Raw genomic sequence first — 72,089 nt, 5'->3', positions numbered from 1 at the left:
GTGAAGATCGGACGAGATTGAAAACCCCGGATCTAGTTTCATCCATCCGGGCTGCGATATATATTCAGGAAAAATAAAGACATTGAAATGTATAGCATTGCAGCACAGATAATCATCCTACCAAAAGGATGATGACTTCATCAGAATCATCAGTCTACCATCAGACGATTGTCTGTCCTATGTACATGAAAATGAATTTATAAAGCTGAGCATGGGAATGCCCGCCTCAGCTAGATCATGAAAACAGTATGAAGATAATGTATTGTATTGTATCTTATTACAGGTCTCCTCCCAGCATTGAAAGAACTTCGGATCCTCCTAATAAAGCATTTCACCCGATAAACGGCCTCATACTTTAGGGGGCAACTGTTATAGACATTTTTGTGCCTTACAGCTCTAAGCATGAAATGTCCATAAACCAAGGGATCCTAAGTCCCTAAAGGTGTTGTTCTAGCTCCTAAAGAAACAAGGTCAACAAATTATAGCTTCTCCCAGAAGTTCTCCACAAGAAACTGCTCAGAACTAGTCAAATCAGGATCATTTCAGCTGCTCCACTAGCTAGTTGCGTTGCAAAGCACCCAAATACACTGGCTAGGTGCGTTGCAACGCACTTGAATGCACTACCATGGTGCGTTGAGCGGGAAATGACAAGTGGCAGAGTCATTCCACGAGGTGGAGAGACAATGGAAGCTTCCAGAATCTTCTCCAATGACACTTGCCTCACTGAATTCGACCGGTGATGAGTAAGAGGCTCTCAGTCTCCAAGTGGAAGCAAGAACTGACAGAGAGAGGCCACTAATCAATTCATGAGCTGACTCATCCTCTTTGCATACATCTATATATGGATCCCTCACCAAGAGATCCAGAGGCTGGAATTTTGTACATTGCAGAGAATTGCTGTTGGTTTTGAGATAGAGATCAGAGTATTGGGTGATTTATGCTTTGTTGGAGGTGAAGAGGGGATTCCTTTGCTGGGGGGTTGATGCTGGATCAGGAATCATCGGTTGTAACTCCTTCTGGACCTTCTTGTCATATCAATAAAACTATTTGAGTTTCTCCTACATGCTTGTGTATCAATGATGTTTTGTTATATTTGCATGTTTAGCTTAAATATGATCCTAAGCTATTTATGAATATAAATCCATGTCTTTGTGTAGTTTTCCTTTTCTATGATCTTGCAGGAACTTGGTGAAGCTGGGCAAGTGAGGGAGAAGGTGGCTGGAAGCTGTCAAAGAGGAGAGAGATTGGATCAAAGGACTAGCGCAAGACACAGGTTGGTTCATCCTATTCCTCTTCGTTTATAGTTCATAAATAAGAATACGAAAGTAGTTTTCTCTGTTTGTTTCTAAGGTACTGTCACACCTTAGTGGGATAGGGGCGTTCTGAGTAGACACTTTTCCCGTTAACAGAGGGACTGCCCCAAACCCATACATAGTGGAGCGATTGAACCACACCCCAAACCTAAACTTAGACATGCTAGAAACATATGAGTATTGCACCTCTTTTGAATCCCAAGCCATTATATGTCATTTCAAATTTCGCCTTTGAGCTATAATTCACCCCTAAAATTTACCATGATGTCAACCAGTCTGTTGGAAATCCCCCAGTCATGTTGAATTGGCACATGGACCTGGAGGACCTCAATTCAACCTTAATCATAGAGAAAATATGAGGATCCTCCTCTGTTTGAATTATTCCTAATTTCCTACAGAAGGTGGTTGACAGGATTCAGGACCTGGTCCCCTCCTCCCAAGCTAGCTTACAGTATGTCTACCATGCCCAGAACTCAAAAGCTGATGCTAAGCCAAATGAAAGGGTATTGCTACCTGAGGAAGAAATTTGAACAACCAGAAATCTAAGTATGGAAAGGGTAGAGCCTCCATCGCTTAGCATGTGAAAAATAAATGGTTAAAATATAATAAGATGGAAAGCTTAATTTGGAAGTCTTGACAGGGTCAAGGAAAACCACTATTACTTCCACATCAAGAGGTTTGTTTAGAGAAAAGCTCACCTACTGAAAGTCAGGGCTTCTGTCTTACCAATCACCAGCCTTAGGAAGATGAGACTTCAAGAGAAACAATCAAGTCTGAAGATATAGGAGTTGATGGATGCCATTGCTCAGTTGGCTTGGCATTCTCTGTTTTATAAATCAAACAGTGTAAGCGGAACTATTTTGAGGAGTGCGGAAGGTTTAAGCATGTCTAGTTCCCGTTTTGGGAAAAATGGTGAACATTGAACCTTAGCAAATAACACAGATCCAGAATTATCAAAACCTGCATTTTGCTTTTTATGATCAAAGCAAACCTTTGTCATTGAAGGATCTCCTTTATGATATACCAGTCAAGGGTAAAGCTGGCCAAGTTTCTTAGTGATAACAACATAATATTATATGGTCTGGTTAAGAAAAATATTCAAATTCTGCTTGGCTTCTTTCTAAAGATATTTCCTCAAGAGGTTTTCATTTTGCAGCATTCTCAGAAATTTTACAGTCTGCAGTGTCAAAGAAAGTTATCTCAGGAATGTTCTCAACTATGATCAAAAGTCTAAAGACCTACCTGTTTTCACTGACATCTAAGTGACAACAATTTTCTCATGTAATTCTTCTTAAATTCAAATTTTTCAAGGGGTTGTGCTCCAAGTGGGCTATTAGAGCCTGCCAATCCGCAACTTCAATGACCAAAATATTATAGGCAATACAGTCAATACAGAAGAAATATATTTTATAGATATAGTGTCATCGTGCAATACCTACCAATAGAAGAATTTAAGCTTGACCAACTTGTAGTACGCTGCAAGTCAGGACTCAGATTTAAAGGTTGTCCTACCTATATTACAAAGTTCTATCTAATTTTGTAGCATAAGATATAAGGCTGAGAAACAATGTAGATAAGGCAAGATAATTTTATTTAAGTCTAAGTAAAGCCTGACAGATAGGTAAATGGGACTAAGAAGTACAACTAGTGATGCAAATATGTAGGGGAACCCTTATATGGTCTGGTTAAGAAAAATATTCAAATTCTGCTTGGCTTCTTGCTAAAGATATTTTCAGGTTGATTATCTTGGTGCTTATCAAAATACTCCACTATATTCAAAAAAATTGAAGTCACTTTCAAAGAAGCATCTGTAAAACTAATCAATTTGCAATTGTCTTCTTTTTGTATATTTTTCTGAAGAGGAAAACAACTATAATCGTCCAGTTTTGATTAGTGCAAAACAAAAGGGGTTTGACCAACTGGCTTAACTGAAAATGGCCAAAACTAGTCTCAGCCAGTTGGCTTTGAATACACCAATTTTCATAATTCAATTGGACCTATTTCTCCTTTACCAAAACATTATTTATTTATTTTTAAATACCATATTAGCTACTTTCAATTCATCACTGTGCTTTCCCCTCTTTCATGCAATAGCTTGGGTGTAACAGTGTAACACATTTCAAGAGTTAAAAAGCTCCTAATGGCATCTGTTTTATTTGAAGGTTAACCGTGTCCCTTTTTCTTAGGGGTTCTTCCTTTAGAGATAAAGGATTCATGTTACTAGGCCCTAGTAAACCATATCATGCCATAGAAGACACAACATTTGAGAGTTACCTTCTGTCATTATGTAAAAATTATGTACAATTCACCTGGTTGTTGAAGCATGATTATTCAATGAGATGCATTGTTGAAGGCATCCCTGACAAGAGAGTTAGCATGGTAGAGCAAGGATATATTACCACCTAATATCTCGTAACAAAATCTTCAATACTGCCTTCTTTCTCGAAAAATGACTTCTTGGTCTTAAGCACCAGTTAATCAGGTTAGGTAGTTTCCCAAGTTATTCACAACAGACCATAGAACATAGTTCACTCTAGAGACATTGGTAGCTTGTTACTAACAAAAATCGCTTTTTGGTCTTGAGCACCAGTGAATATGTTTAGGTAGTCTCCCAGGTTATTCACAACAAACCTCATAACAGAAAATGGTCATCCTGGAGGCATGGGCTCTACATGTCTGAACTGTTTACTATTTTTTACCTCATTACCTACAGCTTGGAAGATTTTTGCTTTTGTATTTCTCCTTTAAATAAACTTAGATATGAGATGCTTTCAGCACTTCTAATTGTTTCCTTTCTTGTTTTTTAACCAATCAGATGGACTGTTTTAAAGTTTGTAGTTATTACAATTTCTTTCTTTTCTGTATCTAGTTTCCTATAAACTATAATTAGTTATGGTTTAAATTTTCTTGTTTAAAGGCTTAGATGCTGGAGAAACTATTACTTTGCATTCTACTACCTTGTTGCTTCTGTCATCGAAAGAAAGCTGAAGTTTGATGGTAAAAACTCTGTTTAAACATATAGCTTCATAATGACATCTATCTTGGATACAGCCAGTCAACTCTAAAATAGCAATAATTTTTGCAGTTCTCTGTTTGTTTCTTACACACTTGCATAAATACACATACAACCCAAAATGTAGGTGTTGTCAGTTAAGGATAAATATAAATCAAAACCAGCCTCTATTTTAAAATAAGAAAAAGAAGTCTCAGGAATGATGTGGAGAGAAGAATTGGACCTCTCTTATGCTAAATCACTCCAAAATGCTATCCACCTTGGAGATTTTGAAGGCACATGGGAGGGCACAACTGCTAAACTGGTAAGATTTTTTTCAAACAGAATCTTCTCATGGAACTGGACATCGCATTTAAAATTGGGGGAATTGTAGATAAGGCAAGATAATTTTATTTTAAGTCTAAATAAAGCCTGACAGATAGGTAAACGGGACTAAGAAGTACAACTAGTGATGCCAATATGTAGGGGCACCCTATGCTACCCCAAAAGCATAAAACAAAATATAACAGGATCAAACAAGAGAACATGAACTAAATATGAGATCAAAAAAAGTGGATAGAGGATAGAGTGCAAGAGATTAACTAGAGGTACATAAGACAGGATGAAGAGGAAAATGGTAAAAAGAAGAATCTACCATGGAATCAATCATTGAGAATGATCCAATACACTGTCTAACGATATTGTTTGGGCCCTGAAAAGTACCCATGCCTGAGAGGACCTGGCTAGATGATCCTGGGAGGCATCTGCCAAACATGAGCAGACCTTCTCTGCACATTCAAGGGCAGTGAAGTCATGGCTTAAAGTGTGTGCATCATTGAACCTTTTGATGAAAGAAATTCATAACCAAGCAAGCCACTAATGCTAACTTGTATAAGAAATAATTTTCATTGAAATCTTCTGGCAATTGGAGAGCAAAACCTTGGGGTTGGTAGGGTATTGTTCAAAAACACCAATACAAATTGAGAGAAGCTTTACGATAGTGGTTTCAAAGATGCCATTAACATCAACCGTAGGGATATTTAAAATTTCTGAGATGAGAAATCCACTGCTGCTAAATATCTTGGATCATTCCCCGAATGGTTCAACAATGTAGGCCACTTTGCTTGTTAAAAACGTATTGTCAGTGGTTGATCAAAGTCCAAATGACCGGGGTAAATGGCAAGATAATGTTAAATATTAAAAATCCATTACATGCTCTGAAATATATAGCAGAATAAGTGGAAGCGGAGATTTAGCCATGGGTAAAATTAAGAGAGAAGCAAATTTCTGCAATGCCCGACATGGTCTAGTCAAATATTATGCATACTACAAGCAACTCCAATGTTGTATATAAAAACAGTGACCGTGGATAAACTTGGCAGCAAAATAAAGCAACATTCAATACAGTTGAGCATACCTTATAAAGTTCTCATATGTTGAAACGCATTCATGTGTTGAATACTGTGATCTCTGTTCAACTTTTCTATCAGAGGTAAAGAGGTCATTATCAATCATCACTTCCTCAATACTTCCACCATGGTACAAGGCCTCAGCCACAATCAAAATGGACCATTTCCTCAAAAGTCGATATACCATTCAGGTTAATTTTGAAGCCAAATATTCTTTCCAAAAGATGAAATCCAAATCAGCATAATGATACTTCTACATGTTTGTTCAGCTTTAGTTGATTCTCTTTTGCTTGTGGGGTAACAGGCAGATGGAGAGAATCTTTAACAAAATTTGATATCCAACCCTTAAAAAAAATTCATGGTCTCTTGCAACCACGGTTATATGTGCTTCCAAACTAGCGGAAGCATTCAGCTTTGGCTGGCAAAGTGATTATCACCCCTGTTCCAACTGCAGGAGGCATGAATCCACCTAATTTGGCCTTCCAGAACAACTGATAATCTGTATCATACTCAGCAACTATCTTCTCCCCTACTTCAAACTTGAAGAAAAACAAGGAATATGAAGCCAACTTACCCTGATTCAAAAGCCGGCTACAGATGGGTAGGACCTGCATAAAGGGGCCTAATTTCTCGTGCTCAGCCAACAATTCTATCAAGCACCGGTTGTTGTTTCTACTGCTGCAGTGGCATGAGACGTTCAGATCCAAGAAACCATGGATACCAAAACAAGAGAAGAATTAGTGGATTGAAAATGCAAAAATATAGCACCGAAACTGCTGCTGCTAACTAGAAAATTAGGATTTGTGAACTATGATCAAAAACCCTATTTCAAAACAGTTTTATACAGGATCAATTCGTGAAAACAGGGAGCTAGGGAGCCATATACACCATGAATCCATGAAAATAGGGAGCCATATACACGATGAATCCGGAATTCGTGAAAACATGGGGCGAATCCGTGAAAACAGGGAGCCGCCCTCCATTTGAAAACAATTTAACCTCCGCCATCCATTTCAAAACAAATCTAACCTCCCAGGACCAAACGACCCTCACAATTTCGCAAACCACTCCCAAACCGGAAAAACTAAACTGTAAATCAGAAATATGGCGATTTTAATCTCCCAAACCAGGACCAAATATCAAAATTTGGCGATTTTAAGGGAATACGATTCGGTTAGTTTATCCGCCTATTTTATATTTTGGGCTAAAATAAAATAATTAATTAATTTTTAAATAAAATTAGGGCTAATTATATAAAAAAGGTTTTTATTATTTTAATTAAAAATACGCCCCATTAAAATATAAGAACCCTTAAATTTCGCCTTTGGGCAATTATTCACCCCTAAAATTTACCATGACCCAAATGTGCAAACTTATTAAAAAGGTCCTCCCTCTCATCAAGGAAAACACTTCAAGATTGCCAAGGAATAGTTGTGAGATAAATGTTTGGGAAGAGAACATAATGGGAAAGTCACCTCTTTCCGACCACCAAGGAATTCAATGATTAAGAAGGTGGATGAGCTCAAAAGGGTTAACCTCACTTGAGTCAATTTCAAAATGGCATCTACTTGATAGCACTTGGAAAAACTTGAACAATCCTAATCTTCCCCAAAATCTCAAAAAGCAGTGGGAATCTTTAACCTCACTTCTTAAGGGAGTTGCCGCTATTAATCAAGACACCCAAGACTCCTTCATATGGGATCCTTTTGGAGGATATTACACAATGAAATTAGGATATTTGAAACTCCAACAACAGCAATGGAATCAAGATTTGTCTCCATGGAAAATGGTGTGGAAAATTGAAAGTTTACCAAAAGTAAAAATGTTTATTTGGAATCTTCTAAAAGGAAAAATTCTCACAACTGACAATTTAAAAAAACAAGAAGGATTTTTCAAACCATCTCAATGCCTATGTGTCACAAGGGAGAAGAGAGAATCCAACATCTCTTCCTCAACTGTAATTTTGCAAAAGAATGTTGGACTATGCTAGCAAGTCCCCTAGAACTAGATTTGAATCTTTCACGACCCTTCAATGAGTTCTATCTAGTATGGAAAAATGAATACCTGTATTCTCTAAAAAATAAAAACACCATCAAAAGATATTGGAAAAGCATCCCCTCCTTTCTCTGCTGGCAAATTTGGCTTGCTAGGAACCAACAAATTTTCCACAACCACACTCCAGAAATTGGCAAAGTGATCTCCAAAGCATGTGGATTAACTTTTGAATTCATGTTTGCTAAAGGAATGAAAATAGTAGACTTTAACCAGCGTCAGCAGGAGGAACGAACTTGGATCGCCTATGCAAACAGCAGGCCTAAGTTGCCAACCATTCCTAAAAAGAAAGAGCTATATATGAATTGGAAAATTAGACTAAAATAGGAAAAATTCATCCTATGGATGAAAGCTCTCAATAGACTGTGCCTTTTCTTTGAGGAGCATCAAAGTCAAATCCTGAGAAAGCAGGTGTAGGAGGAATTCTAATTGAACTACCAAGGCATAATTCCATTGCCTTTGAATGGGGATTAGGCACAATCTCAAACAACAAGGTTGAGGCTTATGGACTCCTCTTGGGAGCAAAAATATTAAAACAAAGAAATATTATGAATCCAATTATTTTGGGAGATTAAGCTATCCTCATTCAAGCCATGGTCAAGAAGATGAATCTGAAGAATGCAATGGTGAGCCAAATAACAAAAAGGATTAGTCAACACCTAATCAACCTGGGACAGGTCACTTTCATGCACATATTAAGGGATAATAATAAAACAACAGATATCCATGCAAATAACGTTGTGGCACGGCCTCCTAGAGAAGCATGCATTGCAAATGACTCCTTTCATCTTCCAATACCTTAATCTCTCCTCCTTCCTACTAATCCAATCAAAGTATTTTCATAATATGGGTTGGCCCTCTTCAAAATCTGCTCCTATCTTATCAAACCTGATATATAATCCTTCACAAAGCTTTCTCGTTCTCAACCTCTGGCCAAGTCCGACTTCCAAGGCTGACAAACTCCCTCATGACTCTTGTGACTCCCCTTCGACCTTATCTAACTTGATGATCCCTCTCTGTTATCTCGCCTATTTATATCCTCTCATCTCCGATGCTCCCCTCACTCCTCTTCGTCGCACTCCATCTCTCAGTATCGCTGCCTCCTTGATCTTTCATTCGGCCTATCCTCTCCTCGGCTGAGCTTCCTATGTTTTTAAACTTTCCTATCTTCTAAGGTTGGCCTCCCCTGTTTCAAGCACCTGCGTCCCTCTCTGCCACTCGGGCTCTGCGTTTAAGCACACCTTTCTACTGATTCACGGTTGCTCTCCTCAGTTTTCACATCCTCCTCATTGTAGTACATCCTTTCAGTATTCATCTCCTCTGCATTTCCAAATAGCTTTGCTCCTTTCCTTGTCAAGGAGCTCCTCCTTTAACAACTATAATCAAACTAGTGCAAAGTTCATCTTCAACAACAAAGGGAACATGGATCCTCTGGAAAAAGCTTCCAAGAATGACAAGTGCGTCTACTGCAGAGCTAATAAGTTCATGATCGACCAGCTGAGAGAAAGTGTCAAAGATATTCGGTATCAGGCAAAGTCAGAAAACACCTTTCTTATGGGAAGACTCGCCCACCAGAATTTCTGAAATCGAAGCTCTCAGCAATCGGTGCACACATTTGGAGGAATCCATCACCTTCCTGAAAGGAATTCTCACCAACTAGACTGGAGAGAATTCTGGGTATCAAAGCTGCAAAATTAAATCAAAGCAAGAACCTTTTGTTAATAAAAAATAGGAACTTTCAGCAATTTTAATTTGGATCAGCATATGCATCAGTAGTTTTTATGAAATGTAAATGTCAAGTTTTTTTGCTTCAATATGTAAGAATTGACAAGCAGTCAGTAGTTGGTAAATTAGGAACTTATGAACTCAACATCTCTATTGATTGGGATTGTGCTCTCTTTGCCTTCCCTCTCAGCTTGGTTGGTTCCAAAATCTTTGTAATGGGAGGTTGCTCCTACCTTTTTTTTTGAATAAAAAAACCACTATGTTAAAAAAAAAATTAGAGTTAGTGCAAAATTTGTATTTAGATATGTACCGCTGCCTCCAACACTTGTTAATGGATTAGTTGTCTCCATTTTCAAACATTTTTGTCTTACAAAAATTCAAATGAGTGGGTCACCTCTCTTTGTGGCAAATTTCTATTTGAAGATTGTTTTTCAGATACTTCAATTTCTTACTTCCATTGATTAGACTTTTCACCTAATTTTACACTAGGGAAATGTTCAATTTCATTTTATAAACATTGCATAATATGGGTTTATGATAGAGAAAAACTTCAACTTCTTTTTTAGAAACACTATCACTATCAATTATAATTTAAGGAAACTTCTTTTTGAGAAACACAATCACTATTATGGTGTAAAACAAAAATAAAAACAAAAAAACAAATATTAAAATAAAAATAAAATTTAGTAAACTTTATAATAAATATTATTCAATGTAAATGTAATAATTTTGACAAGAAGGGCTTTTCTGAAAGGTTAGTAGACATTGGTAGGCATCTGTGTTGTATATATTGTGATATGTAATGTCGGAGCATAAGTCAACTCAACTTTTTAACTATTCTTACGTCGGAGACGTTTGAGAGTTTAGTTACTGATCTTTTGGAAACTCTAGCCAAGATGTCACCATCAAAATTGGAGGAAATTAGACTGAAAGAGTATAGTGGGGATGTTTCCAAACTTGATCGAGCAATTTCTTAAGGGATTGTATTTATTTTTCTTTTAAACAAGCAACTTTAAAGAGGTTATCTACATAAGGAAGTCCTTTGAGATGTTAGAGGTAAATTTGTTTGGTGCTTCTTATTTAAATAAGGATATCCCTTACATTTTTATGCCTCAAAAACGCAATGTTAAATTATGGAGAAAGGGAAAAGATAAAGCAAGCATACATGCATTTCCTGTTTTGTGGGAATTGTTGGCACCATTTATAGGGATTCTCAAAAGCTTGATACACTTCTTAAACTAGTAGATGTCAAAAGAACAGATGGGAAAACAACTTTATTGCATTTTTTTGTCCAGGAGATCATAAATGTTGAAGGTGCACATCTTGCAAGCACTAGTTAACAATCTCTTACAAATTCTACATCTAAAAACATAAATGATAAATTCTACCACAAAAAACTTGGGTTGCAGGTTCTTGCTGGCTTGAGCACAGAATAGTCTAACGCGAAAAAGGCAACAAGAGTGGATTCAGATAGGTTGTCCAACATTGTGTCAAACAATAAGGCAACAAAAATAGGTTCAGATGATAAATTCTACCACAAAAAACTTGGGTTGTAGGTCCCTCTTGGCTTAAGCACAGGGAAAATTTTAAGAACCCCCCCCCCCCCAAATTTATAAATATAATAATTGGGCGAATCTCCATGGTATATAGGAAAAATGGAAGGCGATTTTATCAATAATATAATATGTATATATAATTTTCTGGCGAATCTCTCACCAGGCATGGCGAATATTTTACTCAATTATAAAATCTTGTAAGAACTTGGCAAGTCTTTCACTAAATAATAAAACTTTGTAAAGTCCTAGTGAATTTTAGCATTGTGAACTCTTAGAGAATTTTTTTGAAGAAGTATAAAACCATATATGATAAGAGCCACATGGTGGCAATATCACTATCTTTTTTCACATTTCCACGACATGGAACTTGTCTATAAAATTATAAAAAAACCAACCAGGAACAGGAACAACTCAAATGCTTTGTGAGAGCTAGTCTAGAAAAAAGCAACAAATAACATGTCGGCAGAATTGTTCATCGGTGAGCCGCTATTTCGTGGGCAATCTGTAAAGGAGCAGTTGGATATCATATTTCCAAATCCGGGAAAGCCTTTCCCATCCCTCACAAGATTTGTTAAAAATGTTGGGTGTCTAGAAGGTGTGGATTTGCTGAAACAAATGTTACAAGTGGATGGAAACAAAAGAATAACAGCTAATGAAGCTTTGCAACATCCATACTTTCAGTCCTACAGGACTATAAACAGCTGCCATAAAGATTAAAAATGGAAATCAGCTACAAATCTCTTGATGACAACACTATCAAGATAGAGGCCGATGCTCTCTTAAAGACAGAGCTGCTGGAAATGGAAGCAGGTGCTATGAAGCTGACACTAGTAAAAGATGGGACAGCACAGCTTCCCATAGTGCATCCCACTCTGGGACAATCAGTTTTTTGATGTTTTGCAGATTGGGTTACAGTCTTGCAACTTGTTTTGGATTTGTCACCAACCTGATGTTTTGCTTCTAATTTATTTTCATCTGGTGATAAACAAAGTGTCAATCTTTTCTCAGGATAAAATAGTATTCTTTACAGACATATTAACTTGGCTGAAAAGTCCAGGACAATATGAACAGGACAGCTTCCAGGTTTTTTTGAAGATTTCTCCTATCAATTTACTGCCGGAGGGTTTTCTGTGATTTCTTGCACTTCTGAAATTTAATCAAATTTCTACTTGAAATAAAAGTTCAGAAGAGACTATATCACTAATGCTAAACACACATAATTGAGAAGCCGATATGAAGCATTGTTTTTTTGGGTGTGTTACAACTTTGGTGACCATGCAGCTCAGTCATTGCATGTTCAGTTTGTAACTCCACCTTGAAAGAGTGAAATGTGTGGTGTAGGATAAGAAGCTCTCTGTTAAGGCGCAATTGTTTTTCCCCAAAATTCTAATATCTAGATTCTATCTTGTTCATGTCTGTGTCAGGTGATGTTTCTTTTCATGTGCATGTGTTTAGTCAGATATAAAATACTCAAGTTCTCACCAGCCTGGGCTACAGTGGCCATTCTGATGATCTATTTCATACTCATTGCATTTTTCTAATAAAATGACATTATATTCATTTAAATTATGTGATTGAAATAGGGATACAAGAGCTTATTTGTATTTGAAGGTCTATAAGGCAGAGTATAAGCTCACACCAATCCTTGTTATTCTCTGCAAGAGAAAATCAGTTTCTATTTCACTCCTCAATAACACTGACTAAATCTCAGTTTGAAAATCAGTTAAATTAAGAAGACTAAATCCCAGTTTGAAAATCAGTTAAATTTAGATGAAATTACTCATTCAAAATCATTTGGATGAGGAAATTGTCAAATAACTGTAAGTTGTCGTCTTAGAGAACATGAAGGGAGCACATTCGTCATATTCTACCAACTGCAACATACCTACCTTCAATGCACTCTCTGTAAGGACCATAACGGGAGCAAATGTGGACCCATGTACAAATTTTTACTGCCTCAGGGTTTGTTTCGTCCTGTGACTACTAGGTTCGTTAGTCCTTCACATAACTCTCCAACAAAATGAATCCAAGAGTGGAATATAGACTCTTTACACGCAATTTATTTTCTAGAAAGTCTATACAGAGAAATGAAAGTTGCAAGTATAAGAATTATGCTTCAAAAATGAATTTTCTTGTGTAGTGAGCTATACCAAGGGTATGCTTTTGCAAAGTTTTATAACAGAAAAATTTGTCAAGAGGAATTTATTAAGGAAATCTCTTGTTAGAAATGAAATCCAGTTGAGTTGAGATAAAGTCCATAGTTACAAAGAAGTATTGTTGTGGAAAGCAATTCCACTATGACATTCCTGTACATTTTAATACAATATAAAAGGAAATTGATGTGATTTCCAAGCTACTTGAATCTATTGAACACAGAGAGAATCAGTTGAGAACTGATGAATGAACATGGAAATCGATGTAATTCCTAAGCTACTTGAATCCATTTTGAACACAGAGAGAATCAATTGAGAACTGATGAATGAACATGAGCTGAAGCAAAAGGACACTATCATTAAGCTAGTCGACCCTGAAATTGAAGAAAATGATCATGTCAAACAAATCTACTAGCAGTGTACTAATAACGGTAAAATCAACTTGCAAGAAGAAAGTAACTTAAATACCACATTTGTTGGAAAATGAAATCAATCAAAAAATGTTCTAACCAGAGATGAAGTTGATTCAAATGAAAGAAGTTCAAATCAGGGTGAGGTGAACCCAATAAATGAGATGTCGATAATCCCAGGAAAAATCAACTAGCAACAATGAAGGAAATCGATTGAAAATAATTAGTTAATTCCATTGTTAAGATTTCAACTTGGATATCATTTGTTGCCCAGGTACATTCTCTTGGAGAAATCGACCTGCATGTTAGGATGTAAATAAGTTCCAATTAAACAGAACATTTTTATTTGAGGGGAATTGAGGTCCAAAAGAGCAGAGTTCTTGGCAGAGGAACAATATAACTGCAAACACCCATTCAATATCTATGACTGTAGATTGAAGTTCTACAACCTTGGAAGCACTATTGAGTACTTAACCAGAGCTGTAGAATCATTGGTACTTTATTAGATTTGATATGCAATACAATGCTTGATTCGCCTTGATTCCCATTTATTCTGTTTAATTTCTGCATACTGATTCCTACTGATACCGTTCCAACTGCTTGAAACAATAACATTTTCAAAAGGTCTCTTTCACTCTCACTTCAATTAGAACAGTACCCCTTTCTCTACTACATTCATGCACATATGCTTACATTTCCAATTCTGCAGATTGGTTTTCATGAAATTAACCAATACTTGTTTTGCATCTAACGAATTCACATAACTAAACAAAGCACTGAAAATATCACCAAAACTGAGTGGCCTCTCTAGTATTACAAGAAGATTTATTCAAAAGAAACAAGAAGTTATTTTAAACTACCCTAGAACAAGTCCATGTGGATGCTTATTTATGACATGCCACAATGCTGTCCATCAAAATATTTTCCTAAAAACTGTCTCTATATTGGGTTTCAATGGTAGGAGTTTTAGAGTTTTCCCTGATGATGACTTGATTTTAAAATAACTTACTTACTTGGGACCATTCACCCTTAATTTCAGAGGTGGCCGTGGTAGAGGAGGCAGGCACTCATCTAACAGTCGAAAGCCCTTTACAAAGGGGAATGGTACCAGCATAGAGAAGAAACACAGACGGTTTGAAGAGGATGATGGATCTGCCAAAGATGAACGATCAAATAAGGTCCAAAAGCTGGAAAATGATGGTGAATTACAGGCATCTGAGACTTCCAAAGCTGCTGAGGATAATTGAGCACCTCAGATGATTCAGCAGACCATGCCATACGCTTTATTTTTTTTTATTGATTATAGCTTTATTTTCTTGAACAAATTTTGGGTTTCATATTGTATTTCTTGCCTTTTCTTTTTTCCCTACAAAAGGTGTAGGCATTAAAAATTTTGAAGTTAGAGATGTAGGATAGTTTTAATGTTTTGGATTTGAAGGCTGAATTTTTTAAGGTGTAATGTTATAGAACAGCTTTGCAATTACCTGAACTCGAGAAGCAGCGTTTCATGGCAATAAAAAATTGCCAAAATATAAATACTATATAATTATAAGTTGAGCTCATATATTTGCAAAATCTGTTAGATTCTTACAATTATTATTCTTTTAGTGATGAGATTAGTATGTTGTTAAGTCAGCAGAATGGTACCTGTCTCTTCATGTTATTATGTAGCAAAATGGTACCATGGAAGGAATATGACCCACGAACATATAGTGGTGGAATTTTACACAACCTAAACCATTCTTATTGAATTTTGTGGATATTGTCATGATTATGGCTTGGTAATTAAATAAAAAGGAATTAGGTTCAGTCCTTTACAATAAGTGATGAATATGCACATTAGTATGGTGACAAGGTCTTTAGTTATTGCTATTGTTAACCATAAATCCTTCCATCGATGGAAACATTTCTATGGATGAAAAGTGAAAATGCAGTGTGGTGTGTGCTGTGATATCCTTGAAGATGAATAAATGCATTCTACTGTGTAGCTTTTAACTTTTGATTCTCATTAATACCATAGTATTCACCGGTACACCTTTGCATTGTCTTCTGTGATATTCAACCTGAATCTTGAAAACCCTGCATCTGTTCATTCCTGATATTATGCAATAAAAATTGCTAGTGTTATAAATGAAATTTGAAAATTAGACATGGCTACTCTGTTTTAATAGTTGGTGAATGCTAACCATTAACTATTTGAACCCTTGGTCCTTTTGTTAGACCAAAAACGCATCAGGCATGGCCCTTATGGCGCATCAAAGAAGGATCTCAAGCTTCAGCACATTTGATCCATTTGATCAATCAACCTGGCATCCATGAGAACTGGTTAGTAGTGGGTAGTTCTTTCTACGGTTCTCTCCACCACTTCTGAATTGACAATATAGTAGCATTACCAAAAAGTTACTCTTCTTGGTACTTGTCTACCCAGAGCAGTGTAATGAACACCGTAGATCCATTTTCACTATTTACATGAGATTGACAGTAAAAAGTAGAAATGTGGACACGACACTGAAAAAATCAGCATGCGAACAAAAGATGCCAACTAGTCAAACATTGCTCAGATCTGCAGCCAAGATAATGGAGTACTGACATCTTGATCTTCCTTTCCGCCCATGAGCTTGCTTCTAACTTCAAGGAATGCTTTAACGAAGTCAATGTTATTGTTCAATCCCCTAGTTTTCATACAATCCTTAGCTATTCTTTGAGGTCTAGCATAATACGTCACATTCCTGGCCATATAAGAATATGAAACCACTGTGGCCATGGGAAACTTATAAAGCAACCATAAACAAATGTATTGCTGGCAACAAAACTCACTTCTTTTAATCTTGAATTAAAAGCTTGATGAATTGCTACATCGGCGCAGTCCGTAATCTTCCAAAGAATTGTTTGTTGGCAAAATGCCCACACTATGATCTGTGCTACTAAGTGATACCGTATCATCATCCACCCCAAGCATGGCAAGGGTGAGATGGGTTTGTATATCATGCCCCCCCTGATTTTCTACAATGTCATCCTCATCTGAAGTATCCATATCCTTGATCATTGTATTCTGGCACCACGCCCAGTCAGTCCTCTCATCTTCTCCTTGTAGTAGTTTTAAAATCTGCCATTAATCATATCTTGGTATTAAAGAGTAAGCAGAGATGAACAGATGTGGTTAACATAGAGTGTTTTATAGCTAAAAGAAAATGTAAGAGAAATTGCACCCTAAAGTAATTTTTGCAGGTAAAGAATACCCTCAAAAAACACACGAGGTAGTAAAAACAAGCCCCTGAAGCATATAGAAATGAATAGAGGAAGATAAATTACTCGGCTCATGCAAGGACGGTAATGAGATGTTTCCCTTAGACAAAGCGTAGCAGCAAGCATCATTCTATGCATTTCATTTGTATCATAAACATTTTGCAAACATTTGTCAGCAAGACTTTCCATATTCCCATCCTGTAAGAGTGGTCTTGCCTGGTTTCAACATTTACAGAAGGTTAAACATGAGCCCCTAATAAGGATAATCAATATAAATAAACATGAAGAAGAGAGTCAACTGTAAAAACCAGGACTTACCCACATAATCAGGCTTTCTTGACCCTTGGGACTTGCTGTATCAATTGGCTTCCTTCCAGTTATTAGCTCAAGAAGGACCACACCAAATGCATACACATCCGTCTTCTCATTAACCTTTCCATAAACAAAGTATTCTGGAGCAAGATACCTGTCAAACTACAATCACAATTAGTGAATTTACAAATTGGATAGCTTTAATCTGAAAATGGCCAATCGAAACTGGGAAGATGCTTACATACCCAAATGTTCCTAAAACATCGCTGCAAGTGATATATGAAGATGTTGGTGCCCACCTTGCTAGCCCAAAATCTGACAACTATTATAATAACACGCACATTAATTCTGTTGAAATTTTTCATTAGTGCAGAATTCCAAGTTTCAGTTTACAAGTCTAGATCACTAAGATCTCTTCAAATACCGAATTGTGCAATTTAGTCTTGATTCTTCTTGCAGTAAAAAGATTTATACCTGTGGTTCAAACTCTTCAGAAAGCAAGATATTGGAAGACTTTACATCTCCATGAATGACAGATTGAGAAAATCCATTATGCAAGTAATCTAATGCTTCAGCAACTCCTACAGCCACTTTTAATCGCACTTTCCAAGGAAGTATTGGCTTTTCCTCTCCTCCTGAAAAATATATACATAGTCAATAGCTAGGACTATAATCAAATCTCAGAAAAGAGAAAATGAAAGACCCTGCCATACAATACATAACACTATGATGCTTAAAACGTACTACTGCTTAATATTTCTACACGATTTCATGATTCTTAAAATGCAATACTATTGAGTATATACCATGGAGATTCTCTTCAAGGTTTCCTCTGGATACAAAATTATACACCAGAAGGCAGTTAAGGCCTTCTGCACAGTAACCGATAAGTGTAATGACATGGTTGTGCTTCAATAGAGTAAGAATCTCAACTTCAGAAAGAAGCTCTTGCTCTGTTTTGGATGATGAATTCAAGATTTTCACTGCCACCGATTGTCCATCAGGAAGAAATCCTCTGTACACCTTACTGCAGCCTCCTCTTCCTATAAAATTCCCTGCAAGAATAAGGATGTTACATAATTGAATTGAGTTCACAAGGTTAATATACATTTCAAGGGAAATTTCCCATTCAAAACAGAAGCACAGAAATGAAAAACTCCATGAGGAAAACTACAAATGCAACCTGTTGAAAAACCAGAAGTAGCAGATTGCAACTCCTGATATGTAAAATGCCTGCAGGTTTTACTTTGACAAAGGAACTCTAATCTCCTTGCCAAACAATTTTCTTCTCGATCAGAATCATTCTGCTGACTGCAAGGAAACCCTTTGTCTTTAGAGCATGCTTCAATTGGTGCTACCTCATTTGAAGACCGAGCTTCATGTTCATAGTTGCAAACCTTCTGCATAATCTGTCCTTTCAAATGAAGCTCTCCAGTTGCCTGTGTAAGCCTATTTGGCAACTGTAGTGCCCATTCAACTACAGATGTTTGTTTTGATGTAGACTGTGGAGTAGGAAGCTTGGTCAGTGAATCGGCTCCACGTAAGAGGGGCCATCCAGGTACTGATTCTCCTTTCTCTGTAATCAGTCCCGAAGTCGCCCTTTTGGGAACCTTTTGGTTAAGAACTACCCACTACTAACCAGTTCTCATGGATGCCATAACAAAAGGGAGAAGCATGCCAAGGAAAATGGCATGAGTAAAGAAGAAATTGAAAAGGAGATTTATGAGTTGAAGGAGAGATTCAACATAGTCAAAATGAGGCTTGAAAGAGAATACCAAAGGTAGAGATGGGACCTAAGGAAGAAAGCCAAATTACTTGTCAGAAAAAAGATTTTAAGAGGAAGCCCCCTAAAGCTAGAAAGCTAGGGAGGAAGATGAAGCACCTGTTGAGCCTAAAGTTGAATTAGTTCACTATTTTGAACCAGAGCAGGGAATAGTCCTTGATGATGAGGAAGATGTTGAAGAGAGACTATCAGAGAGTCTCATGGACTGCATAAAGAGTTCAAATCAACATATGGATTTGTTGATAGAAGATATGGTGGAAAAAGCATCATAACAGTAGAGGGAGCTCCACAAAGAGGATGTCGATGAGACAATAAATGAAAGTCTCATGGGAGGTTAGCTAGAAGTGCTCGTAACATATATACCATATGGGGCTAAAGAGCTTGGTGATTATGATACTGATGCTATGTGTATAGATGCAGATGATAAGGATTTTCGAGAGGGACAATCATTCATAGTTGTCATAAGAATAGAAGAAAGAGAAGGAGTACCTTCCTAAAGCATGGAAGGAAGACAAAATTTGATGTTGGAGGCATCAGAAGAGGCCAGGTAACCTTTTATTTTTAAAATTGGTGAATTTTATGTGAATGCATGCTTTGCATGTGAGGAGAATGGACAACTGGTCCAAAAGGAGAACGAGAGCACTAAATTGATCCAAGAAATCCAAATTGAGGTAGTAGATGCTAGACAATCCTCAAGGAAGGATGAGTTTCCAAAAGGAAAAAACTATGCATAATGAAGCCAAGATAACCTTGCAAGCAATTTTCAGAAGTGACCATGGATCCTAGCAGCCATGTGAAAGATGGATAACAAAACCAAGTTTATGTTAAGACAAGGAAGGAGGCAAAATTATCCCTCAAATGTCATTAAGGAGGAGGCCTTGAACAATCAAAGAATGCATCTATAAGAGAGAAATTGTAGAAGAGGGGATGAACAACATCATGATGCAATGTTCTTTAGAGATCGGTTGATCAATCCAAGGTTTAAGGATTGGCTTGAGTAACATTGTTCAAAGAATGCAATCAATAAGACAAAGGTGTCGAGCTTATTGCTGCAACTGGAGAGCTTGGTTCAACAACAAGAATTATGAATGTTGGCACCCAAGGTATAGTACAATTAACCACAAAGAGAGACTCATTGTACTTAGTTGTAATATATAGACTGTTGTATAGACACTCTATATAACAGTGCAATTTGTCTTATAGCTTTACTAATTCTTTAGCAACAGTGCAATTTGTCTTCTTACCCTCCACAAGTCTTAACAATCAATTCTTCAATTATATGTTTAGCACCCTTCACTTGAAGATAGGATAATTCTTCCCATCAAGCTTAACGTTGGGTAGAGGGATGCTTTAAGATGAAGCTATCCTCCCCCTTGCTCAACAATTCTCTACAGATCTCAGAACAGAACCAAAGGTAATCTCAGGAACAGCGTACTATACTACTATGACAAAGAACCACAATTCTGAAAGAAACATCAGTTTGGTTAGGATCTTCAAACAGCTACCAAGGAATCAAGCAAATGCTGCTCTGCAATTCCAAGACTTCAAGTATCCAGATGCATTGCATTGCTCTATGGCACATCAATGCAATTAATTAAGCATAGAAATAACATCTCTATGTAGCGGCACTTAAAATATTACAAAAGGTGATCATTCACTGAGGTACATTCCAAAAAATATATAATTATTGTTGCCACATCATCCAGATTTAGAATAATAATCTATTGGAATGGACACATTGATAAAAATTCCATTGTTGAGTTTGGGTTTGAGTTATTTCTTCCTCTAACTGCTCTCCAAAGCTAACTATTCAAACCAAGTCACCCTTCAATGACATACAACTCACAAGGTTCTCAAAGGCAGAAAAATCAAAAGCGTATAATAGTTAATATGTCCTTTACTGCTCCATTTTCAGGTGAAAGATTCTCAGTAATATAAACAGATCTTCCAATAGTCAACATGTAACAACAACCAAGAAAATATAGGAATCCACCAATAAACTATAATGCAAGGTCTTTTTTCTCTTTTCGAAAGGTTTCCATGAAAAACTTGTTCAAATTCATTTGTAGAGTAAGCACATAAAACGTTAATGTAATTAACCTTGAGCATGGAACATAATTCTTCTTAATCTCCATGATATTCAAGAATCAAACTCCAATGGCAGCATTGGCTTCAACACGTCTTCCTTTTATCCCTTCAAAGCTGCCATGGGTCATGATGGCTTGATCAATGATCGCATGCTCTTAAGACCAACAGTCTATACATAATTAGACTACAGTCTATACAACAGTCTATACAGACACTGTGTTCAATCCAGATTTTGATTACAAACACCATTGAGGCCATACGGTATCTCCAATTTTTCACATCATTGAGGTCATCAGTATCTCCAGTTTCAAACAGCATTCAGGCCACATTTGCTTCAAAGTGCTTACAAGTATTGTCAAACGGCAGTACATTCTAAATTTACTCATATTACACTTGAGAACTAGAACACATACCGCTTGAGAAGAGAGCTGCTGCCGCTTCAAGTACCTCAAGCTCAAACTAGTCTGTTGTTCTTTCTTGCATCAAAAGAACTGAGTACAATAAGAAACAAGTTCCATGAGTATAAAATCAACAAATACAAATGAATATTACATTTTTTATCATCACCCAACGAACAAGAACCAAACAAAACTCAAGTCTAAGGGAAGGTTTATCAACTTGATGTCGAAAGAAGTACCATGAACAGGTATACCCCATCTTCCGGAAAGCAATTGCAATCCCTGAGAAAAGAAATCATCTTATTGTCTACCACAGTACAGACTATCGACATCTGAGACAAAAATTCATTCCCAAGTAATCCAAAGCACCTCATAGCAGTTTCTCTATTACAAATCAGACAATATTAATACAACAGATTTCTTGCCTCGAAAACTTTTCAAAAGGTCTATACAAAACTTGAACTACAGTCTATACAGACACTGTGTTCAATCCAGATTTTGATTACAAACACCATTAAGGCCATACGGTATCTCCAATTTTTCACATCATTGAGGTCATCAGTATCTCCAGTTTCAAACAGCATTCAGGCCACATTTGATATAAATAGTGCTAACTGACCCATGACTCAGGCAAGAAAACACCCAATTCCCCCACTCAACCCTATGAACCAGCCCATACTTGGCAACATGACTATAACGCTCCCTCTCACCATAAAAGACATTTGAGACAATTGTACCGAGATCAAGCTGAATGAAAAATATGAACAATACAACAATCATTGCCGGCACCAACTGCTCTGGCCCTTATCACCGCAAGAAACAATATGACGTACTGTGCCAAAGAAGCACAACATATTCAGCGAATTGAAATTTGAAATTAACCTATCATCTGATAAAATAACCCTGAAAATAAAAATGACCGCGTATTTTGACCTTAAACACCCAAGAACACATCTGGATTGCACAAAAATGAGCACAATCTACAGCTATAAGAAAGCTAACAGAATGAAAGGGAAAACCAAAGGAAAAAGAAACGGGCATTTAACGAAATAGGCGTGATATAAGCAACAGATAAAACAACAATGACCAGAAAGTTACTGCAAAAATGGTGCAGAAATATTATTTAAACCAACACGAACAATACATGGGAATCAGAAGCAGGAAGTTGCCTTCTCCATCACAATATTCATCTTGGGATACTGGCAGACTGCAAACATCCAAACGCTGTAATATTTAGGGTAAGTACTGATAACTTTCCAGCTCAACAACACAACAAAAGGTAGGACACAGACAATCATAAAAAGAGTAAGCAGATCACGGCTACTTATCCCATGCTTGAATATCAGCAGAGTTAATATACCTTTTACACGAACATGAGAATAAAGGGGCCTAATTTCTCGCGCTCAGCCAACAATTCGGTCAAGTACCGACTGTTGTTGTTGCTGCTGCAGTGGCATGAGCCGTTCAAATCCAAGAAACAATGGATACCGAAACCAGAGAAGAATAAGCGGATTGAAATCTGAAAATGCAAGAATATCCCACCGAAACTGTTGCTGCTAGATTTGTGAACTAGCATGAAAAAGCCTATTTCAAAACCATTTTTATACAGGGACCCAGGGAGCCATATACACCAAAACAGCGGGCTGAATCCGTCAAAACAGGGAGCCGCCCTCGCTCCGCCCTCCATTTCAAAATAAATCTAACATCCCATGACCAAATCGACCCTCACAAACCACTCCCAAACCAGAAAATCCAAACTGTAAATCAAAATGGGGGCGATTTTGATCAAATACGATTCCGCAAATATCAAAATGGGGCGATTTTGATCAAATACCATTAGGTTAGTTTATCCGCCCTGGGCTAAAATAAAAAAATAAATTAATTTTTAAATAAAATATGGGCTAATTATATAAAAAAAAAATTATTATTTTAATTAAAAATTCGCCCCATTAAAATATAAAAAGCCTTAAATTTCGCCTTTGGGCGATTATTCGCCCCTAAAATTAACCTTGCAACCATACTAGCAAGCCAATGGTAAATCTCGGAAGGGACAATGTAGCCATATAAGGAGCACCAATATTTTCGAAAGGAGGAAAAGGACTAGGATTCCCATCAAAAGGAATTCCCTGATCGGTGGACTCCGGAGTTGTTGCCATATGTCTCAACATAAGATCAACTAAGGAGTGAGCGTGGAGGATGTTATCCATGGTCAATTAATTTTATTTTAATCAAAATAACATAACAAAACAAAAGAGAGATAATCTGGGCAAAAGGATTACCAAGCAACTGTGAACAACAATGTACTGTCTCAGTAAACCAAGGACTTAACATACGTGCAGGCAATCTCCCCGAATGTTGTGTTTGGTGTATCACAGTGTACAAGGCGGCCGACTCAGTTACCTAAGGATGGATATCAACCTAATGTAGTCGTCTCATATATACCTGAAAGTACATGGAGGCCCAATCCATGTTAGCGCTGTCTAATGCGAAACCGCATACTGAGAACATTCCTTTATACTTTACGTACTGTAACGCCGCCCTATATACCTGAAGGTACGTGGATGAGCTATGATATACTGACGTATGTGGAATGAGGTATCACACTCAGAATGTATCGTAGATAAGTTAGTGACAATTGCTATGTTTTACGATGCTGGAACACTTCTCTAGGCTAGAACCTCTAAATGTTTTGCGTTAGGTGACAATGCTCCATTAGGTTAATTGAGATTAATTTTAAGTTGATCTTGATTAAGAATTTTCCTTTCAAGGTTCACCACGTGATGGCTTTGAAATTCTTAGAATGAAACTAATATGATAAGCATTATTTTCATTCAATTTGAACATTGAAAACCTTAGCTAATAGGGATAGAGAAATCAGATTCTTTTAATCAAAGAACAAAGAGCACATCTAATGCAATTTCCCTAAACTATTCCTATAAGCACACACAAACTTTTTCAATGCACGATGCAAGTTTTTCTTTTCAATTCCCTTAATGCTAAGATGAACAAAAGGAAACTAATGCACATACAATCAATCAATCTTTTTGCAAGAACGAAGACTTTACGACAATTCCTTTTCGAAAGAAGTGAAGACTTTTACGACACTTTCTTTTCAGCAAAGATTAATCGACTATAATCTAACTTTGACAATGAATTGATAATGATAAAGAAATCATTTAAGAAACACTAAAAAATCAAGGCCAAAGTAGGGCTAGGAAGAGAAATACAAATTGATTTCAGAGACACAACAATCATTGATCTTTCAGCAAGCAAAAAAAGAAGGAAATTTGGGAAAAATCAAGTCAAAGGTGGGATTTTTTACCTAAGGAGGATCAACACAGCCCTGAATGGGAGAAAATGTGGCTTCAGAGCACTGTCCTCAAGCCAATGGTGCTCTGCAGCGCTCTGTGCCCTGACCAAGCCTGCGTTGGTGCCAGAGAGGCCATTCTAGGGGCTTTCAAGCACAATTTTTTACCAAAAAGGCTGAAATAAGATCAATGGAGGCAAGTAAAGCCTACTAGGGTGTAATAGGATGAATATAAACTACCCGGAATGATGATAATTCCCCAACAGAGTCTCCAATTTGTTATGTGGAATTTTGCATCTACGGATAAACACAACTTCCCTAGGTTGGTAGCTACACCTAGAACAACAGATTTAAAGAGTTTAACCTTTTTCTATAGAAGATAAGTAAGACAAGGGACCTACTTGTTATCTTTTTCTTCCCTTTGTCTCCTTTGAATAGCTACCGTCACTCCTTCTCGAACTGAATCCGCTCGATAAGTACCTGCAATCATAAATAGAGGACAAAAAACCAATCAAAGCAATAAATCTATCTACTTGTTGGAAATAATACTAAGAGCGGGGGGGAGGTGAATCATTTTTTGTAACTCAATGATATTTCATTTCCATAGGCATATTTGTATATGCTACTTTAGCTAAGTGAACCAGTGTGTACACGCAACTGTTATTAAAGCAATCAGCGTATATGCAAAGAACTTTTGATTTACCCAATTTATCATGCATTGAACTTTAACCAGTATGTCAGATATTAATTAGACAGTGCAGTAAAAGAAGAATAAAACATTACACATAAGCATCGCACATGAACACCAAGATATAAGGTGGAAACCCAATTTGGTTAAAAAGCAACTGCTGTTGTCGTCTTTGTCCTCTTTTAATAATAAGAAAAATCTGCTTACAATTTTGTACTGGTGCAGACTTATACCAGTACGCAGGCTTCTACCTATAGAAGGTTGCAACCTTCTCTCGTTTTCCAGCTACTACTGGAAGGGAGCTACAACCCCCTAGCTCTTGTACTAGCCGATATGTTTGCTGGTACGTAGGCGCTGACCTACAGAAGGCTACGACCTTCTCTCTTCCTCCAAGGACCACGTTTCATAAATTTTCAGACTGGATCCATCAACAACATCATAACTGTAATTAAATCATCAAATACATCTGCATCAACCAATCACTTTTTGAACCAACCACAACCAAATCAATCAATCACTTTGACAACCCATCAATTTGATCATTCAGAATACTGTCACCAGAATATAGTAACCAAAACCCAAACCAGAACCCAGAACTCTGCAACAGCAAACAGAAGAAACTAAAACATATTTTATAAGGTATATGCTACTTCCATGTGTCGAACCTGCATGTATACACGCTTTTCTCAAAGCCAACCAGCGTATACATCTGCAAATATTAATTCAGAATTCTGCAACTATTCCAGACTTTAGTTATACCCAAATCATATCATTTACAGAATAATATATGCGTCAGTATTCAGATCTAGAATATACATGAGAAAAAACACATAATGATAGTTCATTTTACGCCTTAAGATCTCGATCCATCATTAGATCTAATCCCTCATCATCTGCTAAGGTTCATCCTTGGTTTAGATCTAGCAATGCACCATAACCCAATAACCTACATACTAGATCTCACACTTCATCAGATATTCGATACTTGCACATTTTGGCCTAATGATCTTCTCCTCCTTTTATAGTTTTAGGCCTTTCTCAATACCATGGACCAAAACCACTTAGGACCAATACCTTGGACCAAATACCTAGGGTCAATACCTCAGACCAGATACCTTGGACCAATACCATGGATCAAAATACTTCGGACCAAAAACTTAGTTTTCCAAGGCATACACGTTTTTCCTTCTGTGAAAGTGCGTGTGTACGTATACGCAACTTATATACAATGAACCTGCGTATACCTCTCTTTCTTCATTCTGTGAAGACTGATCTGTAATTCTTTGTTGTTTACCTACTATACTGTGATCTTTCATCTAAGTGAGTTTCCATCAAGGACAATACCTATATCATAATGCCAACAATCTCCCCCTTTGGACTTGATGGCAACAATCACACCAAGTCACTCTCCCCCTTTGACATCAAGGGCAAAGGGTCATGCTCCCCCTAAGTACATGTTGAATTCCCTGATATGCTGAAGTGTACTAATTGAGCTCCTGTGATTGAGTCCATGCTCCCCCTGAGCACAAGCAAAGTCTGCAAAAAGATTTTCTAAAAGAAGGACATGACTCTATACCAATGACCTTCCTAACACCAATGACTCATACATACATCCATCTCCCAACCAAGTGGGGATATACCAAATTTGACTCATCCACCCAACCAAGTGGGGATATACCAATTGTTTATACATGAAAAAAACAAGAAACATTACATCATCCATCCCATGCATAGTGGAGTTACAAATTAGGTCTTTTCATGACCTTTACATTAAATGACATATATAACAGAGACCAAATATCTTAAACAAGACCATGATAGTCATCAGCAACTATCATATGATCTGTATCATCAACAGCATCTGTCAACAACATCCAGACCAACAACCTATATATGTCCATCATTAGTTCCCAAAATATCATCAACCTGTGTCAAAGTATGTCGGCATATATCAACTCATCCTCTTGATCTCATCAAGATCAACTTGCTTCATTCCCTTATCATAACCTTCCATGAATCAACTAAGCATATGTCATATCTCCAAGCAGTAGCACAAAATCATGCACATCATATCATATGTATGTGAAAAACACCATAGACATCATTATCAAGAACTGCATCATCTTTCCACAAGAACCTTCATTATATCATCACTAGGGAACATCCCATATCATCAACCATGATAATCAACATATGTGAGTATCAACCTATCATCATAAAGTAAGAACTCATCATCATTGATTAGGTACCAAAGAATTCTAGACATAATGCCAACAATGCTTTATTAGAAGCATACCATGCTCTCCCTCTGAACCTGTTCCACCTGTTCATTGTCAGATCTGATCATTGCATATGATAGTAAGAGATATCAAAACATCATCATCAATCAGATATACAGCAAGTTATCAACAACTTTATGAGGACCAATATATTTCCACATGTTATCAAAAAATTGTAAGCATCATCAAACAGAGCAGATAATTGACAGAACCACAGCAGACCCCTTTTTCTTTTAGTCTGTCCCACTGCTTTTCTTCAAACCAACATATACGCGACTGAACCCACAGAAACCCGCATATGTACGCAACTACGCTTCATGAAACTTGTGTATAACAACCTTTCTCTGAAAAAATAGGATTTAACAGCAGGATGATGCAGCAACTACTCCCAGCTTTTGTCTGAGATATTCAAATGTCTCTCTGGGCAGTGGTTTAGTGAATATATCAGCAACCTATCTTTGGAGGGAACATACTCCAATTTGACCTTTTGTTCAAGCACATGTTCACGTAGAAAATGATATTTGATGGGTATGTGCTTGGTCTTGGAGTGCATCACTGGATTCTTTGAAATATTGATGGCACTTGTATTATCACATAGAATGGAGATGGGTGGAGTACATGTGATCTAAATGTCTTGCAAAGTTTTCATCATCCAAAGTAGTTGTGTGCAGCAAGATGCAGCAACCACATATTCTGCTTCAGCTGTAGATAATGCAATTGAACTTTTTTTCTTGCTGAACCAAGACACTAACCTGGAACCCATATAGAATGCACCACCACTACTGCTTTTTCTACCATCAACACTTCCTGCCCAATTGCATCTGTATATGCATGAAGTGTAAGATCTGTATCTCTAGGATACCATAAACCAAAGTTTTATGTTCCTTGAAGATATTTGAAAATCCTTTTGACTGTCTGAAGGTGTGATTCCTTTGGATTTGCTTGGAATCTTCCAACTATTCCTACTGCATGCATGATTTCAGGTCGGGTACCTGTTAGATAAAGTAGACTGCTAATCATGGATCTGTAAGTTGGTTGATGTAATGCTGCTGATTCATCATTTGAGCTGAGACTGCATCTTTTTACCATTGGGGTACATACTGGTTTAAAATATTCCATGTCGTGCTTTTTCAAGATCTGTTTGAGATATTTGGTTTGTGAAAGAAAAATACCATCTTTATTTTGTTGAACTTGTATACCAAGAAAATAGGTAAGCTCACCAAGCAAGGACATTTCAAATTCTTGCTGCATTACTGAAGCAAAATTTTGACTCAAGGATTCTTCATTGCTACCAAAAATGATATCATCAACATAAACAACAATTATTAGCAATTTATCAGTGTTAATCTTTGTATATAGATTGCTATTTGCTGACCCCTTTGAAAAACCCTGTTGGTGGAGATATTTGTCAAGACGGTAATACTAGGCCCTTGGAGCCTGTTTTAGACCATAGAGAGCCTTTATGAGTTTGCATACAAGTTTTGCATCATTTCCAAGAATGAATCCTTCTGGTTGTTCAATATAGACTTCTTCTTCTAAGTCTCCATTAAGAAAGGCGGATTTTACATCCATTTGGTATACTTTGAATTTCTGAAAACTAGAAAGAGCAAGAAACGTCCTTATGGCTTCAAGTCTAGCAACAGGTGCAAAAGTTTCTTCAAAATCTATACCTTCTTGTTGAGCATATCCTTTACAAACAAGTCTGGCCTTGTTTCTAATAACTTCTCCATTTTCATTCAGCTTGTTTTTGAATATCCATTTAGTTCCTATGATATTCTTATCATGAGGTCTAGGAACTAATTCCCAAGTATTATTCTTTTCAATTTGCTCAAGTTCTTCATTCATGGCCTTGACCCAACATTCATCTTTGCATGCTTCATTTACATTTTTAGGTTCGGTGGAAGATAGTAATGCTAGATAGCTTGAGGCTTCTGTAATAGTTCTTCTTGTCTGCACACCTGCCTCTTTTTCTCCTAAAATTTGAGTTTCTGGATGATTTTTCTGAACATACCTGGACGAAGTCTTTTCTTCTACCGTTATCTCTTCTTCTGGTGCTTCATTGGTTTCTTCTTCAGAATCATCAGGATTTGATGTGGGAAAATAATCCTCATCTTCTTCATTGTCATAATCTTCGGTTTTTATCTGTTTTGGATTTTTGCATGCTTCATCAACCACAACATCAATACTTTCAATAATTTTCTGAAGTCTTTGATTATAACATTTATATCCTTTACTTTGGGAAGAGTAACTAAGAAGAATACCTTCATCTGCTCTGGGTTCAAACTTAACAAGTTTTTCATCAGTCCTTTTGATGTAACATTTGCTTCCAAAAACTTTGAAGTATTTTACAGTAGGAGTCTTACCATACCAAAGTTTCATGTGGAGTTTGAGTGTTGTTTACCTGAACATTTTCTTGGTTGAGAATAGTGACGGCGGCGAATGCAACTTCACCCCAGAAGGTTGCAGGAGTTCCAGATTCATCTAGCATAGATTGAGCCATTTGTTGAACAGTTCTATTCATCCTTTCTACCACTCCATTTTGCTGAGGATTCCTTGCAGTGGAGAACTGCCTTTTTATTCCATGTTGTTCACAAAAGTCAAAGAATTCATTCGAGGTAAATTCCCCTCTTTGATTAGATCTGAGACATTTGATTTTACGATCTGATTCATTTTCAACCAAAGCTTTGAAGGCTTTTAACTTTTCAAATGCTTCATCTTTATGCTTTAGAAGACCTATCGAATACATTCTGGGAAAATCATCAATGAACAATATAAAGTATTCTTCTCCACGAGGTGACTTTTTCCTTGATGGTCCACATAAATCAGTATGAACAAGTTCAAGAGGCTTACTAGCTGACCCTTCTTTTTCAATGAAGTGAGATCTGGTTTGCTTACTGAAATGACATGGTTTGCATATTGTATTTTCAGGAATGCTGATATCTAGAAGATCATGAACAACTTGGAATCCGCATGCTTTTCTTATTTGAGAAAAGCTTAGATGTCCCAATCTTCTACGCCATAGCCAATTTTCATGATTTTTGCTTAGATAGCACTGTTGTTTTCCTCCCTTGATTATGTATAAGTTGTTTGGAGTTCTTGTACCTTTGATCACGATTTCTCCTGTATCAAGCTCACGAACAACACATCCGTTTGAGCGAAACACCACTTCATTTCCTTAATCACACATTTGACTGACACTCAACAGGTTATGCTTTAGTCCATCAACATACATAACATTCCCAGCTTTAACTTTTTCTTTCAAGAAAACAGAGCCTTTACCTTTTATGACAGCATGAGTGTCGTTTCCAAATGAGGCATTCTTTTCCTTTTCTAAGGCATTATATGAGTGTAGTTTTTCTTTATCACCTGTCATGTGTTTTGAGCATCCACAGTTGATGTACCACTGGTTTTCTTGTCCTTCTGCATACAAAGCTATACCACATCTTTCTATTTGCGGTTCTTTCTTTCTCCATATTTAGGGATTTAATGTAGTTTTCTCCTTTTGAGATATTTGCCGAAATTTACTCTTGCATTCAGATTCTTCATGGCCAAAGTTGTTACAGATTGAGCATTCTATTTCATTTTCAAGAAGAGAAAAGTTATTATAGGAACTTTTCTTGATCCCTATCACATTCCTTTGATTTCGTGCTTCTCTAGTCATGATGGTTTTGTAAGCAACACATTGAGCAACTTTGTGTCCAAAATTATGACATGAGAAACATTGACCATTGAAGAAGTTCCTGCGATTATCGAATCTATTGACCTGGTGATTGTAGTTTCTATTCATCTTTGAAGCAAATTGAGTATGATTTACCTGAGGTTGGTTGTGACTTCTGTTCATCCTTGAAGCAAATTGAGCCTAATTTACCTGGTGATCTGCTTTATGCCTTTGTTGACGATTGTCATATTGTTCACTGTTCTTTGCTGCATCAAGATAGCTTTTAGTGGAGGTTGACAGCTTCTGTGATTGAGGTGCTTCTTCAGTATATCCAAGACCTATCTTTATCAGAGGAGAACGCTACACTTTGATAATTTCATTTAAGGTTTCTAATCCTTTAGCAAATCTAAGATTGAGAGATTTTGTTTTCTCAAGATCCTTTCTTAGACCCACAATTTCACATTCTAGTTTTTCATTGTGTTTTTCTCTTTCAGCAAGTTGATATGTCAAGGTATCTATAATCATATTATTTTCTTCTAAACAGATTTTGAGTTTAGAGATTTCTTCATGAAGGTCATCTTCTTCTAAAGCATCCAAAAATTTATCATCTTCATAAGCCATTAGAAGTCTATAGTCATTACTATTTTCATCTTCATCACTATTTGATAATCCATCGCTATCTTCATGAGTATAGTAACTCTTTTTACTTACACTTTGTTTTCTATTCCATTTTGCATATTCCTTCCCTTTATCATATTTATCTTTATGAGGACATTTGGCAGCATAATGACTGACTCTACCACAGGCAAAACATTTGAAAGGTAGTTTAACTCTAAATCTTCCGAAACCTTGTTGAAGCTTCTTGACAAAGTTTACTTCATCTTCTTCTTCTGAAATATGTCCTGATTCATTGAGTTCTTCTTTTCCTTTTGCTGAAGCTTTAAATGCGGCTTCTCTCATGTCTGATGGACCTCCTTTTCTCATCTCAAAGGTAGTTAAGATTCTGTGAAGCTGTGTCATAGTAATAGTTTGTAGATCCTGTTTTTCTTCTATGGCAGATACTTTTGATTCAAATTTAGCAGACAAGGATTTTAAAACTTTCTCAACTAAGGTAAATTCCTTTATCTCTTCACCCAGATTCTTCATGCAATTAACAACCTCATATATACGTAAGAAGTAACTAGCTATACTTTCATCATTGTGCATCTTAAGAGTTTCATATTGAATTTTGAGAGTTTGCAGTTTAGCACGTTTTACCTGAGAGTCTCCTTTGTAGCTTAGAATGATTTTGTCCCATATTTCTTTGGCTGATTTGAGCTGCATAACTTTGACAAACTCTGATTGTGACAGACTTCCCAATAATGTATTGACAGCCCTGGCATTGGTTTCATATTGCTTTTTACCTGTCGTATCTGTAGGAATTGCTGATGGAAATGTATATCCTCCTTCCACGATTTCCCATACATCTGTTCCAAGTGATTGAAGATAGGTTGTGGTTCTTATCTTCCAATAAACAAAGTTTCTCCCATCAAATATTGGCGGTCTGATGGATCCCCCGCTTTCTTGATTACTCATGATGATGGATCTTCCTTCAAGCGATCAAGCTTCTTCTGAAGGACCTGCTCTGATACCAATTGTTGGAAATAATACTGAGAGGGGGGGTGAATCAGTATTTGTAACTCAATAATATTTCATTTCCATAGGCAGATTTGTATACACTACTTTAGCTAAGTGAACCAACGTGTACACGCAACTGTTATTAAAGAAACCAATGTATATGCAGAGAACTTTTGATTTACCCAATTTATCATGCATTGAACTTTAACCAGTATGTCAGATATTAATTAGACAGTGCAGTAAAAGCAGAATAAAGCATTACACATAAGCATCACACATGAACACCAAGATATAAGGTGGAAACCCAATGTGGGTAAAAACCACCTGCTGCTGTCGTCTCTGTCTTCTTTTAATAATAAGAAAAATCTGTTTACAATTTTGTACTGGTGCAGACTTATACCAGTACGCAGGCTTCTACCTGTAGAAGGCTGCAACCTTCTCTCGTTTTCCAGCTACTACTGGAAGGGAGCTACAACCCCCTAGCTCTTGTACTAGCTGATATGTTTGCTGGTACGTAGGCGCCAACCTACAGAAGGCTACGACCTTCTCTCTTCCTCCAGGGACCACGTTTCATAAATTTTCAGACTGGATCCATCAACAACATCATAACTGTAATTCAATCATCAAATACATCTGCATCAACCAATCACTTTTTGAACCAACCACAACCAAATCAATCAATCACTTTGACAACCCATCAATCTGATCATTCAGAATACTGTCACCAGAATATAGTAACCAGAACCCAAACCAGAACCCAGAACTCTGCAACAGCAAACAGAAGCAACTAAAACATATTTTATAAGGTATACGCTACTTCCATGTGTCGAACCTACATGTATACGCGCTTTTCTCAAAGCCAACCAGCGTATACATCTGCAAATATTAATTTAGAATTCTGCAGCTATTCTAGACTTCAGTTATACCCAGATCATATCATTTATAGAATAATATATGCGTCAGTATTCAGATCTAGAATATACATGAGCAAAAACACATAATGATAGTTCATTTTACACCTTAAGATCCCGATCCATCATTAGATCTAATCATCCGCTAAGGTTCATCCTTGGTTCAGATCCAGCAATGCACCATAACCCAATAACCTGCATACTAGATCTCACACTTCATCAGATATTCGATACTTACACATTTTGGCCTAATGATCTTCTCCTCCTTTTATAGTTTTAGGCCTTTCTCAATACCATGGACCAAAACCACTTAGGACCAATACCTTGGACCAAATACCTAGGGTCAATACCTCGGACCAGATACCTTGGACCAATACCATGGATCAAAATACCATGGACCAAATACTTCGAACCAAAAACTTAGTTTTCCAAGGTATACACGCTTTTCCTTCTGTGAAAGTGTGTATGTACGTATACGCGACTTGTATACAGTGACCGTGCATATATACACAACTTGGTCAATGATGAACCTGCGTATACCTCTCTTTCTTCATTATGTGAAGACTGATCTGTAATTATTTGTTGTTTACCTGCTATACTATGATCTTTCATCTGAGTGAGTTTCCATCAAGGACAATACCTGTATCATAATGCTAACAATAAGCAAATGGAATCGAAAGCATTTACACATATAATCATCATACATAAAGACAAGAATATGGGAAAAGGTGTAAACAACTTTATTAAGTAGAAGGAAGAGTTACAACCAAAGAAGTCTGATCCCATGTCACTCATCCAACTTGAGTTCCATCCTTCATCACACCAAAAGCACAACACTCTCGCGGCATAACAATACTTGGTTACAATCTCAAACCTCAAACCAACAGTATCTCCTTACAAATTCTCAAAGTCCAGCCCTTGATCACTATGATGAGTGCTCAATTTATAAGGAAATGGAGGTGGTTTTGTCATAAATTGGGCATTGAATGGCTTTCCAATTTGGGAGTTAGTTTCCATGGAGGAAGGGATGAGAGGATAGGAGGTTATTTGATTCATTCCCTATCCAATTTCGAGCTCATAGGAGAGGATAAGAGGTGGGAATCTTCTAGAATGATCTAGAATGAAGGAATATTCCTAGAACCCTATGAAGATTTCGCTCAATCTCGCCCAGCACAGGTCAAAGTGGGCCTAGGTGCTCTGTAGAGCAGGCTTGAATGGGCCTAAGTGCTCTGCAGCGCAGTTACCCCTGACCAAGGCTGCGTTGGTCCCTCAAGGAGTCATTTCAGGATGTCTTCAGGCCAGGAAACTCTCAGGAATGATGGCATTCAATGTGATGACTTGTCTAGGGAATGTAGCAACTGAATTAGGGTTTGATGAGCCCTAAAAGTACTGATCTGAATGATGGGAGTGATGTGCCCAAATAGACCTGTAACACTAAGCATAATTTTTAAAAAAATAAATATACTACTTGAACATAAGCATAATTTTTTTTTAAATCAATCTAAAATCCATCAAATGTGTCCCCAATGGGGGTGTTAACTAATGTGAAAAGGGTTAAAGAGGGGGAATTTACTCCCTGCACAAGTGGAAATTGAATGGGGTGGCATGTTGGTAAAACCTCTACTGGTAAGTAGGATAAGAATTTTTTGAAAGCAAAGCTAGTTATTTGTGTAGTTTGGTGGACAGAGGACCTTGACGATTGGTTCAGAGGATGGGAGGCAAGTCTTTAGAGGAGAGTTGTGTTCTTGAAGAATAGGGGGGGCTATATATTACATATATACCATGCCCTTTGTGTTGCAAGGTCAAAATTGAGCTAAAATTCAGGGATCAATGTTGCTAATTGCATAAGTGAGAAGGTTTCATTCATAACCATTTGGGACCCTAGTTAGTTGTGGACAGTGCTGGTCATAGGGAGGCTTCTTGTGCTGGAGCCTGTGGGTTTCTCTGGTGTCAGGGTTGCCTTCACAATGATGAGAGAGATATTATTGTTTTCTTTGAGATAGGTAATAGTTCCTTGTGTGTTCTTCTTTCTTTGTTGTGGTTGGGTCTCTATGGTGGTGTTCGAAGTGTTTTGGGGTTTGGATAGGGTAGCCATTGAAATTGGCAGAAGCACAATCTTGGCTCACACTCCTCTTCAATATTGTCATTAGCCCTTGGAGTGGCAGAGCATAAGTGTATTGGGAGCTCTTGGTATTTCATTTCATAGGGAGAGGTTTGGATGTCTACTGCTAGAGAGGGGTGTTTGTCATAGTGTGAGCTTGGGGTGTTGTTGTAGGTGGTATAGGTTTGTAGAGTGGGGTAGTTGGATTAGTACTAATTGGAGGTCGAAGGGTGGTCGTCTTTGCGGAAGTGGGAATTTTGGAATTTGAGTGACCAGGAGGGCATTTGGTTGGCTTGTTAGTGTGGTGCCTTGGGTTTGTGGGAAATTCATCCCTCTTGGCAGTTGGGGTTCTGGTTGGCTGCGTGTGACAACTAGGTAGAGCACCATGCAGTGCTAGTGTGGTTGGGCCTGGAGGGGTATTGATCCTCGTGGCTAAAACCATATATGACAAGAGCCACATGGTAGCAATATCACTGTTTTTTTCACATTTCCATGAAATGGAACTTGTTTATAAAATTATTAAAAAGCCAACCAAGTCCCTTATAATATGCAAGTAAGCTTATACCTGAGTCTGATACCTCTACTATGCTTGTCTTCATTCAAGTGTCATAGCTGCTATACTTAACACTGTGAATCACAACTCTCTTAGAACTCAACTCTATAGTGTAATTAAAACCTTTGGAAATTGAATTTGACAACTCTATAAAAAGGATTAGTGAAATAGAAGCTTTTGTGAATGAGCCCACTAACTATCACTGCTAAACAATCAATCTAGACTATGAAGTCTTCCATCTTGATCACAATCGTGCTCACCATCAAGGGAGTGCGACCACCTGGCTTGACATAATGGCCATCATAGCTTCCAATAATCAATAACCATCTTGCAAGGACATCCTATTTCATGTCTCATGAATTTTATTCATCAATATTAACTGATATAAATCTTATAAAGATAATATTAGAATCCTCTCCAGACTCACTGTTAATATAAGGGTAAAGGAAATTTTCTAGCTCAAGGCACTAGCCAATACCAACTTTGGTATTTGTGACCCCTTTGCGGGATGCACCTACCCTGCCTTGTAACATAGTTCAAGGATCACAAGACTTTCCAATCTTCCTACTCCATTAGACACACTTTATATGCTATACATAGTGAATGGAAAAGAAGCATTATAGAACACACAATTTCATAGAAGGAAGAAAAATCTTAGCCAGTTCAATATCAAAATCTTAACCACTGATTAATAAAGAATAACAAGTAGTGTAATGAATTGTTCCGAGTTATTTAATTACAAGCTGTAAAGAATGTAGTGGAATGGAAAATATTCCTTAGGCAACCCTTCAATAATTTCTACTAATATGTCTATGCATGTACATATGAAATTAAGAGCATTGTTGAATACAAAGTTTCCTTTTCTCTTGCCTCCATTTTGACAAATCAGTGTGAAATCAGTGTCACTTTGAATCTCCTTTCATGTGTGGATGTTTTGAAAAATCAATGTGAAATCAAAGTCACTTTGAATTTCCTTTCCTACGAGGGATCACATCCACAGTTGATTAATAAAAGATAATCTACTATATATTATGTTCAAGAAACTGACTGTAATCTACAGTGGAAACAAGACCTCAATTCTTATTCTGAATTTGAATATCTCAGGACAACATAAGAGATAAAAATGCATATGGCCTTAGTAGCTAGAAAACAATCACTGTGTCATTACAAGACCACCTAGATTTCGGCACTTAATCTAAATAATGGCACTAGTTGCAGTGCTTATTTGCATTAACACCATGGAAAAGCAACAACAATGTTTCAAAGCACACTTACTAGAAAAGTTGTAAGTTGTAACGTTCCGAGAATATTTAATGATAGCATCTGAACCTCGTAGGTATGGTGGGGAAACTAGGGAACCCAATTCTTGGAAGATATCTCATACCAAATCTGAGAAAAAAATAAAAATGGGAAAAAATAAAAATCTATAAATCAAGCAATGAATTGTTTACAAATCAAATACAATTCCTTTAATTAACAATTAAATTGTGGTGATATATTTAAATATTTAGTAAGATGGGAACTTCAAACCATGGAATATTACCTTTGTCATTACTGTCATCCCTCAGTTACTGAGATTACAAATCAATACTTATGGAAAGATTGTAAGAAATTCTGTGAAATAGTAAAGCATAACCTCTATTTTCAAGCAACAAAATCAAGACATTGTTACATCAAGAGCCATAATTGATACATAATCAATGAATCAAGTCCTTGTATGGCACGAGCTTGTTTCACAACCTCTGTTTTCTCAATAACAAAATCAAGACACTGTATGTGGTTATTGCCAAAAGGAAACTGCATTCTAATTTGGAAGAGGATCTTATCAAAAGACATGGATTTATTCAAATCTACAAAGCCTAATGGGTTACTGAAAAATAAGTTGGAATATGGGATCATGATACTTAAAATTGAAAAAATATGCTTTCCTTTTAGAAACATTACAGTTATACAACGTTTTTTGAAAGCATTAGAATTTGAAATTGGGACTTTCTATCAAGACAAATTTTCATTAACAGAATGTACTTTCCTACCTGAAACATTGTAGATATCCAAGAAAATCTTGAAAAGCATAAGAGAACTTAGCATAATGTACTTTCTTTCCTTCCTTAACATTCTTAAAGAGTTGAGGCTCCCCAAGTCATCAGAATGACAATTAGTAATAGTCCAATTCATAACTGAAGATGTGTCACAAATACAAGGGGGCATCTCCTCCAAATCACAAAAGTGCTCCAGGTTAAAATCTAGCATTATTGGAAGCTTAATGCTCGACTGGGTGTTATTGAACCCAGACATTTTTCCAATCTTCACTAAAATCTTAAAGATAGCATCTCTAAGTTCTACATGACTTTACTATGCTCTTGAAGTGGGGGCACATGCAGCCTCTCCAAGTGAATAGTCTTAAACTAAGTGAAGATAAGGCCGATAGATCATTCAGTGTGGATCTCTTTAACCCATAATTGAATACTATGTCTCTCTTGAACCCATAATTGAATACTATTAGGACTTCCAAATTTTTCATGGAACTCAAAAATACTGGAAGAAAGTATTTGCTTCCAGAAAAGAGTAAAACTAAAGCCTCTGCTTGAAGACAATTGATGTCACACCACTAATACTTCTCCATGGAATCTGTATAGGTAAACCACAAATGAAAAATTCCATTAGAATATTGTGTTTATTGAATACACAAATGAAATCATTGCATTTCTTTAAAATATCTTTTGAAATCAAAATTACCGAAATTACATATCGATAACCTAGTGGGTGTAGGATAAAATTCACCCGTGTCATTCACAGAAAGCATGAGAAAAAAACCTAAAAAATTCAAATTCATCACTTCTAGGGACCTCGTAACCACCCTGCCAATACACAAGTATGTTCCTATTTGCAGTTAGAAAAATTACCCAAATTACAATCTGTTTACTCTAGCCTATGTTGGAAAGTTATAGAAGGATAACTAGTGCAATCAATCCATTCCTTTTAGCCTTGGATTTGTTTCAGTTTAAAACAGAAGTATACAAATATACTTGTCCAATGTCTACTGCTACTGAGGACTAGTTAATTCATAAGAAAGTATGTAAACATACAAACATAAATTCACACTCATGAATATCCCAACTTTCTATCAAGTGCTATGACTAGTGATGGAAATCACAATTATTTTCAAAAGCCTGGAATCATGCCTAAGCATCCTCTATGAATGACCCAATGCCTTCCTGGTTAGCTCTCTATGTTAAAGTTGCAACAAACAATATGACATTAGGCATGGCTTGAAAGTAACAAACCGCAGCAGAACACAGGCATAGATGGCAAGTGCAGACCACGTTTTCAAGATATCGGTTAGAAAATCCATAGCATATAATAGCACAAATTGAGAAACTCATAATGTCTTGTGTGTTGAATATTGTAGCCAATTTTCTCACAGATTATACTGCAAAGCATAAAACTACTCATAAATTAATGTAACACACAGGGTTCATATTCCTTGTTTTTCTTCAAGTTTGTTGCCATCGACCACATAGACCAGAGATAAATCATGGAGGAACTTCATTGAAAGCATGGATATATAACATTGAAATAGTAACTGCACATATTTTGAATAAAATTTGTAATGTTTTACGATTGCAAAGAAAATTAAATGTGTCAAAATAAAATGTGGAATCTAAATTTGCTTTACAAGACTTAAATTATTAAAGATAATAACAAATCTTCCCAACCATTCAAGATAAATCTGATTTAACTTGAATGCACATATTCTTTATTTCCATTATCTAAATGTTTTACTGTCATGAAAAATAGATATTTCCATCTCAACATATCCTTGATCATTTGACATTGCCCTTGGTTAGTTTTTAAAGGTAATGGCTAAACATTTACAGAAGTTCTAATATTGTAAGCCTTACCATTTCCCTTTCATTTGTCAAGTTTAATTTCCACATTTTTTATTTCAATGAAACATTAAAGGCTGCAAACTTTGTGGTTAAGATCCAACTGGTAGAAGAAGGATGACTTTCTATGAAGCTCAAACCACTCACAGGACCCTTTAATACCACCATGCTTATTTGGCATGCCCAGGGTCTACAGAACCACAAGACTGACATAATAGATTTCATGCTACAAGAAAACAGAAATACTTCAAGCTCGACTTCCATTACATTTTTTTACACGCACTATATGGTCTACCCTGTCCTCTGAGATGGACAGAGGTTCTTTGTGAAGACACACCAAATACAACTGAGTGATTTATGGCACAATGATTAAATAATGATAAGCCAACAAAATATGTACTATTCAACATAAGATATGCTCACTGAAGGGAAAGATTACTGGCCGAGGATTTAGACTCCAAACACCTAATTGGAAGTTGGTTTATGTGGCCTCAAACCAGATGCACTTGGACTCATATTTTTTCCTTGACTAACCAGGGGAATGCCCGAATGCTTTTCCCCTCTGTGAGGGCTATGTGTCTGTCTGATCTCACTTATACGGGGGCTATATATTTGTTTAGCTTCTGCAATTTGGGGACTTAATGCAGACTCGGATCCATGAATTGGTGTGCAATCACTTGAGCTAGTTATCTGTGGACTATATGTGTGTTTGACCTCACCGTGACTTCATGTAATCATCTCATCCAAAACTTCGCCATCATTTGCACCTGTCCCCATGCTTCCTAGTAAAAAAATGTAATGGAAATCGAGCTTGAAGTATTATGAAATAGAATTGAGTAATATTTTTAAAATTTGTTTGATATGTGTCTTGCACTCACTGTTATATTGCATAGCATTCTATGGGCTTCTTCATACTCTGCTGCATCCAATTCATGAAGATGCGCTCCTTTGAAAAACTTGGGAAGGATATGCTGCCTCGCTGGGACTAACAAGTTACAACATGATCAGTAGTGGGAAGAGAACACCATCTATAGGCACCCATGTGATACCAAAACATGCCAGCAAATAACATGTCTGGAAAATGGTGAAAGTGGAAATTGTCTTGAAAGGCACCGTTTCAAAAAATGTAGCATGATACTCCTGAAGTACTCTGTAACCATCAATTCAACATTGATCAACTTTGAAAACTATATTACAAGCATTAAAGTCAATCACATTATAGTTTGAATAAAGTTCATACTTGTATCTACAGCTTGGAGCAGTGAAAAGAAACAATATCCTTTCCCAAAATTGATTTCCTGGCAAACTCTCTATGGCCATGAAGGCAAAGTAACCCCAAAGCACAGAAGTTGGGATGTTTCTAATGATGGGCATTGCTGCAAGGCAGCCAACCACCATCAAAGATTGCAACAAATTACTCAATCTCTGTTCTTTCACCTCAACAAGAAGCAGGTCATCCACATCCTTGTCAACATTAAAAATTGATTCATCAACTGGGGCATCCATATTCCCAGTACTTGCGGCCAACTGAATTGTGGTCTCTTTCAATTCCTTAAGTGCCTGCACAAATGGTTGGGACATGACAAGAAAAATAAATAAAGGGAGAGGAAAATTAGATAAAATGAAACACCCAAACTCAAAAATAAGACCATTACCAAGGCAGGTGGAGGCTGATAAACTAGTGGGGTCTGCATTTGCTCATAGGCTTCTTGCATGTTTATGTATAATTGCCCTAAGGTTGAATTTTTCAGCATACTTTTCCAGGCTGTTGTCACTAACTTGCTAAGCAACAACTGTAACAAAAGTACTTGTAAGTTACTCATCTATAAAATGTTTGAATTGTGTCTTTGCCTTGAGAAGTTGCAATTGATAATTCCAATATACTGGTACCTGATGTTTGAGGGTAGCTAAACTTTTCGTGTGCATGGAAAATTGAGGAACAACACCATTTGAAGGAGGTATGCCAACACGACCACATAAAATAGTCTGCCACAATAAAAGGAAAATTTATGAATCCACTAGATATTTTTTATGGAGGTGAAAACAAAGAATGAAGAGTTAGATCAAGATGTCTTCAGGAGAGCAAGAGCTCTTCCAGAATAGGGTAGCCAGTGACAGTTGAACCTAAACATGAACTTTGACAAAAATTACAACATAGTTCTAAATAATATATATATATATATATACTGAGGTGATTTGCATACCAAAAATCCTAAGAGAAGTAAGTCATAATGGTATGAAGAAGGTTTTTTTAAGTTGAATTCCTTTTGTTGGGCAAGTTGGGATGCAACGTTGTGATCAAAATAATAAAGCACTGCAATCATTGTTTCCGGAATGAAAGCTCCAAAAATGTATAACAATGGCACATCAAGCATTTCCTGTGTGGAAAAATAAGTACTGTTATTGCATGGAAACGAAAACAAAAAAGGAAAAAAAAATGGATTCTATGTTTTGAGGTGGTGGATGAAAGGCAAGATCAGTGCCTTATCATGTTTGGGCTATGGGAGCACGCATTTTATGTCAAAGGGAGAATATAAAGAAGGATTATGGGTTATAAGCAGCCAAGGATCATCCCCCTGCCTTGTGTTGTTGCCACCCCCAACCTTCCAAAGTTCAAACCAACTGTCTTCCAATTAGCGGAAAGGCCAACACCATCGCCTTCCAAATCACCGAAGATTTATTGTATGATTTATTTGGAGATCTTATACAATCCTCAGTAGACAGAGGCTGTATGTACTTCCAACTCACCACCTTTCTCAATAAGCCCTTCCCTTCTATAATTCTCTAGACATATTTAGCAGCCAGGGCTCTTTCCAAGCAATGGAGATTTTAAATGTCCCATGCCCACAGCTCTTTAGGAACAATAGTTTTTTTCCATGTGACCCGAGGAATATTCTCTTCTTCTTTTTTTTGTCCCCAGCCCATAGGAATCTGAAACCAAGTCTTCTTACCTGTTCCAGGACCCGTTTGGGAATAAAGGAAAAAAACTCTCAGTACACAGGAATGGCTTCAAGTAGGGATTTCACCAGCACTAACTTACCCCCCTTGATGATAACCATCTATTACACCATATTGACATCTCCTTTTCAACCTTAGAAACCATCCACACCCATTCTATTTTTTTGCAGTCACTGAATTTAGATAAAAACTTAGCATTGTGATTACAATTGAGCTAATTGAGCACCCAAATTACAATTATTGTATTGGGGACATTGTTAATCGACTGGCATCTGTTGCAAAGCTACTAGAAGTGTCTGGTGTTGTTGAATCATCAATTGATGATAAGGTGTGTCAAAACATCTCATCGCTTGAGAATTTTATGAAAACAGAAATTGATTCAAACATTGAGAAAGATTGTGAAATGGAGCCAAAACCTGAGTATTGTATTAGAATAGAGCTATCTTCAGAATAGAGATCTTTGAGAAAAAGACAAAAAGCTAAGGCTAGTCTGGCCTTTGAGGATCAATCTAGTGATGATAAAGAAATTGAACTGAAGCCAAAATGTGTAAATGAGACCAAAATTACAGAGCAAATTTTCCAACAAGGGTCTTCAAGAAGGTGTAAGGCTAAAGTAGGTATGGATACCGAAGAATCAGATTTATCCTCGATTGAGAATATTATAGGTCTCAAAAATGGGGATATTGAAGTGATGTGGGCAGATGGAATGATTTAAAAAGTAAGTGCTCTCTTGTTTTTGCTTGGATCTATTCTTTGTTACATTGATGTTTACTAACAACATATGGAAAAGAATTTCAAATGATCAGTCATATTTGACAATCGTATACAACTTAATTTCCAAATAAAGTTTTGTTCAATAGTCTTGAAGAACTAGAACCACCACAATCCAGCTACACCAATGGTGCAAATCCTTAGCAAAAGTGGCAATTTTTTTTTTAAACATGGTATACTTGATCATGTTACTTATACAGGTTTCCATCTATTTTACCAGTCTCCTAAGAGAAACTCACTAGTGAGATGATGCAGGCTACGCTACAACAGGCCAATAATCTTTTTATCCCCACAGCCAATATACGGGTCAAGGTACAAAACCTAGAGATCTTTGAAATACTCGAGCTCCTGAGCACTACGAGTAGTGATGCATTTACTGGGCTCCATGCATAGCATTTTCTGGGAGGGAACATGGTGGCATAAAAACAAAGAAACAAACAGCAAAGTTGTCAGCATTAAGAAAAATTGTTACTAGACATCCTTTGATCATATTCCAAAGAAAAAAAATAATGTTTGTCCTCACCGAGAGAAGATCAATTCCCGTTGGCTCAAGACCTAGAACATGCACCTAACCACAAAGCAACTAAGAGGGTCAACGCTGTTAAAACTTCACAAAACTTGATCATAACCAAAACAACTTTAGCAAGAAGACATGTCAATCACCAATGAAACAATGTAAGAACCTAAATTCAGGCATAATTTCTTACACAAACAAGAGAATGCTACATCTATGGTGGCAAAACAATGATCAACTACTTAGCCATCCTCTTCTGAAGAAGCATAGGATCACATGAAGCAATGAGCAGGGATCATCTCCATCATTAATCCAAAGAGTTCAAAAATGCAGTGCTACCCATGAGCAAACAACACCAACAATGAGCTATCCATGTAGATCAAGATAATCACAGAGTTACTTCATCATCAATGCAAACATATGGTGCATGAAATCCATTGAAGAAAAGACATCAATATCATAGAATATACCCTTATTCTCAACAAGGCACCCCTAGCATTAATTCAAAAAGGATACAATGTCACTAAAAGCCTTTGTAAAACCATCAAGAACAAGCAGGTTTAAATTTTGAAATATAACTGGAAAAAAACTATGCCTCACAATCAAAAAACGTGCTTCAAAAACAGAGTCACTAGTATATATCATATTGCAAATTTTAACAAGACTTCTTGCTCAGAAACAAACATCATTTATATACAACATTTCACCTTTTTCTATGGGTTGGACTTTTGAGAAAATTTTCGTGGTTAGAATCCAAAATAAGCGTTCTCTTTCACAGTTCACCATTAGAACCTTGCATGATTCAAAACAAGGGTTCCATCACCATTGAGATGTTATCATCAAAACCAACACAAAAACAACTTGAATATCATATCCTCTACACATCAACATAACAAGTAAATACTCGCGCTATAAAGCATAGAAAACCATATTGCACAATATTATAAAATACCCTATCAGTAACAACAGATGGCAAAGAATTTCAAATGATCAGTCATATTTGACAATCGTAAACAACTTAATTTCCAAATAAAGTTTTGTTCAATAGTCTTGAAGAACTAGAACCACCACAATCCAGCTACACCAATGGTGCAAATCCTTAGCAAATGTGGCAAAATATTTTTTTTTAAAACATGGTATACTTGATCATGTTACTTATACAGGTTTCCATCTATTTTACCAGTATCCAAAGAGAAACTCACTGGTGAGATGATGCAGGCTACACTACAACAGGCCAATAATATTTTTATCCCCACAACTAATATACAGGTCAGGGTACAAAACCTAGATCTTTGAAATACTTGTGCTCCTGAGCACTACAAGCAGTGATGCATCCAAAAACACCAAAAAACTCATTTCCAAAATTCCTACACCTTTGTCTAACTGCAAACACATCTGATGTCAATTGGGTCTAGCTCCACTGGTTAGGTGGAATGATTGTTATCCTCCCTACAATGGTTCTATTCCCACCAATGACATGTTGATATGGCCTTTGGCCCTAAGGAATTTTCTTAAGCCTGGGTGCCATCCTCAGAATGAGGCAAAGTTCCCTGGGTTTTCTCAGGATATATTTTGCAAAAAGCATTTTAGTCAATTGGGTCTAGCCCAAGAAATTGAGGGGGAATGTTATCCCTCCACACCCAGGACCAATTCTCACAAGTGACATGTTGACCTCTTAATGAATTTATTGTTGATTGCCCCGTGCCCCAAATAATTTGGGTTTACCCTAGATACCATCCTCAGAATGAGAGGAAGTGCCAGGATATATATTCCAAAAAAAAAAATTGTAAATTGGGGCTAGACTGGGTGGTTGTGAGGAGTGTTAACCTTCCAATATTAGGATATACATGCAATGAAATATATGTGGGAGATTCTTGTTTGAATTAGAATGGCAGCTCGAGCTGAGAATAGCATGAGGTAAGTGTGTGAAACTAGCAAGAAACCTATTCTAGATACAGTGTTCTGCCCTAGCCTAGGAATGAATTTTTAAGGGTTCACATGTGTGCATAAAAAGCACCTCACCCCACCTCAAGCCTCGCGCTCCACTATCTGAGAAGATCTTCCATGAGGTCAAGTAGTAGGGGGAATTAGCACTAAGGGAAATTATAATTCCCCCCTACAGAAGTCGGCTGAAGTTGTAGAGGTATAAAGTCACAAGTAAGCACTATCCATAACAACATATCGCAAGGTTCCATAGGGATTTTGAGTCGTCGTTTTTGAGTAAGATGTGTGTCCAATCATTTCTTTGTAATTCCTCAATCTAGCTTTTATAGGACTTGAACCATTGAATATGGCTTCATCGGATATCCCTAACCCTAATGAACCTAGTGGATATCACCATCACGTGTGGATAACACTACTTCAAATACAAGACTCAGTAGGGTAGACTAAAAGCATGAACTCATGCACCCAACACACTTAAAAAACTACACCATTCACAAAATAGACATTCATGCATGCCCTCCCCTGGATGGGTAACTGTGCCTTCCTAATTGAAGACAATACATTCATACATGTGCCTCATCCAGTGATCCTACTAAACTACTGCGCCTCCATTAGAGGATCTCTTATGGGCCCTCTACTAAACATCAACTTTCCTCTGTACAAGCTGGAATGTATTTGTTGAAGGATGATGTTGTTGTCGAAGGAGAACAACTACTAAGAAATAGGTAAAATCTAAGATTACCTCCACTCTTGTATCAGATAAAAGTAAAACTGTTGTCAAATTAAGAAATATTGTTAAGCAATTTTCTCTTTGTATATTCAGCGAGCCAAAAATGAAAAATATTATATCATATGTGGGTACATGGAGCAGTTATAAATCAATCTACTTCAATTGACTGAAATGGAGTACAACCCTTTTACAAGGCCTATGGTACCAAGTGCAACATCTAGTTTAATCACAATAATATTCATTGGCTTGTAGCAATCTTCTTCTAGGAAAAAACTAAAAGAGCTTTATTACGCTTTGAATTTCAAATGCTTGTTAAATGATCAAGTGGTAGTTGCAAAGAACAACTCAAACTGGGTGATATCAAAATGAAATAATTTAGTATTTCCAAGACAAAATAACATTCCTGATGTATCTCTGAATTCCATGAAAACAAAACAATTTGATGTATTGAAATGATATTAGGAGATTAGTAAAGAGGATCAAATTAAGTGATGTTATGGCCATACCATTGTATCAATTTATGCTTCGAGCGAAGAGACTCAGCAACACCAAGAACATTGAGTGCCCTCCAAGACAATGTAGTCCTTGTGGTTTGTAGAGGGTCTTCTCACTCTAACATCGGGCTCTTCAAACCAACTCTGCACAAAGGTCATTACAAATGTAAAAAATCAGCAAGGCACAAATTTGGTAGTAAATATGACCAAAAGAAGAACTAGTGCAAACAGTTTTCACAATCCTGCTTTTGAAACCAACATTATAATCTCCTTAGCATTATGATCAGCTGTCAGTGTTCTTCCCAAGTCAGTGAACTCAGCTCCGCCTTGACAAAGTGTAATTGCATAAAAGGAATGTCGGTCTCATGCCAATAGGTCTCCTACGATGAATGCGTAGGAACCTAGTATATAGACCATTTTTCTCTTCACTTAGCTACCTAGGGCTTATTTCCCTTTCCAAATATCAATAATTATTTTCCAAGAAAATATAAAATAAGAATAATATTTTACTATATTCTAAAAGGTGAAGATGTTGAAATCATGCCACAAAGTGAAAGGAAATCAAATATCTTTCCTCAAACCACCAAATATATAAAGAAAACAACAATAATTATAAAATAAAACTAGATCTATCGATCTATGCATGAAATGAGTCAAGCAACTAAAAAAATCTGACCAAAACAAACCAAAAATTTCAAACTTGACAAAATCCTTTAAACAACGAGTAAACAAATCACTAAAATTTTCTAAGATATCAGAGTTAGACATCAACGCAATTTCATGTACTTGAATAAGCCCATTGTTGCTTAGCGTTAGACTTCTTAAATTAGTTATTTATCATTTAATACTAGGACACTGTCTATGTGAAAAGAAATAGGTCCCAGCTTCATCAAATCCGACTTCATTTCCAATCAAAGATCAAATCCAAAGGACACTAACTCGTTACTCTTGGATGGTGCTAAAGTTAAATACACAAAATAACAAAAAATAAATATATGATAAAAAATAGACCTGCAAGATTGTATTGGTCGAGTGTGACAGGGACACCAATAATTGAGACTAGAGAGATTTATAGAAGGCAGTAGTTACTACTGTGTGTCTATTGTGCGATTAGTGGTATGGTGGAGAGACCTACCAAGAAGGGACGTTGGTCTCGGGAAAGTATAGTAGGGAGATCCATAGAGCATTTATGTAAAAGGAAGATGAGAAGTGTTGTCTTCAAGTTGGTTTATGTTATGGTAGAATTTTGTTGGTGATAAGTGGTAACAAAACACTTACATCAATAGGTAAAAAGTAAATTCGGGGCATGAGTTGGACTGACTCATGTTATCTCATCCCTTAATGGTCCTAAGGACATGTGGGGACCCGAACAACTTAGTACCTGAAAGACTTGAAAACATGGCTGACAAATGACTTGAAAGTCTTGTTAAATTTGTTATTTATCATTTAATAATAGTCAGACACTATCTATGTGAAAATAAATAGGTCCCAACCTCACCAAATCTAGCTTTATTTCTTGTCACAAATAAGAAACAAACAATGTAATGATTAAATATGAAACATCAATCTTAAAATAACACACATCAAAGTAATATCGCTGCAATGTTACAATGAAAAATACAAATATAGAACCTATTTTTACCTGAAGTTGACATATAGTAATCTTGCATGATCAATGGAACATGTTACCAAAATAAGAGTCCTAGCGTATTTCAATTTCCCAATTCTCATCTTGGTCCTCATTTTCTAATTTGTGAACATGATCTTCTCTAAATGAACTGTCATTATGAGCCTCCAAAACATTATGTTCTATATCAAGTTCATTAGAGAAATTTGTTATATTGTTTTCTCCCCTTCTATCACAATCTGATCGCCAAAGAGTTAGCGCTTTTTCATATGGAAAATTTTCAATGTCATACTTTGTTACATATAATCTTAAACATGTATCCACATGTTTATCAAGCTTGTTCCTTAACTTTGACTTCAAGAATGATAATGCACTAAACATTCTCTCATCCTCCACTAATCCCAAAATCATGGTTTGACACAAATCTGCTAATTTGAAATATTATAATATGTTTTCTTGCAGGTATTGGCTAGCACTTAAAGTAGTCCATAATCTTGTTATAGTACCATTTTCATTAGGATTCTCCAAAAAAGGATATTGCTTCCACATTGTTTCAGCAAAGCGTCCACCTTGTTGATACAATTTTGATGAATCTAAAATACCTTCAATTTGTTCTCCATGTATTGAGACTTTCTTGCAAAAATGGTCTACTAAACATTTTTTTTTTTTTTTTAAATCAGCTTTTAAAGTTCTTGGACATTGACAATTGTTCCAATATTGAGGGTATACCACACACATGGCCTCCAACAATTCATCTCGAGGAAATCGTTCTCTTATCTCTAATGATAGTGATCTTGCAATTTCTATCAAATTTTGTCTCACTGAAATCACAATATTATCAAATTGGTCTCTTGACATGGGGCAATCTTTGGTGATTCGTCCTGTCTTACTAATATAATGAAAGGGAACCATATACCCACGCACTGTGATACATAGTATCCCTTTTTCATCAAACGTCAAAAAAATTTCAGTATTTTCTATATTGATGATCTTAGTCCAACTTTTAAACTCTGGACCAATAAAAGAGTCTGGCATCATATACAAATTATCCAATGCAAGACATGCTAACTTTCTCGCATTTGTGTATTCCGCAATATACATTGTGCGATTCTGAGACATTTTCATGAGGACATTCATTTCATGTAGCATAGGAAGAATTCCATCCAATGTCAATAATGTCTCTATATTAGTTAGTCGAGAAAGAAGATCTTGAGCTTTGTCTACATTGTAGCGATTTTCATACATCAACCCTACCAAAGATTTGAACTCACTAAATAGTCTTTGAGCTGGTCCATTTAATGAGATCCATATTGTATCAACATCTTTCTGTAGTTTTTTTCCATCCGTAATACCATCTGCAAATTGTTGAAACTCTAGATATCGTTTGGGACTACGAGACAAGTATGCATGAGTCTCACATACAAGATCTTCAACTTTTGAAACTGATGTAAACTTGCTTACTATTTTAAATGCTAGATTCATCCTATGAGCCATACAATGAATATTAAGCATATATGATGAAGTTGATAGTTGTAGCCTAACACAAAGGCCATTCCTTTGTCCTTGCTTTACCGCTGCTCCATCTGCTCCAACACATACCAACTTTTTTGCAATCATTAATTGATCCATACTACTTTCCTTCAATCCATTAAGAACAAGTTCATAAATATTTTCAGTTGTAGAAGTCTCTCTCATCTTATTAATCCCAAGTAGATAGGAATTCCTAATATGGTCATTAACCATATAAATTCTCATGCAATTCCATGAATTATTATCTATAGCCGTAACCTCATCTAAAGACAATGCCAAAAAACTAACATTTGCAATCTTCTCTTTCAAATCATCCTTTTCTACTTGAGCTAGATATCCTACCCATCCCCAACCACTGGTTACAGACCAATGAGAAGATGGAAAGTTTGGCACTTGAAGAAAAGATAGTAATTTCATGTGATCTGGATAATCTGTTAGAGGATGGCCTTTAAATAAGATGTGAAATACAGTGCCCAGTTGTATAGTCTTGGATAACAAACTTCTTTCCATCGTCTTTTCAAATAGAGATATTACGGTTCCTTTGTCTGCCTCAAGTTTCCTCTTACTTAATAAATATTTTTTATATTCTTCTGCATATTCAACATGTCGACATTCCTCAGAAGATTTCCATCTAACAATAGATTTCTCTTTACCATTTACAATTTTCTTTTCATACACCTTTCCTGCATGCTTTTGTACCGTATCTAGCTTCATCTGAAATTTCACTACCTTTTGAGTTTTCCAACTACACGCAATGCATCTAACTTGTCGGAAAACCTCGTTCTCATTTGGTAGGAGGTATTTTTTCAATAAATGGAAAACTTGAGACCCAATTTTCTTGGAATCGTCTCCCTATGGCCCACTGGCCTCTTTTCCTTTTCCGCGAATGGATTGTATCACTTTCGAAGGAAAAATCTTTAACATTTTCATCACCAATTTCTGTTGAAACTGCATTTATCTCACCCTGACAACTTGAGGAACCTATTATTTCATCCATCGTATGGATATCAAATGCATTTCCACAAGAGTTAACCTCTCTCTCAGTAACAGCTTATTCAAAGGAGCTTGAATCATGAAGAGAATGTGTATTTTTGGATGGAGCCTTCTGAAAGTATGATAATACATATGTTTGCCTTGATGGTTTCTTCCCATGATTATATTTTGACATCTCACTAAATATTCCACAAGTAAAATTTCAAATCGATCTGCAAACTTGCATCAACAGTTTCCAAGCGTTGAGATATGCTTCATATAAATTCACTTGTTCATAGAAAATAGAATTGTACTTTGCAAAAGAATTGTTGAGTCAACATTAAAAGAACATATATCAGAAATTGAATTTTGAGGCAAAATGGAATTTCACAAAAATGATTTAACAATGATAATGGGAAGTTATTAAATTTTAAGACATAAAATATAATAATTTATTTGTATAACATTGAAACAACATCACTTATGCGATCGGAACGAAAAATGTCTCAGGGCGGAGAACGAAATAGGTTTTTGCTCCCTGGCTTGGATTTTGCTCAAATGGCGCCGCCGCGAGGCTGGGGTTCCTTGCCGCAACATGCAGGGACGGTGTCCAAGGCGAAAATTCCTTTCGGAGTGGATTGTGTAACGTATGGGGCAGTATTGTGCCATTTCAGGTGGATTTTTCTCTATCTTTACCTCAACGGAAGACCAGGGAGCTCCTCGGTGATGGGGGTTTTGGTCCTGCTACGGAAACACTTGTTTTTTCTCCCCGGACAGATTCCTTGATCATTAATGGTGTGGAGTTAGGGTTCTTGTTCTTGGTCCACGATGTTTTTCTGCAGAATGGGCATCTTGGGGTTGTTGCCTCTGCTTCCCACAGGGGAGTGCGGGCCTGGGTTGCTCTTGTTCCGGCAACAGTTTTTGTTAAAGGCATATGCAGGGTCATTTCTGGGTGGGTTTCTCTGGGTAGGAAAATCTGTCTCGGCTCAGCGGTGGTCAAGTCACAGGCTCCCTGCCTCCAGTTCAATCAAAGCTCCGGGAAAGGCATACCCGAAACAATATTGTCCTCTAGTTTCAAGGATGGTACTGAAATTAAGAGGCTAGTAAGTACCCCCTGCTTTCAAATTTTCATAAAGCCCCCTGTTGGGACATCACTTATATTCTGGGTAAATAAAGCAGATAGTGTGATGATTCAGAAACAATGTATCACGCAAAAAACTGGATACCCTATGAACAAAATTTTTTTGTTATACATAGGTAGTATATTACAACCACAGGATAATCATCTCCTGCAAGATTATCATATCCTATCAGATTCCACAATAATCCTCGATCTGAGGCTCAAGGGAGGAGCGACGACACCCAATAGACCCAAAAATGCAAGTGGGGGAGGGGGAAGCAGCTTTGCAAAAGACACAAGAACAAAGTAGAAACCTGCAAATGGGAGACAATCATTCAAGAATATACTTCAAGGGAAAAAATCAGTCACAGAACCAACCAAACAGGGAGGGTGTTATAGCCTTACAGCTCTAAGCATGAAATGTCACTAAAACAAGGGATCCTAAGTCCCTAAAGGTGTTGTTCCAGCTCCTTAAGAAACAAGGTCAACAAATTACAGCTTCTCCCAGAAGTTCTCCACCAAAAACTGCTCAGAACTAGTCAAATCAGGATCATTTCAGCTGCTCCACTAGCTAGCTACGTTACAAAGCACCCAAATACACTGGCTAGGTGTGTTGCAACGCACTTGAATGCACTACCAGGGTGCGTTGAGCGGGAAATGACAAGTGGCAGAGTCATTCCACGAGGTGGAGAGACAATGGAAGCTTCCAGAATCTTCTCCAATGACACTTGCCTCACTGAATTCGACCAGTGATGAGTAAGAGGCTCTCAGTCTCCAAGTGGAAGCAATAACTCACAGAGAGAGGCCACTAATCAATTCATGAGCTGACTCATCCTCTTTGCATACATCTATATATGGATCCCTCACCAAGAGATCCAGAGGCTGGAATTTTGTACATTGCAAAGAATTGTTGTTGGTTTTGAGATAGAGATCAGAGTATTGGGTGATTTATGCTTTGTTGGAGGTGAAGAGGGGATTCCTTTGTTGGGGGGTTGATGCTGGATCAGGAATCATCGGTTGTAACTCCTCCTGGACCTTCTTGTCATATCAATAAAACTATTTGAGTTTCTCCTACATGCTTGTGTATCAATGATGTTTTGTTATATTTGCATGTTTAGCTTAAATCTGATCCTAAGCTATTTATGAATATAAATCCATGTCTTTGTGTAGTTTTCCTCTTCTGTGATCTTGCAGGAACTTGGTGAAGCTGGGCAAGTGAGGGAGCAGGTAGCTGGAAGCTGTCAAAGAGGAGAGAGATTGGATCAAAGGACTAGCGCAAGACATAGGTTGGTTCATCCTATTCCTCTTCGTTTATAGTTCATAAAGAAGAATACGAAAGTAGTTTTCTCTGTTTGTTTCTAAGGTACTGTCACACCTTAGTGGGATAGGGGCGTTCTGAGTAGACACTTTTCCCGTTAACAAAATGGCGACTCCGTTGGGGATCGTGTCTAGTTAGTTTGTTTGTGTTTCTCTTGTTGTTTGTTTCATAAACACAGAAGTAGCAATCGAACTGCATTTTCCATTATCAAATGCAAAGTAGACACCTGCTACTTCAATCCATTCACTGGATTTGTTTATGATTTGAACAGTTGATTCACAAATGATCTGATTACCCTTTGTGATAGCTCTTAGACCTCCTTTAAATCCACCCTCTGATTGTGCATTACTGATTGCTTTTACTCGGCCAAAAACCATAGATTAAACTGCAAACCGTGACCCAGAACCCGGATAGAATTCTCGTTTCTGCCCCAGCGCAGGTGCTGTGAAGAGTTTCTGCATTTCAGCGCAGTTCCCGAGAGGGCAACCTGCGTTGCAATCCAGTTTCTCTGTGTACCAGGTGCGTTGATCAGCTTAGCCCTGTGCAGCTGAGGTTCTTTGCTCATTTTTTCCAGTTTTGTCTCTGATTTTTGCAGCCTGTGGTCAGTGTGTGTGTCTGTTTAAAAACCCCTTTTCTTTGCCTTAATTCCACCTCAGTTGTATAAAAGAAACTGTATTTGTTTTTGTGTGTTTGTTGCATCATTTACAGTTTCCCATTGCAAAAGTAGAATAGCCATACTGTCGTCCTTTGATTTAGATCTGTCGTAAGTGTCGATTTTGATCTTAGGAGAAAGTTTATTTGTTGTTGACAGTTGATTATGCTTTTACTTTTGCCTTTGGCTTGAATTTGTGAATTTCTAGTGTCGAAACAAGTGTTTACTTCAAAATCATAAAGTGTCATAATCGTCTCTACCTTTTGATTTCGAAAAGAAGCTTGTTTGTGTTTTTCACTTGAAAACGAATTCAAATTTGTACAAAAACTTTCTTTTTAGGCATCAATATTAAGAAAGTGAAAAGCAAATACATGCACATGTGCATTTGCATATTGACAGTCTGTTTGGCTTGATTTAGGAAAAGTGCATTTACAGTGTGCTCTTTTCTCTTTGAGAAAAGATTGTGTCTTTCTTTTCCCCTTGTAGCTAGGATTTTCATTGCTGAAAAGAGATAAAAGCTTGCTTATCATCTTTAGATTGCATTTTAGGAATTACATCTACATCTCGTGGTGAACCCAAAAGGAAAACTTCATAAGAAAGATCAACCTAAAATGAATTCAATGAACTTAACAACGCTTTGTAACTTAACGCGCAACATCTAGAGGTCTAGGCTAGAGACGTATTCCGGCGTCATAAAGCCTGGTAACTGTTGTCCTCACTGATGGTTGGGTGATTCCTCCACTTTGAGACGATAAGTGCCAGTACGGACTTGTGCTCCCACGTACCGTCGAGTATATATTGGGAGACCCCTATAGGCTTAAAACCTTTTATCCATAGGAAGCCGTGTCGGTCGCCCTACTGATCACAATGCACCGAACACAGCATTCGGGAAGATTGGCTGCCGTACCGTAAAAAGTATTCTGCAGTTTTGCGATTGGTTTGGCACTCCCTCTACCTAGACCTCCAGAGCAGTCCCTTCCGTTCCTTTTCAGACTCCTTAACAGAAAAGGTCCATCTGAGCACTTGTCACTTCAGGCTCATTAAAAATCGAAGGAGACTAGAGTCATCTTTTGTTTTTTCTCGACTCTTAAAAACTGAAAAAACAAGTTGTGTCAAAGCGTGTTAAAATTTATTTTAAACGGAATATTCATCCCCTTTTCCTACGTTGATCTTTGGGTTGAGAAAATGGAGCCTACCAACCAAGGAATTCCCTTTGGTGGAAATCCTAGTCCCTTCTCCTATCATCTATGCCTCTATGCCTTTATGTACTTCAGTAATATTCAAATTTTCTTCTTCTATTATTTTTGTTGCTATCATCTGTCTACATAGCTTTGCGTATGATGAGAATAAAATCTATTGAAGAAGACTCTACAACTAACTTTTTCCTCTATTACTTCATCTTAGGAATAAAATCTAACGAAGAAGACTTTACAATAGCTTTTGCTTTTGCTTTATATGCCACGAATAATACCCTATAATAACTCTTATCTTTGTTGCTTTTCCTCGTATGCCTATATGTTGCATTTGGATTTATGTGGCATTTATGTAAATGATTATTAAATGAGTGAACACAATCTAACTATCATGCTAAATTGATTATTTTTACTTGATGAAAGATTAAAAAATACAAATAAAATAATAACAATTTCCAAATTTCCGATATTAACTTTTTTATTTAGTTTTTAAAATTATAATATGTAATATAATTTTAAATTTAATTCTTTAATTTTTTGATTTAGTTATATGGATAGATGTGTTTATTTTAAAATAAAAATTTTAGAATTTTAATCTAATTATTAATAAGTATTAGGTAAATAATATTCATAATATTATACACAAAGTAAAGTTAAGATTTATTTCCAAAAGAGTTATATTATTTTTATTTTTTTAATTAAATCAATTAATTAAAAGAATGTCATATGAATAAGTGTTATTTGGAGTGAGTTATGATTTTTTGGGTTTGTTGTATTAATAAGCCATGTTATTGTAACAAAGTCTATTTACAAATTAAGAATCCCCATGGTAAAGTAGGGGGTAAATCTCCGTGGTTAAAAATCATGTTCCCTATTTTTTAAATGTGTATATTTGATTTATATATTAATTATTTTTATAATAATAATAATAATAATAATAATAAAGTTAATTTTTATGATTTTTTTGTTTTAACAACCTAAGATGTATAATGAATTAAGTGTTTTGATGCTTATTATGGATTGATGTCTATCAGGTTGCACTTGTTTTTTAAATTGAAATACACAATCTAAGGCTTAAATCTATTTTTAAAGTAAGTGCTACATATGTTTAATTTATTTTAAGTTAGTATAATTAATATTTACATTGATAAGTGTGTATATTTTATCATTAGGCAGATGGCATGGATTTAGCCTCCACGTAATATTCTAGAATATATATATATATATATATATATATATATATATATATATATATATATATATATATATATATATATATATATATATATGAAATTAGGCACTTGATATTACGATGACAAAGAATTACATAGACCAAAAATCGTTTGCTACTAGTATGCCCAAAGGAAAACTAGACCAATAACATAAATTCAAAGTTTTGAAGTTTCTAAGACCTAACTAAAACATCTAATATACAAAAAATCATATAAATAGGTTGGTTACTCCAGTCCCCGACGTACAACAATAGAGTAAAACAAAAGGAATTGTTAAAACTATAATTAAAAGACCAATAAATCATAGTAGCTAGCAGGTTGAGTCTCTAGGCATTTGTGTTTAGGCACTTGATATTACGATGACAAAGAATTACATAGACCAAAAATTGTTTGCTACTAGTTTACCTAAAGGGAAATTAGACCAATAATACAAGTTCAAAGTTTTGAGGTTGCTAAGACCTAACTAAAACATCTAATATAAAAAATTCATATAAACAGGCTGGTTACTCCAGTCCCCGACATACAGCAATATAGTAAAACAAAAGGAATTGTTAAAACTATAATTAAAAGACCAATAAACCATGGTAGCTACCAGGTTGAGTCTCTAGGCATTTTTGTTGGCTAAGCACCCTCATCATCTGAGGAGAAGGAGATGCTGGTCGATCTCTTGGCTGGAGTGGTTAGCTTGTGATATATGCCATCATTCTTTTCCTTCGATTCTGCCAATCTAATGTAATTCTCTTGTTGATTATTTGCACAATCAGTGAGAACTCGACCCATGAGTATTTTGGTGTGCCAATAAACATTGACAACTTACATGTACCAAGAGAAACATAACTGAGTTGAGGCCCTGGTGTTAGGGATCAAATCACGAGTGGTTGCATTAACACAGTGATTAGGGATGAAACACTAAAGACGACACACCTTTTCTTCTCCATGTTCAATTTCTTGTTAGACTAATTCAGGAATCATGATTTCCTATTACCGAGCCATAAAGTCTTGAGTATGAGCTTGGACATGGACTTGAGAAGTGGAGGCAACATGGTGATCCATTTTCTTAGAGATAGATGAATTCCCCCACAGACATCCTCTTTAATTAAACATGTTTATAACCAACATATAACCAGATAAATAACAAGGAGAGAACAACCATTTAAGCCACATAATAATAAGTACATTTACTCATAAAAACAAGAGGAACTTATCTCTTATTAACCATATGAAAAATTCAACCAAGTCAAGGACTTCCACATACCACCCGACCATAGATTGAGCTAAAGAAAATCTTTCTTTCAGCGAATCACCCTTCTCCCATATTCCAAGCATAAATGTGGGATATAATGGGATAAAACCATCCATAAACAACCAAGGGAATCCAGAGGTTAAACCACCCCCGCCCTCACCATATCATGAACTCACCTAAACCGATCCCAAGATCACAAAACGAAACCGAGCTTGGATTCCTGAGAATTCCTTCCTTGTCCATTGAGGAATTTTCATGTCTCCACCCACATGTTGATGGATTCTCAGAGAAATCTATCTCCACCCCCAAACCTTGGGATTTTCCCAAGACCACCTCACTCGGATCCAAAACCTTTCAGAAATCCAAATCTCAACTGAGAAATAATCTTATCTCACCATGGTTATCCGAAAATGGCAAGGCAAGGTTGAAACCACTATCAAAAGCCGAAAAAATCCATGCCACTAACAACAAAGAAACCAAATTACACACATGAATATTTCATGCATGTCAAAACCAGCTAGGAAACCATACATGTGCAATCTGTTACCTGCAAGTATTCCTGCAAAAGCTACCTTATCCAACCTTTCCTTGCTCGATCCCTACTTTCCTTTGCTTTCCTTGTCCTTCCTTTGCTTCCTTGCTTTTCCTTCTCCTCTTGGTTCTCTTCTCCTCTCTAAGACTAACTCCAAAACTGAACTGACCAAAGGCTACCAACTGATGCTCTGATGTCTTTTTATTATTGATGCCTTTAATTTCTTCATTTTTCGATTATTTTCCTTCAATTTTCTCCTCACATACAATTGTTACCTTTCACCTCCCTTTTCTCCTAATTTCTTTTATTTTCAGAAGAAAAAAAAAAATGCCAATTAATCCCACTTTTCCCTTCCAAAACCTTTGCCATTACCTTTTCCAATTTCCCCTTAGCCATAAACACACCAAATGATGCCCACTAGGATATTTTTCCCAACATTCAGCTTGGAATAAGTGTCCCTTGACCTTGGTCTTACTTTTCCTTTATTAACTTTTATTACATGAAATTTTAACCTGGGGTTGTTACAGACCCCTCCCCCTTAGGGGGGCACTGTCCTTGGTGTTCTATGACACCTACAACTAGAAAAAACACTGAAAACCAAAACATAATGCCCATGGAGCTTTATAACCCAACTCATTGCATTATTTACAGTAAACAACTTGCTCAAAAGCAAAACCACCATGACAACATGACAACCATACTACTTATTGGAGCTTTATAACACAACTCATTGCAATATTTACAATAACAACCATAAATAATATGTACAAATACCAAAACTTATTTTCCACAATCGACAAGCAATGAAGGATACATAGCCTGCATCTGATTAGTCATCTCCCACGTAGCTTCATCGGGCCCAAAGTGCTTCCACTGCACTTTAACTTGCTCAATTGCTCTGTTCTGGAGCATGAGTTGTTTCCGCTGCAATATGCACTGAGGTTCTAGCTGGAATTCTCCTTCTAGTTCAACTTGCAATATAAACCAATCAATAACATGAACAACATCCTTTACATATTTTTGAAGTAATGAAACATGGAAAATGTCATGGAATTTCATTGTCGGAGGCAGTACAGGTCTGTAGGTCACTGGTCCAATCCTCTCAAGGATATCAAAAGGCTGACAATAATGTGGTGCTAACTTGGCACATGATTCAGTCTTCAAAGAGCTCTTCTTGGGCTTGATGTGTAAATACACATGCTCCCCAACCTGAAGCTCCTTAACTGCGTTGTGCTAGTATGCATAGATCTTCTCCATGTCATGTGATTCCTTTAAATTCTTCTTTATAACCTTCATTTCTTGTTCCATGTCTGCCAACATGTCCGGTCCAATAAGTACCCTATTCACTGGATCACTCCAACTGATGGGAGTATTACAACTCCACCCATACAATGCCTCAAACGGGCTCATCCTCAATGACTCCTGATAACCGTTGTTGAAAACTTAACCAATGGAAGGTACTCCTCCCATCTCCTCTGCTGATGCATCACATACATCCTCAACATATCCTCCAAAATCCTATTGACCCTCTCTATCTGTCCATCTGTTTGTGGATGATAAGTTGTACTAAAGGCCAACTCTGTCCCCAAACCTGCAAACAAATCCTTCCAAAACTTGGAAGTGAAATTAGCATCCCTGTCCAACACAATGTTCTTTGAAACATGTTAGGCCCCTATACTACTAGTGTAACCCCTTATTGTTATTAGTATAACCCACTTATTATATTGATGTACCCATCTAGTGCCCATATTGTTACTATTGTGCCCCATAGAAGCCCATTATTGTTATTATTGTGCCCTTACATTATTATTGTTATGTCGGCTCTGATTATGTTATGACCCCTTAGATCCTATATACAGAAAGGAGGTATTTTCATTTGTATCATCCAAGAATTGTTCATTTATGTAATGTAAAGGAGGCTGCCCCCTCGAAGAGGCTGAATTCTAAGGCGTTGATCTATCTTTTCTATCTTTTCTTGAGCTGGTTTCATAACATTTGGTATCAGAGCTTTGGATTCTAGGGTTTCGCTGCTCCAAATAGGTCATCGTGGCATTTTCGCTATAACTTTTTTTCTGTGACATTTCAGAAGTCGCAAAAAAACCCATTTGAGAAGAAAGTGCACTGAACCTTGGGAACGAATTTCAGAGCTTTTTGCGTGATATTTTCGGAGTTATGATCTGAGGAAGTTGGTTTTTTGCAGACTCCTAAATTACATTCAAAACAGGGGACCTGGGGAAAATGGTCATAACTTTCTCTCTGGGGATCGGATTAAAATTTCGTAAAAAGGTGTAGAAAGAGGACGGACTGTAGTTTCTTGTATGCATTTTTTTAGATCCAAAGGTTGAAACAGTGAATCGTGGAATGTCGTACAAGTTCGCTCTACTGAGCTAGTCTATAATCAGGTCATCTTGGGAGATTGTGCATAACTCCTTCTTGGAGAATCCAATTTGGATCAGAATGGTGGCATTGCAAAGAGGACACAGAGGGCTACTACAGGTCACAATTTTAGAACATAAAGATCTGAAAGTACAAAGTTACAATCGTTTCAAGGTCGAGCTCCTAAAATCAAGAAAAAGCAAGATGAGGAAGTTTGATGGCAAGGATCTGGTAAATTGGATACTTCAGATGGAGCAATATTTTGATCTACATGGTGTACAACTGTTACAAAAGGTATGTATTGCATCTTCATATTTAGAACCAGATCAATTTTTATGGTACAAAGGGCTTTGTTCTCGTAAACAACTTGTTACGTGGTCAATTTTCACGGAGGAAATGATAGCACATTATGAGGATACAAAGAGCAACACCTTCTTTAGAGCAACACCACAACAATTGGAAAGAGTAAAAGGGCTTTGTGACATAGTGGAAAGCAAAATTATTGAAACCAGAAGCGTACCCCTCACAACTATAAAGATGGAAGTGTTGTTTCTCCTAGCCTTCCACAACCTACAAGGGTTACACCACAACAATTGGAAGAAAAAAGAGAAAAAGGGCTTTGTTACAATCATAAAAACAAGAGGAACTTATCTCTTATTAACCATATGAAAAATTCAACCAAGTCAAGGACTTCCACATACCACCCGACCATAGATTGAGCTAAAGAAAATCTTTCTTTCAGCGAATCACCCTTCTCCCATATTCCAAGCATAAATCAAGGATATAATGGGATAAAACCATCCATAAACAACCAAGGGAATCCAGAGGTTAAACCACCCCCCCCCTCACCATATCATGAACTCACCTAAACCGATCCCAAGATCACAAAACGAAACCGAGCTTGGATTCCTGAGATCTTCCTTCCTTGTCCATTGAGGAATTTTCCACTCCCACCCACATGTTGATGGATTCTCAGAGAAATCTATCTCCACCCCCCAAACCTTGGGATTTTCCCAAGACCACCTCACTCGGATCCAAAACCTTTCAGAAATCCAAATCTCAACTGAGAAATAATCTTATCTCACCATGGTTATCCGAAAATGGCAAGGCAAGGTTGAAACCACTATCAAAAGCCGAAAAAATCCATGCCACTAACAACAAAGAAACCAAATTACACACATGAATTTTCATGCATGTCAAAACCAGCTAGGAAACCATACATGTGCAATCTGTTACCTGCAAGTATTCCTGCAAAAGCTACCTTATCCAACCTTTCCTTGCTCGATCCCTACTTTCCTTTGCTTTCCTTGTCCTTCCTTTGCTTCCTGCTTTTCCTTCTCCTCTTGGTTCTCTTCTCCTCTCTAAGACTAACTCCAAAACTGAACTGACAAAAGGCTACCAACTGATGCTCTGATGTCTTTTTATTATTGATGCCTCTAATTTCTTCATTTTTTCGATTATTTTCCTTCAATTTTCTCCTCACATACAATTGTTACCTTTCACCTCCCTTTTCTCCTAATTTCTTTTATTTTCAGAAGAAAAAAAAAAATGCCAATTAATCCACTTTTCCCTTCCAAAACCTTTGCCATTACCTTTTCCAATTTCCCCTTAGCCATAAACACAACAAGTGATGCCCACTAGGATATTTTTCCCAACATTCAGCTTGGAATAAGTGTCCCTTGACCTTGGTCTTATTTTTCCTTTATTAACTTTTATTACATGAAATTTTAACCTGGGGTTGTTACAGACCCCTCCCCCTTAGGGGACACTGTCCTTGGTGTTCTATGACACCTACAACTAGAAAAACCACTGAAAACCAAAACATAATGCCCATGGAGCTTTATAACCCAACTCATTGCAGTATTTACAATAAACAACTTGCTCAAAAGCAAAACCATCATGACAACATGACAACCATACTACTTATTGGAGCTTTATAACACAACTCATTGCAATATTTTACAATAACAACCATAAATAATATGTACAAATACCAAAACTTATTTTCCACAATCGACAAGCAATGAAGGATACATAGCCTGCATCTGATTAGTCATCTCCCATGTAGCTTCATCGGGCCCAAAGTGCTCCACTGCACTTTAACTTGCTCAATTGCTCTGTTCTGGAGCATGAGTTGTTTCCGCTGCAATATGCACTGAGGTTCTAGCTGGAATTCTCCTTCTAGTTCAACTTGCAATATAAACCAATCAATAACATGAACAACATCCTTTACATATTTTTGAAGTAATGAAACATGGAAAACGTCATGGAATTTCATTGTCGGAGGCAGTACAGGTCTGTAGGTCACTGGTCCAATCCTCTCAAGGATATCAAAAGGCTGACAATAATGTGGTGCTAACTTGGCACATGATTCAGTCTTCAAAGAGCTCTTCTTGGGCTTGATGTGTAAATACACATGCTCCCCAACCTGAAGCTCCTTAACTGCGTTGTGCTAGTATGCATAGATCTTCTCCATGTCATGTGATTCCTTTAAATTCTTCTTTATAACCTTCATTTCTTGTTCCATGTCTGCCAACATGTCCGGTCCAATAAGTACCCTATTCACTGGATCACTCCAACTGATGGGAGTATTACAACTCCACCCATACAATGCCTCAAACGGGCTCATCCTCAATGACTCCTGGTAACCGTTGTTGAAAACTTAACCAATGGAAGGTACTCCTCTCATCTCCTCTGCTGATGCATCACATGCATCCTCAACATATCCTCCAAAATCCTATTGACCCTCTCTATCTGTCCATCTGTTTGTGGATGATAAGTTGTAATAAAGGCCAACTATGTCCCCAAACCTGCAAACAAATTCTTCCAAAACTTGGAAGTGAAATTAGCATCCCTGTCCAACACAATGTTCTTTGGAACATGTTAGGCCCCTATACTACTAGTGTAACCCCTTATTGTTATTAGTATAACCCACTTATTATATTGATGTACCCATCTAGTGCCCATATTGTTACTATTGTGCCCCATAGAAGCCCATTATTGTTATTATTGTGCCCTTACATTATTATTGTTATGTCGGCTCTGATTATGTTATGACCCCTTAGACTCCTATATACAGAAAGGAGGTATTTTCATTTGTATCATCCAAGAATTGTTCATTTATGTAATGTAAAGGAGGCTGCCCCCTCGAAGAGGCTGAATTCTAAGGCGTTGATCTATCTTTTCTATCTTTTCTTGAGCTGGTTTCATAACATTTGGTATCAGAGCTTTGGATTCTAGGGTTTCGCTGCTCCAAATAGGTCATCGTGGCATTTTCGCTATAACTTTTTTTCTGTGACATTTCAGAAGTCGCAAAAAAACCCATTTGAGAAGAAAGTGCACTGAACCTTGGGAACGAATTTCAGAGCTTTTTGCGTGATATTTTCGGAGTTATGATCTGAGGAAGTTGGTCTTTTTGCAGACTCCTAAATTACATTCAAAACAGGGGACCTGGGGAAAATGGTCATAACTTTCTCTCTGGGGATCGGATTAAAATTTCGTAAAAAGGTGTAGAAAGAGGACGGACTGTAGTTTCTTGTATGCATTTTTTTAGATCCAAAGGTTGAAACAGTGAATCGTGGAATGTCGTACAAGTTCGCTCTACTGAGCTAGTCTATAATCAGGTCATCTTGGGAGATTGTGCATAACTCCTTCTTGGAGAATCCAATTTGGATCAGAATGGTGGCATTGCAAAGAGGACACAGAGGGCTACTACAGGTCACAATTTTAGAACATAAAGATCTGAAAGTACAAAGTTACAATCGTTTCAAGGTCGAGCTCCTAAAATCAAGAAAAAGCAAGATGAGGAAGTTTGATGGCAAGGATCTGGTAAATTGGATACTTCAGATGGAGCAATATTTTGATCTACATGGTGTACAACTGTTACAAAAGGTATGTATTGCATCTTCATATTTAGAACCAGATCAATTTTTATGGTACAAAGGGCTTTGTTCTCGTAAACAACTTGTTACGTGGTCAATTTTCACGGAGGAAATGATAGCACATTATGAGGATACAAAGAGCAACACCTTCTTTAGAGCAACACCACAACAATTGGAAAGAGTAAAAGGGCTTTGTGACATAGTGGAAAGCAAAATTATTGAAACCAAGAAGCGTACCCCTCACAACTATAAAGATGGAAGTGTTGTTTCTCCTAGCCTTCCACAACCTACAAGGGTTACACCACAACAATTGGAAGAAAAAAGAGAAAAAGGGCTTTGTTACAATTGTGATAGCAAATGCACTAAAGGTCATAAGTGTGCTGAGAAGAAATTATTCTACATAGATTGTGAAGAGGAAGAAGAAAAGGAGCAAGAAAGGTCAAAAGAAGAGGATATACTCCAGGAACAAAGCCTAGATGAAGAACAAATAAATCCGACCATATCTTGTAATGCATTGGCGGGAATTACCACTCCTCAAACCATCAAGATAGAAGGACATATCAAGAAGAAAAAGGTGCAAGAAGTGAAATATCACATCGAGAAAGAAGAAATGAATCCAACCATATCTTGTAATTCATTGTTCGAAATTACCACTCCTCAAACTATCAAGATAGAAGGACATATAAAGAAGAAAAATGTTCAAGAAGTGAAAGATCACATCGAGCATCAAGAAATGAATCTGACCATATCTTGTAAAGGATTGGAAGAAATTACCACTCCTCAAACTCTAGAGATAGAAGGACATATCAAGAAGAAAAAGGTTCAGGCAGTGAAAGATCACATCGAGCATCAACAACAAGTTCTCCAACTTTTAAAGGATAACGCCACTTCAATGACAAATCAAATGAAACAACAGGTAGATCAACATCGTAGTGAAAAATGTTTTGATGTAGGTGAGTGGGTATTTTTACTGCTACATCTCAAGCAAGCTATTTATGAGAAGGAAATGTTGGCAATACTACATGCACTTAAAAAATGACAACCTTACCGAATGGGAAGACTTTTCAAGGATGAGGATGTGGAAGCATTCTTTTGTGCTATTTATATTATCCAACCAGATTGGATAAATGAAGCAAGGGATGAATGGAAGAAGGATGAAGAAGTATGACCACTTATTCAAAAGTTGCAAAAGATCCCAATTCAAACAATATTGCCAGAAATTAAAGAGGAAGGAAAAATCATATTGGAACCTGGAGCAGTCACAGAAACAAGAACGCGACAGCTACGAAATCGATCAATTTCAGAGTATCTCATCAAGTGGAAGAACTTACCCGCTGAATATTCCACATGGGAGGACAAGAATTTTATACAGAAGCATCAAGAACTACTCAAGCGTTGAGGACAACGCTTTTTGAAGGAGAGGGGCATGTTAGGCCCCTATACTACTAGCATAACCCCTTATTGTGATTAGTATAACCCACTTATTATATTGATGTACCCATGTAGTGACCATATTGTTACTATTGTGCCCCATAGAAGCCCACTATTGTTATTATTGTGCCCTTACATTATTCTTGTTATGTCGGCTCTGATTATGTTATGACCCCTTAGACTCCTATATACAGAAAGGAGGTATTTTCATTTGTATCATCCAAGAATTGTTCATTTATGTAATGTAAAGGAGGCTGCCCCCTCGAAGAGGCTGAATTCTAAGGCGTTGATCTATCTTTTCTATCTTTTCTTGAGCTGGCTTCATAACAGAACACCATGCAATCTCACGATCTCCCTAATGAAGACATTTTCCACCTCACTAGCTGAATAAGTAGGCTTCACTAAAATAAAGTGAGCTATCTTGCTCCACCTGTCGACCAAGACCATGATAGAATCATGATGCCTTGATGTCCTTGGAAGAAATATAATGAAGTCCATGGAAATGACCTCCCATTTCCACTCTGGAATCGGAATAGGCTGAAGCAATCCACCTAGATGCTTACACTTTTCTTTCACTTGCTGAGAGTCCAAACATCTAGCCATGAACTCTGCCACTTCCTTCTTCAGATTCGCCCAGTAGTAGAACTTCTTCAATGTTGCTGATGTCTTATGGTATTGTGGGTGTCATGAATAAGGCTTGACATGAAACTCCCTCAAGATAAGCTTCTTGAGCCCATTGTCAAGCAACACATAAACCTTGTCCCTGAATCTCACCAAACCATCTACTATGAGATGATAGTCCACGTCCTGATCTCATGTACCTTGTTGTAACCTGTGCCTAAGCTCCTTGTACCTGCCATCCTGTTGTCCTGCCTGTAATATCTGATCATGTAAATCTGCCCCATACAACCTCACTGTTGCAACATAGTTCATATGCACTCTCATGCTGAGAGAATCGAAAACCTTGTTCTCCTTACCCTTGGCATATCTAATCTCAAAGTCAAACTCACTGAGGGTGGCCAACCATCTAGCTTGCTTGGCATTCAGATTTGGTTGGTCAAATAGGTACCTCAACCCATTGTGGTCACTCATCAATACAAATCTCCTGCCAAGAAGATAGTGTCTCCACATCTTCAATGCATGGATAATAACTGCCAACTCAATATCATGATGCACATAGTTATGCTCGTGCTTATTTAGTTTCCTAGACTCATAGCATACCACCTATCCCTCCTGCATGAAGACCCCAACAAGTCCTCTCTTGTAGGCATCTGTACACACCACAAACTCTTTATCTAGATCTACAATATTAAGAACTAGAGCATTTGTCAAAAACTGCTTCAATTGCTCAAAATTAGTAGCACATTCCTCTGTCCATTCAAATTTCTTTCCTTTTCTCCACAAATATGTAATGCGATAGGCAATCTAAGAGAATTTCCTAGTGAACTTCCTATAATAACCTGCTAACCCCATGAATGATCTTACCTCATCCACATTTCTAGGAGTTTCCCATTCCATGATAATTCTTACCTTTTTTGGATCTACTGCTATGCCTTCCTTGGGAACAACATGTCTGAAGTAATGCACCTATGTCTGAAAGAAACTGCACTTGCTAAGCTTCGTATACAACTGATGCGCTCTTAGTAATCTCAATACTGCTGCTAAATGTTCAGCATGCTCTTCCTCATTCTTATAATATATCAAGATGTCATCAATGAATATAATAATAACCTTGTCCAGATAAGGACATAACACACTATTCATCAAGCACATAAAATTAGTTGGAGCATTAGTCAAATCGAATGGAGCTACAACAAACTCATAATTCCCATACCTGGTCCTAAAAGTAGTCTTGTAGATGTCCTCCTCCTTTATGTGTACCTGATGGTATCCTAATCTCAGATCAATCTTCGTGAACACTATTGCTCCCTCTAACTAATCAAACAAGTCATCAATACTCGACAATGGGTACCTTTTCGTCATCATCACCTTGTTCAGTTGCTTGTAATCAATGCACAACTTGAGAGTACCATCCTTCTTCTTCATGAATAATATTGGTGCACCCCAAAGTGATACACTTCACCTAATGTATCCCTTATCAAGCATTTCCTTCATCTACAACTTCAAATCTACTAAATTTGGAGTGATCATCATGTATGGTGCCTTTGATGTTGGTGTTGCACCTGATACCAACTCATTGGAAAAGTCCACTTCCCTGTGGGGAGTTAAATCTAGAATCTCTACTCGAAACATATCTTGAAAACACTGTAATATAGGGTACCTATTAAAGATTTTTGCATCCTCAACATCCTTATCTTTGTCAATGGAAATATGGACTGCAAATAGTGCACACCCCTTCCTGCAACTGTGCTTAGCCTGCATAGTGGTGACCATCCTTACTGATGTAGGCTTCTTCTTTCTTTGAAAAATTCTCTTTTCCCCATTATCAAGCCACACTTATCCACCAAGTCAAGATTAACATAACTATAATTAGATATAGGATCAATCAAAATAGAAACAAATTGACCACATAAATTACCTTCCATCTCAATAATGGATTCCTGGTGATTTGTCTGCTTGTTTTCCACAACTGCATAAATTTGAGGAATGTTATGACCAACATACCCAATTGTCTATGCCTCCTGAGCACTATATATATAAGGCCTACCACCCTAGTACAATGGACAATCCTTCTTGTGATGATCTTTGAAAAATATTCAACACTGCAATGGTCCCCTACCATCACCTCTGTTTTGCTGCTCTCCAGGTTGCGACCCATGTCCCTTCTCAACTACATTGAAATTCTTGTAAGGAACCACATTTTCTTTCTCACCTACATCTTGAGGTCTTCCCCGCTTCGGTGGCCACTTCCCTTTAACTTTCTCATTCCCTTCAAGTCACGCTTAGGCTCAACTTTGCGCTTTGACTGCTCGTAGCATTAAATTAGCTTCCCGATGGCTTCCTCCAATGATTTAGGCTAATCAAACTCAATTCAGTCTCTATATGTTGCTAGAAACCCACTGATTAATATCTAGATCTTAGCTTTCTCATCCTTGAGATAAGGCACATACCTCAACAACTCCAGGAACTTGCTAGTGTACTCATCATCTATCATAGAACCCATCTACAACTCATAAAATTCCTTAGCTTTGTCATCATAGTACCTCTCAAACAAGTACTTCTTCTTGAAGAGTCTCTCAAACTCATCCCAAATCAACTCTTCTTCCTGAATGCCCTTGACATTCTTCACATCTTCCCACCAAATATATTCTTTCCCTTTGAGACTAAAGGTGACTATCTTGGCTTTCAAATTCTTTAAATAGCTATGCAATCTGAAGAATTTCTTCATCCCAAAAAACCATGCCTCTACATCTTCTGAATTCTTCATCTCTCCATCAAATGTAGGCGGCTTGAATTTCTTTAACTCCTCATGTAAGTACCCACCCCTACTATAAGGATGATGATGGTGATGACTGTGATGATGTCTCCTGTATGAGGAACTAGAATGATGCCCATACATACCATTCCTCCTATCAGGTGTATCTAGTGATATGCCATGTCTAACTGTATCCTCTCTATCTGACCTGTATCCATACTGAGACCTGCTACCATAGGCTCCATTAGTTTTCTCATCCTGCTCTTGACTGATCCTCAACTGTTCCTGTCTCTGCAATTCTGACAAGCTCTAAAGAATCACTGCATTGACCTCTACTTGCTTTTCCTAAGCCCTTGCAAGTCTCTCTTGAGCCTCAACCAACCTGTCATTGTCCGCTTTGCAACTTATGATATTTTCCCTCAAACTCCTCAATGTATCTGCTACATCAGGAGAATGCTCCCTCCTTGTTGTCCAACTGATCTGTAGGGAGAGTCACAGGAAATGTAGTCTACCATTTTTATCATCATCTTTGATTCTCTTCTTCTTACAAGTAGGCCATTTCAGATAACCAAATAGATACCAAAATCAAAACCATACCTTATTGATGTTTAAGGGAGGCTTATCTCATCTGCAAGATCAGTCTACATTAGTGTAATACATATAGAATTATAATCATATCAATATAGCAAAATCATGCATGACCATACCAATTGTACACTATGACCCCATGAATGACAACCATAATCATGACAACGTCATACTTTACCCAAAGAGAGCGTAACCCACTCTGATACCACCTTGTAACCACCTACTCCCACATTTACCCACTTTCATCGGTTTTCCTGGGGTAAACATGAGCTGAGGGTCGCTATGAGAAGACTCAACCTCATATACGACCTTAAGGAAATGGAGTCAACAACTTAATACCTTAATGATTTCTCTCAGGTGCTACAAGACCTCCAAGAGCAACCCAACCCCTCCAGGTGTTAAACCCTGAGATAACTCTCTTTTTCATTGACCTAGAGCCCCAATCGCTCCCTTTCCAAGGCATGCAAGTGATTGTATATCTCCAGTCACATTGATAAGCATGATTCCATTTGACTATGGACTTTTCTAGTCAGTTATATGCCAGTGACCCTGAATTCTGAGCCACTTTTTCAGGTCCAAGACTAAGGCCTCTGCCCAGAACTCAGTGAAACTTCCGAAAAAGATAAATGACATAGAAACAAATCTTATAAACTAAAACTTGAACCAGGACTTGACTTGAATCCTTCCAACTAGGACTGAAATTTCGTCAAACACATGGTAAACATGCAATCTAGAATTCATGAATGCATATTTGAACATAAGGATCTGAAAAATTATCTGAAGTTAAACAAGAAGGGCTAATGCCTTCTCACAATAGTTGTCATAACACTAATTAGGTAATACATTTATTAGCCATACATTCATTGAATGAAATGTGATAAGAGCCATACTTAGATATGTCAATTAGCCATGCTTATAACCAACATACAGCTAGATAAATAACAATGAGAGAACAACCATTTAAGCCACATAATAACAAGTACATTTACTCATCAAAGCAAGAGGAACATAGCTCTTATTAACCATATGCAAAACTAAACCAAGTTAGGGACTTCCATGTACCACCCAACCATAGATTGAGCTTAACCAAATCTTTCTTTCAGCCAATCATTGTTGGGTGCAACCCATCTTGGCCTCGATTTTGGTAAAAAAATCCATGTTTTGTGGTG

At 37.1% G+C, this 72,089-nt stretch overlaps 1 protein-coding gene and 1 pseudogene across 1 annotated transcript; both read right to left on the bottom strand.

Annotated features, from left to right (window-relative positions):
• Positions 1-16,099: 16,099 nt before the first annotated feature.
• LOC149223219 (protein kinase STUNTED-like) lies at positions 16,100-40,606 on the bottom strand. The gene is made up of 8 exons (XM_089387835.1): positions 40,586-40,606; positions 18,352-18,799; positions 17,975-18,223; positions 17,643-17,803; positions 17,414-17,490; positions 17,175-17,322; positions 16,923-17,072; positions 16,100-16,716 (listed from the first exon to the last, which is right to left on the bottom strand). Exons 1-8 carry the CDS (start codon positions 40,604-40,606, stop codon positions 16,444-16,446), a joined length of 1,527 nt encoding a protein of 508 aa, XP_089243961.1. The 3' UTR covers positions 16,100-16,443.
• On the bottom strand, positions 40,453-43,093 carry LOC149223218 (boron transporter 1-like; annotated as a pseudogene).
• Positions 43,094-72,089: the final 28,996 nt, after the last annotated feature.

This window comes from Pinus tabuliformis, chromosome Q (genome assembly GCF_031772625.1).
Source record: "Pinus tabuliformis cultivar Carrire ecotype Pingquan chromosome Q, CPIR1, whole genome shotgun sequence".
NCBI lineage: Eukaryota > Viridiplantae > Streptophyta > Pinopsida > Pinales > Pinaceae > Pinus > Pinus tabuliformis.
Note: the sequence above shows the minus strand (reverse complement) of the source record. Positions and strands in the feature narration are given on the sequence as shown.

Coding starts and splice junctions, on each gene's coding strand:
- LOC149223219 (XM_089387835.1), bottom strand. CDS start 40,606: ATGGTGGTATTAAAGGGTCCT. Junction 18,800..40,585: donor TGGTGGTATTAAAGGGTCCT/GTGAGTGGTTTG, acceptor ACTGGTTAGTAG/TGGGTAGTTCTTAACCAAAA. Junction 17,323..17,413: donor GATGTTTTAGGAACATTTGG/GTATGTAAGCAT, acceptor GTAGTTTGACAG/GTATCTTGCTCCAGAATACT.